The sequence below is a fragment of the Eucyclogobius newberryi genome, unplaced genomic scaffold, assembly GCF_026437365.1.
Source record: "Eucyclogobius newberryi isolate DKJ021-1_F unplaced genomic scaffold, fEucNew1.0.hap1 SCAF_2, whole genome shotgun sequence".
Classification (NCBI taxonomy): Eukaryota; Metazoa; Chordata; class Actinopteri; order Gobiiformes; family Gobiidae; genus Eucyclogobius; species Eucyclogobius newberryi.
This window is the reverse complement of record NW_027315834.1, coordinates 21,119,737-21,190,681: the sequence shown is the minus strand read 5'-3', so window position 1 is coordinate 21,190,681 and position 70,945 is coordinate 21,119,737. Positions and strand designations below refer to the sequence as shown.

Sequence of the window (70,945 nt, the reverse complement as noted above, 5' to 3'; positions counted from 1 at the left end):
GACCCTTGTATGATTAATTGTGATTCTCACACTCGTTAGTGAATCACTTATTAATCCTCATTCACACATTCACACTTCTCTCTTACTTACTTCGCTCGTGCACAGCGCTTACATTCACACATATTTCCTCAGTAATATTAAACTGGGTATTTCCTCAGTAATACCTAAACTGCGTATTTCCTCAGTAATATGAAACTGGGTATTTCCTCAGTAATACCTAACTGCCTACAATATTTCCTCAGTAATATGAAACTGGGTATTTCCTCAGTAATACCTAACTGCCTACAATATTTCCTCAGTAATATGAAACTGGGTATTTCCTCAGTAATACCTAACTGCCTTGCTTATGTGAGAAACTTATCTCGTCCATAAGCCTACAATATTTCCTCAGTAATATGAAACTGGGTATTTCCTCAGTAATACCTAAACTGCGTATTTCCTCAGTAATATGAAACTGGGTATTTCCTCAGTAATACCTAACTGCCTTGCTTTATGTGAGAAACTTATCTCGTCCATAAGCCTACAATATTTTTCCAGTAAATATCAAACTAATGCATAAAAACGTTTTATGGCTAACTCTTTTTCACACACAAAATTTTGTCTGACCTTCTTTGTCGCCTGTGTTCTCCTGCTGCTTCGAAACGACGCGCTCTCCTCGCGGAGACTGAGGTGCGATGGGCGGCCACGGGAAAAGTGGACTTCCTTTTAGCTGTGCACAGACTTCACCGATTCACCCGTCAATCTCCGCGAAGGGGCTGCTTGTCGTCCGGCTCGATAGGACCAGAAAATGTCATGGAATTAGACATACACCCGATGCTATTCCTTAACACATTGAGAACACAATTCAACTTAGAATATTAAACGACACAGAAACATCAGACATTTGTGTGGCATGCATGGGAGAAAACGCGGGGCTGTGTCAGCCAAGCCGTTGTAAGGAGCCTGCTGACCCTCATGCGTCTCACCCCCGCGTCTCACCCCGTTTTTTCCCATGCTGGTTGGTTTTATTAGATATTCTGGAATAGGCGGGTCACATTTCTCATTGGTCAGCCTCACATCAAGGCACTTGGTATTTTTCCGTAGAGATCAAGCCTTGGGTAAACATTACCCAGACTCCTCTGGGTTATCACCCCCCCTAGGGTAAACATCCTTTGGACCATCTTTACGACCCCTTCACAAATGCAGTTTGTCACACACCCGTTCTTCTCTTAGACTAATGATGCAGATACAATATCACTATTATGCAGATAAAATACATGACAGAAATATACTCATATATTCACATTTTATCACACATAGTGATTACGTGAAACCAGTGTTTGGCTATAATTTCTCATTTTGTTTTTTGGTTTGAAAAGATGATTAGGTTATTTTAGTAAATGTTCTCTTCAAAGACACATTTTAATTGCACATAACTGCGCATAACACATTCTACTTTTGAATTAGCAAAACATTGACAATAATCTTTGTATGCATATTTAAGTATTCAAATATGTCTGGTAGAAACAATGTGATCTGTGTTTAATCCGGGCGGCAGTAGTTTAATAGTTAGAGCATTTGTCCACCAACCCAAAGGTTGTTGTGTCTTTAGGTCCCGCCTTAGGTAAGACACTTAACCCACTTTGCCATAGAATAAAAGTTGTGTGTGTGAATGGCGCAGATTGGAAGCCTCTCTTCTGTCAGTCTGCCTCAAGGCAGCTGTGGCTATAGAAGTAGTTTATCACTACCAAATATGGAACGAAAGAATGACAACAGTGTAGTGTTTTGAAAGGCTTTGACAAGCCGGTAAAGCGCATTATTACTATTATTGTTATTTTTTAATTGCTCACTTATCCAGTTAAATCTGTCTTGACCAGCCGAGCATACTATTTACCATGTGTTTATTTATCCATTTAACCTGTATTTATCCTGGTAGTATTCAGAACTGATTCTCATTTACAACAGAAACCTAGTCAAGAGGCAGTAGCACAAAGAACAGAACACAGAGCAATACAAAATTATATACAGATTCAACATTCAATCTTTAGCTTTATTTCAGCCTATGGGATAACCAACCATGCAAATGACATTGACATTTTTTTGGTAATACTGGATTGCCTCCTGTGGCAGAGCAGCTCTCAGAAGAACACTCACATACTCACCACATCCATATTAGGTGAGGTGGGTGAAATGGCTTTCCTAAGGACACAACAGAAGTTAGTTTGAGCGGAAATTAAACCTCCGACATTTGGGTTGGACGAGAGCTCTAGCTCTAGGAGGCGTCCAAGAGGAATCTGGAACAGATGCCCGAGACACTTCAGGCACTTGGCTCCTCTCTAAGGGAGCGTCCAGCCATCCTGCAGAGGAAACTCATTTCGACCGCTTGTATCCGCAATCTTGTCCTTTCGGTCATTACCCAAAGCTCATGACCATAGGTGAGGGTAAGAACGTAGATTGACCGGTAAATCGAGAGCTTTGTCTTTCGACTCTTCACCACAACAGTCCGATGCAGCGACTGCATCACTGCAGCCGCTGTCAATCTCACGCTCCATCCTTCCCTCACTCGTGAACAAGTCCCCGAGATACTTGAACTCCTCCACTTGGGGTAAGGACTATTATTAATAGAAAATAACAAATACAGCAACAAATAAGAAGATCTTTTCCTTACCTTTTCATTAATTTACATGAGTTGTATTAACCTCTTTACAGTTTGCCTAAGAAGTTCTTACTGAAGTAATTATCCCACATTCCTGCTGATAGCAAAATAACCCCAAAAATTGGAAACAAACAGCACATCTAACTAAGAGGTTAAAAAACAAATGTTACAGCTGCCACTTTCTATGAGGAAAAAAAAAACAAACGACTAGTGTGGTTTAATAAACAAGGTTAAAAATAAGATCTTCACATCATGACATGTTATGAAGACAATCTCTTCAGGTGCAATCTTTATAGACTCCAATAAAATGAGTAAAAAATTGTGTATGTTTTCACTTGAGTTAAAATGTATTTGCCTGTAAATGGTTCTTGTTGTGGGTGTAGAAGTAGGAAGTTGCCTCAGCAGTTCACAGCGTTCATATTAGTGACCACATTATTTTTCTGTAGTTCATACGGATGTAGAGTTCACCCAAACAGGTCCTTACCAAGGAGCTGAGAACAAGAGGAAATGGATAAAGTTGCAGTGTTTGTAGTCATTTTTGGTTTGTGTTTTGAAAGATCACTTCAGGACAAAGGTAAGTGAGTGATCACATTGCATTCACATTTTTCACTTTTTCACTAAACATATTCTGTGTTTTATGATATTAAATATGCAAAGACTTTGATTTGTATTATCACATTTTAAACATTTGATAATAAACTATACAACACTATCAATATATAAAGGCTCATTATTTTCATTGCAGTGCAGAAGAAGAACTTTGACAGCCTCATGACCTTTCTGGGACAGCCAGTGGTTCCGACTGGGTTCTCTTCGGGTCTGAACAGGACCAAACCTCCGGCCCTCCTGCTGAACAGTAACAAGACTGCCTCTTACCTTCAAGGCCCTATAAGCACCATTCTCATCCCAGTCCTGTACATCCTAATCTTGGCTGTGGGGGTCCCTGCTAACCTGTTCACCCTTTGTTCCCTTGTCTCCAAAGTGCGTAAAGTGTCCTGTGCCATCCTCTACTTCAGCCTGGCTCTGTCTGACCTGCTTCTGCTGCTGTCGTTGGTATTCAAAGCCCATTATCATCTCCAGGGGAACCAATGGCCATTCGGAGAAACTGCCTGTCGAGTGGTCTCTGCCTGTTTCTATGGTAACCTGTACTGCTCAGCTCAGACGCTGGCCGCCATCAGTGTGAAGCACTATCTGGCTTTGGTCCACCCGTTCACGCACAGGAGCTTACCCAAGAGGAAGTGCACCACGTGGGTGATGGTGGTCCTGTGGATGGTCTTCGGGGCTGGTTTGGTCCCAGAGCTCCTAGTTCGTCAGAGCTACTGGATCCAAGAATTAGACATCATCACCTGCCATGACATCTTACCATTAATGTCTAATTCTCACAAGTATCTGTTGTACTACAACCTGGTTTTGACTGTCTTTGGCCTCCTCGTTCCTCTGGTGGTATCCGTCCTGTGTTATGTGCGTATCCTGGTTGAGCTGAACCAGTCCCACAGTGAGTTGGGCTTCTACATACGCAGCAGCTCCTTTGTCTTCTTCATCTTTCTAGTCTGTTTCACTCCAGCTGGAGTCCTGCACTTGGTCCACTATGTGCAGTTGTTTGCAAATGGAACAGAGGGTTTGTACATGTATTTTAATGTGGCTGTATGTTTGTGCTGTCTTCATGCAGCAATGGTCCCTTTCCTGTTTATGCTCATGTCCCGCTCTACAGGCTCCAAACCCTACTTCAGAACCTTCATGAGAAAAAGCCTCAGCATATAAGTCTAATACATAAATAGTGCATCCGGAATGTATATATGCACATCACCACAGATGGACTGTAATAGAGGACTAACAGAGAAAACAAAGTTTATTTTAAAAAGAATGTATATATATGTGTGTGTGGCCAATTTACCTCAGACATTCTTGTAGGGTAAAAGTAATAATAGTCATTGGTCGAAGTATATTCAGTTTTTTGTGTACATTTCCCTTTTTATTTTCTGTATTCAACATCATACATGTGTGTGAAAACTGGACAAAACATTCAAATGGATTTTTTTTATTAAATGTTTTCATATCTGATGAATTTGCTGCAATCATTCAAATAATTCATAGTAAAATATCCTTTATCAACATCTGTCCTTACACTTGTGAGCAGAGGCAATCAAATGTACTGGCTTCAAATGTATTTGTATTAGTCAATGTCCTCACAGGAGATTTGATTACTTCCAATGTTTTGTATCTTTCCAGTGACATGCTCTTTCAATATGACTCAGCATAAGCACCAAATGATCTGACAACATTTGAAAATGGTACATTCACCTTTGACCTTTTAAAGGAGAAACAGTGACAACACCAAAATGTTGCGGAGGGCACAAAACAGACACACTGACAAACATGCAGGGATTTGTGCAGAAACAGTCTGGCTGCGCAAAAAGAAGGAATGGTGCAGTTCAGAAACAATACCATCAAAGAGAAAAATATCAGTATATAAGTACTCTATGGTACACCACTTAATTCAAAGCTGGCTAGAAAAAGTTACCGTGCTCCAATCCTTACTGGTTAGATGATAAGTTTAAAGGGACAGTTCAAGTGTTTATCTTCAAGTGCTGATGTCCGAGCTGCACATTTCCTAAACAAAGCTAAACATTTATAAAGCTACACCTCAGGAAGAAAATAGGTTATATATCTGGCCTTCAAAGAGAGGTGTAGTCCAGTAGGAAATGCACGTATTTGCTGATTAGCCAAAAGCTAAACATGTTGCAGCAGGCTGACACTGATTTTGCCCAAATATGAAGCTCAGATTTAAAAGCCCTGAAACTTATAAAACCCCCTTTAAAAAACAAAATACAGCATGACTTGAGTTTCACATCACATTGTCAACATATTCTTGATAGTAAGACTAACTTTGATGGTTGATGGTTTGTCCAAACACTCATAACACAATCACACATCCTGATGAAAAGAAAACACAACAAAGCAGCAAAGCTTCCAGCAAGTTTTGGAAGGATAAACGGGCTCAAAGACAGAGAGGCACAGCATCGAAGAAAGGCCTTAGAGTTTGAAGGGAGCGGCAGCAGCAGAGGGCACGAGAGAGGGCACGAGCAAATCAGCACAGAGGAAGACCAAGAGAGAGCAGCCAAAGATAAGCAAAGCCCTTGAGAACCACAGCACTAACACAAGACACAAGAGAGGAACAGGGGCAGAGCATCCACACAAGAGGATTCCATCTAAACTATTACAGTAAAAAGCACAGATTGTAAACTTTGTCAAAAATGTAGCTGCTTAAGTTGCCTGTTTTGCCCATTGGACTACAGTATAACTTTTTTATGTTTATGGCCTTGTTATTCTTGCAAAAAGCAACAAAAGGCTTGAATATTGTGAATAAATGTAGCCACTTTTGAAACAAAGGTTCTCTTTGTGAATTAGCACCTTCGGTTTCAGGCTTGGGCAAAGAAACTTTGAAAACATAATAAATTATGAAATGTGTACAAAAAAGTATAATATAAGTATTCAAATGTAATATGGTAGATTTAACCAGAACTCTGAAATAAGTACAATCCAAGCCTTTTGCAGCAGTGACATTTGATGTGTTTCAGGCAAATGAGCTGTTGTCTCTCACAGACTCATTGTTGTGATTATCACTCTTCCTTTGGAACTTAGTTTATCAGGTATTTACATACATAATTCATAAAATGAAATTGAGATGATGACATAAATAACATGAAGTGCAGGTTTAGCGCTGTAAACACCTGATGAACATCCAGCGCATGCTGCCTGTTTCACATGAGGACGTTGGAGCGAGTGTCTGGCAGCCGCAGTCCGATAAGACCTCCAACCACCAGCACTGAGGAGGCCAGCAGGATGGGGATCGCTTTGGTGATGCCGACCAGCGAGCCAAAGATCAGGTTACCGAGCACTGCTGCCAGCTTACACATGGCATTGCAGAAGCCAAAGCCGGTGCCCCTGTAAGCAAGAGCACAACCTTCAACACATTTTACACTCAAATAATGTCTTCATGAGCTTGTCAAGCTAGCTTACAGTTTATTTTTCTATCTCTTTCTTGCTTATAAAAGTGGCTTGAGATTAGTATGAGGATCAATTTACCTCCTGTCAGTGGGATAGAGCTCGGCGGTGATGACGTCCAGAGAGTTCCAGGCAGAGATGCTCAGACCGTTATAGAGGCACAACATGAAGATCATCATGGACTCACTGGTGCCGAACCATAGGAAGAAACAGCTTATGCCTGAGAGCACCATGGAGCCTCCTGCAGGACACAACCACTCACAGACATCACAGGAGGAACCACTGACTTCATTCATTCAAATACATCCAAATAACGGAAGTATCAAATAATATAGCCTTTTCCAAATGTCAAGATACAGAATATGTTATTTATCAAAGCTTTAATGTAGCTTTTATATATGTTACACATGATTGATAACAATTTAGGCTTTACTAAATTATAGAAATATAAGTTAAAATAAGGGATATAGTTTAAGGTACATTTACATGGATAAGACAATACCTAACATGCTGAGACGTCCTATTTTGTCCATGAGAAGAGCAGAAATTATGTTTCCAGGCAGTACCGCGAGTGTGCCCAAGAAGTTTACAAAATAGACCCAGTAGGCGCTGTAGTCGTCATCAAATGTCACCTGGCAGCCCGTCTTGTTATGATGGAATGAGGTGTTGATCACTCGTGACTTTATTAGCTTTGAGTCATCAATATCTACAACACAATAAGGCAAATAATACATGACATTGTCTCACATGAAGAATCCTGTTCCAAGGATTTGTATCAATATATAAACCATGATGGGAAAGAGATATTTTCTATTTTTAACGGCATTCTGTGCATTGTTATAAGCAGCACGTTTTGGCCCCATCAACAAAATTTTAAATGTATTTATATATATATATATATTTAAAGCATAAGCACACACCTTTATGACCTCTAATGTGGCTCATTTATGTAGACTACATTTCTCATTTAGCTAATCCGACCCCTACACTTCAAAGTTTTCCTGAGTGCTGATCAACCTGTTTCCACAAATCTTACAACCGTTTTATCTCTGCATATAAAAGGAGCATGGTGTGTGTTTAGACTGGCTTATTATTCATTAAATAGTCAGCAAGAGGAAAAGGTTTGCAAGAGGCAGTGGCTTGGCCGCATGCACTGTCAGTCTAAGCTCAGAGGAAGTAGTTAAGTTTAGAAGCGTAAAAACAAAGCAATAAGTGCTCTAAAGTCATATTTCTCTGCAGGACGCAGCAGCAGTGACTTTAAAAGCCAAGTTAAGTGTTTGAGGAAGACATAGCCTGAGAGAGGGTTATGGGTCAGCCTTTGGAGAATTAATTGGGTTTTAAAAGCTGAAACAAATTGTCTGTGTGAAGAAGTGTGGACGCTGGTGTGCACAGGAAGGACAGAGGGACCTGTGTTATAGAAGAACGAGTCGACAAAGGTGCAGTTCTTGAAGAAAGAACCCACTGAAGACACATCTTCAAAGTAACAGTTGAGAAAAGATGAGTCAACGAAAGTGACAGCTTTGAACTTCATAGCAATGAACCTGACAAAAAGGAGAAAAATAGTCAGACACATAATTAGGTAAATCAGGAAATGCTCAACACATCTGCATTAAACCTCTAATATGACGATAAACATTTGAATCTTTGAATATTGGATATTCTACAAATAATAAGGTCTACATAAATATACAAACGTGTGATCAAATATTCCTGACCAAATTTGCCTTTTGAAAAATTTGAATTGTGTTTACTACACATTGAATCTAAAGCAATATTTTCTTTCCATAAAATGCACTTGGATGAGCTCAGAGCAAACAGGATGTGACTCTCCTCTGTGCAGTGAGGCTCATGACAAAATTGCATGTGGCTGCGTTTTAGACTGATTCGGAAAATGTTTATTCCCTTTGCTAATGAACAAAATTCACAAACATAAGAAGTTGCTTTGGTGATTCGGTGCAACATGTAACATTGCACGGTATGTGATAGCAATGAGAGCGAGATAAGTGTTTTCATTTCCTGTTCAGACGCAGATAAAGGAGAAAGCAGATGTGTGGTTTGCAGGAATGATAAATTGCAGTGTCATCCTCCAATGGGACCACTTTCGACACAGTACAATTTTACCTGTCGTTTAGGAAGAGTCCATTCCTGTGGATTTGATTCTCAAGGGTGAAGTTGAATGTGAAGTCTTCGATGCGTTCGTTGTTGTGGATCTTGACTCTGGAGGCGTACTCATCTGCTTGGAGGTGTTTGATAACATCAGGGAACCACACAGACAGCCCATAATATCTGTACACCACAGAAATGTGCATCAGCAACTTATATTATGAACAAAGTCGACTCTGAGCGGAAGGTTAGGATATATATATATATATATATATATATATATATATATATATATATGTTTCTTTCCTGTTTTTAGAACATTTTAGTTTAGTTTTAGATCACTATTTAGCATTTTGTAACAGATCCATGACTTCCAGCACAACATTGCAAAACGGAGAAGTTCTGCATCTTCATAGTGGCATTTCATAGTAACCAGCAGCAGATTTACATGTTTTACTAATTTTAATAAATTAATAAACTTTTAAAAAACTGTATACCTATTACCTAGGATCTGAAGTAAAGTAAATTGTATTTGAAAACAGACATTTTCTGGGGTCTCAAAGCCTGCATACCAAAAAATTACATATGTGACTCTTCCCGTCCAGTTTGTGATCAATAGAAATAAACTTGACGTGAGCGGTCCAGTAATAAATACTCTGAGGAAATAGGCAATCTGTGCTCAGACAGATTAGAAGTGAGCAAGTTTGAGGAAATCTATGTTTTGTCCGGGTTAATAGGGGTGCACGGTGGCAAAGGCGGTTAGCAGACCAGACCAACATCACATGATCTCTCTGGGTGGAGTCTGCATGTTCTCCCCGTGTTACCGTGGGTTCTCTCCAGGTTCTCCGGTTGGTGACTCTAAATTGGCCCTAGTGAATGAATGTGAGAGTGAACTGTCTGTAATGTCTATGTCTCTGTGTTAGCCCTGCGACAAGTTGGCCACTGTCCAGGGTGTACCGTGCACCCCTATTAACCCGGACTAAGGCCCGAAGTCACTGGGATAGGCTCCAGCCACCCGCAACCCCGAAAGGGAACAAGCGGTAGAAAATGGATGGACACGTCCGTACGGACACTTTAATGAGAATTACACGTTTTATAAATGAGCCCCTGAGCACTCAAGCCTCAAGCGTAGGACAAAACAGGATTACTGAGACATGCATGAATCTATCACAGTCTGAGTAATCTAATAATGAGTGAAAACTATTATTACAAGGTTAAAAGCTCATACAAGCTTTGTTGGCCCATAAGGGAGTGTCTACAGAGCCGCGGCGTGCGGCCCAAACTGCTGCGCTATTTTGTGCCGTGGCTCCTGAAACTGCTACGCTATTTGACCGGGTTCGGGTTAAGGTTAGGGTTAGGGTTAGGGTTAGGGTTAGGGTTAAGGTTAGGGTTAGGGTTAGGGTTAGGGTTAGGGTTAAGGTTAGGGTTAGGGTTAGGGTTAGGGTTAGGGTTAAGGTTAGGGTTAGGGTTAAGGTTAGGCTTAGGGTTAGGGTTAGGGTTAAGGTTAAGGTTAGGGTTAGGGTTAGGGTTAAGGTTAGGCTTAGGGTTAGGGTTAGGGTTAAGGTTAAGGTTAGGGTTAGGGTTAGGGTTAGAGTTAAGGTTAGGGTTAGGGTTAAGGTTAGGCTTAGGGTTAGGGTTAGGGTTAAGGTTAAGGTTAGGGTTAGGGTTAGGGTTAAGGTTAGGCTTAGGGTTAGGGTTAGGGTTAAGGTTAAGGTTAGGGTTAGGGTTAGGGTTAGGGTTAGAGTTAAGGTTAGGGTTAGGGTTAGGGTTAGGGTTAGGGTTAAGGTTAAGGTTAAGGTTAAGGTTAGGGTTAAGGGTTAGGGTTAGGGTTAGGCATGAGACTATATGGCCGTGCCGCGGCTCCTGAAACTACTGGGCTATTTTACCGCGCCGCGGCTCTGCAGCCACGGCCTTTACATAATATGTCCTTTTAAAAAATGGAATGGAAATACATATAATTATTTATTGGTTAGACTAAGGTGAAATACACATTACCTCATTTGCACTTGGCAGATACAGAAGTTTGTCAAATTGTATTTTGATCAACAAAACATTTTTCTTTTTCTGTTCCTTCTTGAGTACAATCCTTCAGCCTCTATCACTCGAGTCAATATTTTGTCAAATCTTACCCAAACGACAAGGTGAACCACACTGCGGCCAATTTGATGGTGTTTTCTTTGACTGGAGAGTTAAAGCATTTCAGAAATGTCACACAGATCTGGAAGGAAAACATATAATAATTGTGTTTCTTTTATTTATATGTTAGGGATGAATATAATGTATAAGTTTACCCCTTTGAGCTCTGTCCGGATCTTGAGCAGGACTTTTAGCACAGAGTTTGCTGACTCATTCTGCATCTCCACTAGCTCATCCAGCTGTTTGGGGATTTTGATGCGATTTACCTGCAGGGGGAGACACTGCACTCTTATCTGCTCTTGGTGCTCTGTAATAAAACAGCAGACTCCTGCTTACAGTGAAGACTCTCTCAGGCTCACCACGTGCACGCATGTTGGTGTCATGGATGAGTTTGAGCACCATCCACGCCTCGTCATGCTTTCCCACCTGAAAACAGCACAGAGAAAGTAAGATGCAACTTCAGTTCAGTCAAATGCAGCTTTGACTCTAACTAGATCTAACTAAGTGCAATAATCAACGGCAATTTTATAGTGGGATCAAATGCAAACAAAGTACACAATGCTACTATGTTTAAACGAATACAATGAAATATAAAAAAATCCAAGGACTATTTTGTGATTAGAGAGATATGAAGAATAGCGTTAAAGCCAAACAATATGTAACTTCCCATTCAGGGTGCAAAACTACCTTATATTGGCCACAAAACCAACATAAAAACTAAAAAACACAAATTAATAAATAATGATAAGAATGACTTTTTGGCATTTGGAAGTCTTTAAATGATCCTACTGTGCTGTAAATATTCTTTGTCCGCATTAGTGTTTCCATTTAAAGCCATGATGTTGCAGTCTGCAGTGTTTTTAGTACCTCCAGGTAGAAGCGGGGGCTCTCAGGCATAAAAGTAAGAGCTACAACAGCAGAGACACACGGCAGAGCACAGACCACCACGAACACTCTCCAGCTGTGGAACTGGTAAGCCGAGCCCATACTGAAGCTCCAGCCTGCACAGACCAGAACACACAGTGTGAAGTGTGAGGGCCATTATAGGCACTGGGCATTTGATTGTGAACAGGATATTGGTTAGTTTAGTTGATATTTAACTTGATGATATAATTACATATTACCTGTAAATGTTAAATTATATTTAGTCGTTTATTAAGATTATTCTGCATGTCACAATAAATTATTTTGGGAGTTTAGCGCAACATTAGTTATTTTTGTAATTCCCAAAATCACAAAGCAGTTGCCTTGAAGGACGACAGTGAAATATAGAAGCAGATTAAACAAGATTCACCAGAAATTAGCCAATGGATAACTGTCCCAGCACCCCCTGTCCTAAGACCCTCCTTTTCAGTGAGGAAAAACTATAGAATAGAAAACCTCGGTGAGAACTACAGTGAAGGTAAGATCCTACTCCCATGGACGGAACAAAACAGCAGTCGATAAGGAAAGACAATCTTTTGATGATGAACTCAAATCTTTTAACAGCTTAATGTTCAGCATAAGAGAGGTCATCCTGCTCTGGCCAGTACAACCTGGTTAGAGGATTATAGATTTAATGGACTAGGGACGAGGGAATGACTCTGATACTCAAGAGATTTATGACCCAACCTCAGGCATTCCTAAGACACATAAATACAAAATAATGATGTGTCCAGCTCCTCCATTCTGCGCACATACCTAATGGAGGGGAGAGATCTACATGAAAAGATATAGGACTAACTGGTTTTAGGAAATCTGCAGAGTGGTATACAGTTTTATTTATAATTACATTACACTCTGAAATTATACTAAAAAGAGTCATTCAGCGCTCTAGCCTTGGTCCACCTGTCAATGCAAAGAGCACTGCGGCGTAACCTATTACTACCCACACTCCACTGCGCTTGGAACACAATACGTGTTAAAGCAGTGGCATCTCATCAATTGAACTCAATTACGACATCGGCTGTTTCTGACTTTGACTCACACAAATAGCTAGTGGTGACACACATAAAGCTTGAAATGATAAAAAAAAAAAAAAAATTCAATTGTTTATCAATATACCGTACTATTCATTGTTTATTATACAGTAATTAACAGTATTTCTATCTTTTGTGTTAATAATTTTGTTATTCAAAGCTTAGTTTAAGGCATTTCCCTATTAGAAACACTTTTTCTTTTTTCTTTTTTCCTTTGCTTGTTCTCTTCTCAGCTCATCTACTCCTCTTCTCCTTCTGATAACACCTTGCAACATGATTGTTCATGACTAAGTCAAGTGGCTACAGGCTAAGAGGAAACTTGATTACACCTGGTCCACACAGACCTTAATCTTCCATTTTGTTTATATTAATGAGCAGTAATAGTGGTATTAATGCTAATATTGTTATACTACAACAGGGCATCTTCAATAAGCATCTTTAATGTATTGTTAATTATATTTGTTGTACAAAACCTCATCACTATAACAAAACAAATTCTATTCAATTGCAGTAATATGAATTTGACTGATTTCCATATGCTATAAATAGTTTGGCATTTGCTTTGAGTTTTTCTATGCGGCAGCAGTGAGTTGTGAGAGCCCCTGCCTACACTGCCACCTGCTTTGTGTTTCTTTTTGTGTTAGGAGCTCTTCATAATGAAAATAAAACCTTCATTTTGAGCAGGTGTAATCCCTCATTCGTCCTGGAGAGTTCCATTGTAGAAAAAGATTGAGCCATAGTCATCTGGACTCTGTTTTTTTTTTTTTGAAAAACAGACTGAATCTTTTTCTACAACAAACCTATGAGAGTTAAAACTGGACAAAATATTCCTTAGTTGCTTAGTGGGATATGATGATGTTATGATATGATACAAAAGACTCAAAAGATTATTCAATTCTACCACATTTGAGATGTTCCTATTTCATGATATCCGTGTTTGCTTCTGAAGCCATCACCTCTCACTCTCTTTAAATACACTTTCCAATAAGATGTGTTACACACTCCTTTTTTTGTATCCAAGCCTGCAAGTTGATGGACAAACATAGTATTGCATAATATTGTCTGGGTCAAACACTCACCATAGTGTGGGATAATGGCCCATGCCATGGCAGAAGCATAGATTCCCCCGATCATCCAGAACATACATAACCAGCTCAGATGTTCCCCTCGTTTTTCTCGAGCCAACACCTCCGCAAAGAAGGAGAACACTATGGGCACAGCTCCTCCAATCCTACAAATGTGTCACAATTGTATTATTGTATGTGTCTCTAATACAACTTTGTCTTGTTACTAACATCAAGTGTATACAGTATGTACAGCAAATATGTATCGGTATTGTTCATCACAGAAGTTTAATCTAAATAAGTGGGAAATTCTTTCCTTAGGCCGGGGGGAAAATCCTTTTACACAAAGTGAGACAAACATAGGATTTAATTCTTAATTTGTATATGAAAAATGCATAACACATTTTCAGTTCAAAGTTCAATAGAATTCTTTCCTGTGAAATTATACGTCTCTGAATTGAAAGGATTATGTCATTTATATTTATTATTTATAAAGAAATTGTCAAAGTATAAACAAAATGATGAAACTTCAGGGTTACACACATGCTTTTTACATTAGAAGCTATTGAAGCTGGAGAGAGAAAGGTTAGTTATAAACTGTTCATTTAATGACAAAAGATGAAGGAATTTGAAACTGGAACTGTTGTTGCGATGCTAACAGTTTCACACTACCAACAGTTCACAGTTCAATACTTGACACTCAATACAGATTTTGAAGCCACACTAATACATTTTCAACAATAGAATGTAATTTTCAACATAAATTAAGTGTACTTTCTTACCATGTGGTCTTATACTTTGTCAAGTTCAGGAAAGGTAAAATGTTGTCCTACTTATGTAACTTGTATCGATTCTTGTTCAAATTAGTATCTAGTTTCAATGCTCGTTTTAGTATAAATTAATACTTTAACAACCCTACATTGAAAGTCACCATTTGTTAACACGCACAATCTCAGCAATGACGGTATTTAATGGCCATATTAGGATCTTACCATCACTCTGACTTGAGAGTGACCTCCACATGACCCAGCTCGAGCATTTACAAACTGATGTGGGGTGCGCCATCATTGCAGTGCCACAATGCTTTTACAACCCTGTATTTACAACCGCAGGTAAAAGCAGAGAGAGGAAGAGAGGAGCTCACCCGAATCCAGACACCATACGGCAAAAGAGGAACATGTTGTATCCCTGGACAAAGGAAGACAAGAAGGCAAAGAAGCCATTGACAGACAAAGATATGAGGAGGATCTGTCTGCGGCCCACTTTGTCTGACAGGCCTCCCCAGAAGAAGGCCCCCACCATCATTCCCAAATAAACGATGCTACCTGCAGAGGACACAACACAGGGAGAAAATAATCAGTATAGAAGCAGTAACTGAATGAATAAAACAATCAAACCGTGCATTCATTTTTTTTTTTTAGATCTGCCTACGTCTCAGAAACTGTGATCTTTCTGTGCTCTTTGCTTCACACAGAAAGTCAAAGCACGTTCTCTTAAAACGAAGCAAAGATAGAAGGGTGGTGAGGAGGGCTAGAGGTTTGTCAGGTCAGTAAATAATCCCCGCTGTTCTGTACTGCTAATAAAAATGCTAATGCAGCTGTGGAGATGGGACCATTTGACACGAGAAAGAAAGGGAGACTTTCTCTTTTATGGCAGTGGTTGTGGTGATGGGCTGATAGGCTGGAGGAGGAGGTGGGCCTTATCAAGCTACACAGACATGACGCTTAGACCTATAGCCATAAGTGACAGCCATGGATATCTGCACACTTGGCCGCCAAAGCTGTGAGCAAGCGAGAATCACGTTAAATATCTAAAGAGTGGAATAGTGAGGGAATGTGGCTGTTGACATAATGTTATCTAAGAACAATATTCCCACCCTACAAATGTACATGATGCCAAAGTGAGGGGTGCAGTAGTCATCTGGAGCATAACTGAAGTACTAAGTAGACTACATGTCTTTATACAACTTTATTACGCTGTGGAATATTCACGATTTCTGTTGGATGTGATAGACAGCCGGATAAGGACTGACAAGTCTTCTGCCCAAGCAACGGATGGAGCCACTAAACTTTGCTTTCTGAGGTAAAAGTAGTTTTATATTTTGCTCTGAATGGTACGAGAACATTCTAGAGGAGGTGTCTTCCGCATTTGAGAGACACATGCTACAGATGGAGCTCAACAGTGGTTTTAACTGTGTTTTTGGACTCAATATCAAACATTTGCTTAGCTTCTGACGTACCTTTTTTTCAAACCCTTAAGACAAAAATGGATGGGAAATGTATGGACTTTGAACTGGGTGGGACCAAGCAAACACATCAAAGGCGTGTATGTTCAAATATATTCATTAATTCAATATGCTTTTTATAGGTGAGTTCTGACAATTCACATAAATTATTATAACTGGAGATTCTTTTAGGCTATGTTTTCTTATTCCTGTGCCAGTGGAATCATTACCATAGGCAGTTCTGGATGAAAGCAAGTTAAAAATGTATGTGACGTGAACTGCTGGCGGCGTCATGCAAGAGCTGTAGAGCTTCTGAGAGAAGCTCTCAGAGGAGGGTCTGTGATAGACAGGTGAGCTCGACAAAGTGTGAGTCGAAACACAGCGTGAACAAGGCCGGAGGCTGAAGTGATACTTTAACAAAACCCCAATGATAATTTGAAATGGAGAGCCTCATAATTCATCATTTTCAAACCAAACTATAAAGGGGAATGGTACAGCATATGGAGGTAAGGAAATGTGAGAGCACTGGTCCTATTTCAAGAGGGAGGGACATAGCCAGTCTACCATGTCTGAACTGCAGAGAAACACAATGCTGCAGAGATTAGCCTCGTGTTCATGTTTTTAGATCAGTGAACACTGAAGCCTTTAAAAAGGCTATAAGAAGAGAATTACATCAGGGATCACAGAGAAGGCTGGCACATGAAGGGAGAAGTGTTACCAAGAAATATTAACTGCAGCAGTTTATTTTAGAAAGCAAGCTGTAAGTACAAAATATGATGACTTAAGTCTGCCAACAGTATTGTTTACCCATTCTTGTCACATTCTAGGTGTCAGTGGTATGGGAGTAATGATGACTCATTGTTTCTACTCCCACATCTCCCACAGTCATAAAATGGGTGAAGACATGTAGCATGTGGTCTGCGTCTAACCAGGTGAAACTGGTTTTCTCTGCTTTTATTCATATCCACATTATGCCCATGGCCTTTATTTTAGACCATTTTAACATGAGCGAGCGAGAGCGCTTTACTATGCTGAACATCCCTCCTACTCATGTATCATGTGGTGTCATAACAACCAATGCTCATATTGAACAAAAAAGATTTTTGCTTTTATAGCAAACCATGGCTCAAACTATCTTTAAACTTCTTAAATGGAAGTTTCCGATTGTCAGTATTCAAAATTTAGTATACATGAAAGTCTGAATGAGATAATGAATAAGTCCCCCCTAAATACCTCAGTGATCACAATTCTTACCTAGCCATCCTGCTCCTGAGTTAGGCACGCACATGTCTGTCTCTGCGCTGGGGAGGACGAAGCCCACCACAAACACTTCTACTCCATCAGACATGAGTGCCAGGCCCAGGACAAAGTATAGCTGCCACTGGAAGCGTCCGTGCCCACACTCCTGCAGGATGAGCTCATACTGCTGGGCCAGCTCCTCCTCATCCGCCTGCCTTTCATTTTCTAGATCTTTATGGCTTTTGAGGCTATCCGAGACTGGCTCCCCCAGTGCCACATGTCCATCCGGTTTCCCATTGCTGTAGCCAGGTACACCCTGGTACTCCCCTTCGTAGATTTCATCCTCATCATCATGGCCTTCAGTGGCATCACTGGACGCCCCATCATCATTGTCTCCATTCCCGCCATAATGCCCATCTTGCTGCTGGTAGTTATATTCCTCGCCATTGTTTTCGTTGTTGAAGCGGTTGTAGCTGCGCTGAGAGGAGTACTCCTCTGAGGCTCGGTCTACAGCCTTGTTTAAGTTTTTGGCCGCATGCCTCTTGGCCTCTTTGGCAATGTCCTTGGCACCTTTGACCAAGGAAGTCCTGTTTTCATCCATATTGGCACAAGTGTTTATAATTTATACACTATTAAACAAATCCTTTGAGGAATTGATCAGCTCTGTTTAAAAGCTTTATTTTAATGTTTGAAAATCAAAATCCAGTTTTCTGTAGAACACACAGTGCCATTACATAGCAGCAGTCTAAACTCTAGTGTATTGATCTTCACAGGAGTGTTGTTCTATCAGTGCTGAGCAGAAGACATCATCAATCTGGGGAGAAAGACACAGGATTAACATTTCTGAATGCTCAAATGTTCCAGAACTACACTCTCATAACCATACCAAATATTATACCTGAGCCCATAGATTAGTAAAGGTTTGTGTTAAGAAAAAAGTTGTTTCAACAGAAACTTACACCTCTTTTTTTTGCTTCATAGAAAACAAAGAGGTGTAAGTTTCAAACAACTTTTTTCTTCTACTTCAGGAGGGCCCGCCCAGTGGGCAGGGCTTACCACAGAACAGGATAAATATCTGAGTTCCCAGTCTAAATTTGCAGATTGACAATGACTCTTGGATGAGAGTCGAAACGAGTCCAGATGACTACAACTGAACCTTTTCAGTTTTTTATAAAAAACACTACATTACATCTCTGGAAGACACTGATACCATGTATGTCTCACAGATAAATTGTAATATTATTTTTGAAATGATTGACTGGTTGATTCTATTAAATGTGTTGTTTTTGCTGGAAGTCAGAGCTCTGGATTGTAGTCGCACATCATGGTATAAGTTAGAATATTGTTATACCAATGCAGATTTTAAGATGCTGAATACTAAATTTAGCTGATACTGCAGAGTAAATAAATGTATGTACCAGTAGTGACCCAGCTTGTTCAACCACTTTTTTCAAACAAGTTCTAATGTTGTTTTGACTGATTTATCTTTATAGACATTTTGCACTGCCAAAAAACCTGGCAGATTTTGTATTGTTCGAACATAAGCTCTATTAGAGCAGACACTCGGACACTTTCTCATCTCGTTTGGCTAACTTCCACATTGACCCAGACAGAGACAGTTTCAGCGCTGCAGCATCACAACAGATGACAGTATTTTCACATTGTTGCGTCAGTTTGTTAATAGATCTGGCCAAGTGTCACTTTGGATGCTTGAAGCTGCGTTGTGCAGGATCATTTACAGCTAAAACCGCAGCTATTGTGGTCTATTATGTGTTGGATTGTATAATTGCTGCAGTAAGGATTTAATATTGCACTTCTTGAGATATGCTATTTTTTATGTTCATGAAACCAGGTTGTGGTGGTGCAATAGGTGGACATGCCACAGCCAGGCAGACCTGCTTTACTAGTTTTGCGTTGAGTTTTCCATCAAATAGAAATTGGGCTGAGATAAGCTGGAAACACACAGGCTGGTTATATAATGTGAATCCTGCTGCAGTCATCTTCTGAGCCTAACAACCATTCAATAGTGTGAAGGCCTGAGGAACATTTACTGCTGGTCTGTCTTTAGATTATTATCTTGACTAAACATATATTATAAGCTTTTATCATATTTACAGATACGGTCACCTCCTGCTGGTGTCACGACTACATCTTCAGTCTGATGCTCTAAAACTTACAGAGTGCCCTCAGCACCGACCAGGGAAAAGAAGCATCAATCATTGTGCCGACTTCCACGCAAGTCTTGTCCCGTAGACGAGAATCAATCGACTATTTGAGGACGGATGGTTTTTCGCACGGCATTGAAACCTAACATTGCTCAGCTACACTCTGATCCACGTGTGCACGCGCAAAGGAAACACAGGGCGCAAGGCACCTTCTTGCGAGAATCACTCACTGCCTAATTCGGTGAAATTGAGAGGGATTAACAATTCAAGATACAAATCCCATTCTTATAAAAAATAGGTGACAGAGAGCACATGCCACAGTCGACTGGGTGTAAAAAAGAGTCAAGTGTGACAGCAAATAGGCTTCTGTCTCTTTACCCCAGTCCAATGAACTTTCAACGGTAAATAAAAGGCGTATATGCGTGTATTTATATGGTGTAGGCGCGGAGTAGTGTGCCAATCACAATTGCTCACATTATTTCACATCGGGCTGTGTTTTAGGATTTGATTTGGCTTTATTGGGCCAGATTATAGGCAATCATTCAGCGGGTGGTTTGCTCACCTTTTGAAAGTTGTCTAACTTTTGTGCTAATCACACACTTTCTGCAACAAATGCGTCAACATTAGCAACACTTACGGCATCACAGTAAAATCCTCATCACCTAACTCCATTTTGCATTTTAAATGATGCCACCTACGGGGTTATAGTTGATTGCATCTACAATAGCTGCAGTCAAATATTTTTGGGAAACACAAAGTAGCCTAAATGACTTGCCTCGTACAGCGGAGACGCATCTTCCGGAGCGTGCGTCAAAGCCCGTCTGTTCTACTCAGAGAGAGAAAGGATCCGCATCTTCTGCGATGCTCGGATGCTGCGCTGGCTCTGCTGCAGTCCTTGGGAGAGACGGGAGTCTGAGGAGGAGGAGGTGATGATGGGCAGGAGGGAGGGAGGGGGAGCCGGACTCAAAGCAGATTGAAAAGGAATCAATAAAAGCCTGCCTTCTCATAATAGTGAGTCTTTCCGTGTTGTGAACTGCTCCAAAATGCGTAGTGGCGAAAGCCTTGGCCAACAAACCACGTACAAAGAAATCTGCTAAACAAAGGAATGTCCAGCGCAGAAGTTTCAGCGACGCAAAGAGCGATCCTGAACCACTCGCTCCATGTGTTAGATTGATTCATTCACTGCGATTAAGATTTGACTTTCAAACATGTTCTAATGCTGCGCCTGGGATTGTGTTTTGTTATAAGCAGGTTTGTTTGAATTTGCTGCAAAGCCCATTCATCTCAAATTGCTCTGTTCTACCAGCTGATGTCATGAGGTGGTAATCTCCTCCGCTAAGTGTTCCCCTTGTTTATAAAGTTTAAAAGATGACTTATTATATATATATATGTCAGTCTCTATACCAAATTTGTCCAGGATTTGGTAGATGGTAAATCAGTCCATAGTAGACTACTAATAGAATCTTTTCTACCATATATTTTATCAGTAGGGGACTATACATTTAGTTTGATGACATGTATACGTCACAACATTATCAATTCTGAGTTCTCTTTAGAAAGCTTTTGTGTGACCTCAAGCTCAGGTTTGAGCAAGGCTTATTACATCTTTTAAAGCGGCCTGAGAGCTACTTGACCGGAAAATATATGTTCAAGCAAGCAACAGCATTGCTCAGAGAAATGCATTATTTGTTTCTACCACAAACAGCTTTATCTCTGGGAACAAAACACTGTATAATGCAGCTGTCACATTTGCAATGTATTGGCAGATCAAATACACAACCTTTTATTGAAGCCTAATTTTTTGACTTTTCTGTGTTATGGCTTCAAACCCCTGAGAAGGTAAATAACTGGCGTCAAACCTCCAACTACAAAAAATTGCCACAGTTCCATTTATTTGGTTCCACAGTCAAACAGTCTTCAACAGTTAGATTTGTAGACCCCGCATGTAAACTCAACATTTGGAAAGTCCCAACATTGTCCTGTTACTGAACCCGCTTGTCAAAGTGCATATGATGGTTAGACTACACATTTCACTAACACGCAGTGAATGTGATTATATTCAAGGATATGAGCAGCAGATGTGATTTAAAAGGTTGTGATTCCCCAATTTCAGTAAGTGCCAAAAAAATATGAGCCCAATGTTCAAGAAAAGCACATGCAAATAAACTTGAACAAATGTTGAGGCCAACATGCTTCAAACATAGATGTACCCTCTGGAGAAGTGGTGACTGTCTGTTATTATCCACCTGTGACTTCATGTCCATTGCGTGAACTTAATATTTATTTTAGCATGATTCCGGAGAAAACCCAAAGAGGATAGAAGTAAAGCAGAAGGGGTATCGTGCACAGGCAAGCCACCAGGAAGTAGCAACACGGGTCTCTTCACAGAGCCCATTGGCCCTGTCCCAATATTCGCACTATGCACTACAAACTTGACTGTCGTGTGAATTTCCTGATAGTGCAGTTCCAGTTAAATTAATCACAAAGCCCACAACAGCTATTATATTCTTGATACCTAAAGTGGGGAAGGACCGACTTGACTGTGCCTCATAAAGACCAATCTCAATTCTGAAAGTGGACTATCATATATACACCTCAATTATGTCAAATTCAGTTCATAATGAACAAACAGGATTTATTAACAAACGACAAACACAAGACCACATTAGACAATCTCTGGACATAATGAACCATAAACAAAAACAACAAAACAAGGCAGTAATAATAAGTCTGGACAAAAGTCTGAAGAAAGATTTTGATTCCTGCGCAAATTTAAAATAATTGATTTAAAATCAAAACTATTCCATATTTCAATCTAAGCCAAAGGATTGAAACTATTAACTCTAGGACTCCCATTTTCTAGTAAATTAAATTATACCGGTATTTTATCTGTTTAGCTAGGAATTGTTTCTGCATTTTACTGTTTCAATATTAATCTTAATGTGATTATTATTAGGCCCGAGCGCCACAAGCTGGCGAGAGGCCTATTAATCTCGTAAGGCCGTGCGAAAGTGCGCATGTAGTGCGCACAAAATCGAGCGCGAGGCGCTCGCCCACTTCCAAACACTCACTAACGCACTCTTTCACTCACGCACGCCCCGTGCATACTAATTAGTAGTAGGAAAATGGAACATTACCGTTGTAAACGGGCGAAGCCCGTGCAAAAGTGCGCACTAAACGAGCACTTTACATTGGGATCGGTCGTCATCCCCATATAAAGCACTCATTTGCCCTAAGTAGCTCACGAATACGTTCCCCATCTCTTGCATGTTCCGTGCATATATGCATGTAATGCAAAAATTGAACATTATTACTGTATAGAGGGCCAAAAACACAAAAGTGGGCGGAGCCCACTCAAAATTAACGAAAGTACCCGTCAGTGACCAGGGACCTACACCATGAGGTAGGAAAGCGCTTTCCGAAAATGTATAGTTTATGATATTTGAAAAATGGGAAACATTGTTTTCGCATCGGAATATTTAGGCCCGAGCCCCAGCAGGGCGGAGGGCCTATTGCTCCCGCAACGCTGCCTTCGGCAGCGTTGCAACTGTCTGACCAAACATGCGGGCTGCGCCCGCATGTTTGGTGCCCCGTCATTGCCCCGTCATTGTTGTCCTCCAGAAACCTTCCTGGCATCGTCCCGTACGCGAGAATCCATACCGCAGGCATGGGCCATGCTTGTATCTGCTTAAATCAATGGAAGTCTATGGGGAGTGGGCGGGGCATCCCGACGGGAAAGGGAGTGGCGAGCGCGTAAGCGCTCGTAATGATGATTCCACCCCATGACGGCATGGGGAAGGCTTAGAGCTTTCAAACAATGTATAATTTGTTGTTATAGTGGAAACGGCTATATTGTTTTCGCTAAAATTATTATTATTTTTATTAGGCCCGAGCGCCACAAGCTGGCGAGAGGCCTATTAATCTCGTAAGGCCGTGCGAAGCACGGCTGCGAAAGTGCGCACGTAGTGCGCACGAAATCGAGCGCGAAGCGCTCGCCCACTTCTAAACACTTACTAACGCACTCTTTCACTCATGCACGCCCCTTGCATACTAATTAGTAGTAGGAAAATGGAACATTACCGTTGTAAACGGGCGAAGCCCGTGCAAAAGTGCGCACTAAACGAGCACTTTACATTGGGACGACGACCAAAAGATTGGCGCGTCAGCGCCCCCAAATGTACCAAAAATGCATTGAGAGATAGGAAATGACCCAAAAAAAATCTGATCGTAGAATCATGAAATTTGGCGCAGAGGTAGATGGTGACAAGAGAAGTAAAAAATATTATTACGGCAACGCCGTCCACCCAACCAAATGTCGGCCATATTGGTTCAAAAATGGCTAAGCAGGAACTTACAAACTCCTCCCAGGGCGTTGGCTCTAAAAAGCTGAAATTTGGTGAAAATGCTACTGAGGAGTGGGACATCAAAAGTTATCCAAATTACATTGATACCTGTCACGGTCTCTGAGCGGCGAAGCCGCAAACTTTAGCTAGAATTTCAGAAATCTCCCAAATTTAACATTTCTGCCGTTTGCGCAGATAAAGTCAGAATTGCGTCAAATTAGAATCAGTTGTTAAACTCTTTGCACTAAACGTACTTGAAGTGAAATAAAATTATTTGGCACCACAGCGCCCCCTACAGATTTTATATGGAGGTTAAATGTTTAGTTTTGCGAAATTTTATGAAATTTGACACACAACTCAATTTTGGCATCCTGATCAAAAAAGTCAATGAGACCCATGTCATAATTGTTATGGTTTTGCCGTAGTGATGAACAAAACCTTCCATGTTATTCCAATGGGGAAATCGCCAGAACATGTTTACACTTTAGACTTTCACAAACTCCTCCCTTAACCTGAAATTTGGTGAGACTCATCTTCAGGGGTGAACCGTCAAAAGTTATTCACATTTTTATTCAAAGAATCACGGTGTCTGTGCGGCAAAGCCGCACATTTTGCCAAGAATTCAAAATAAAATTGCTTTTTGATGGTAAAACAAAGGGGAAAAGATGTGACAGCGTCACAGATTCAGCAGTAGGCGTAATAAAAGGACAATTGGGGCGCGTTAGCGCCCCCTCCTCTTGCGGCGTGGCGGCGGTGTGGTGGCAGCGTGGCGAGGGCCGATCATTGCCGCTTGCGGCTATATTTATGTTATTATTATTATGTTATTTTTATTAATATTATTATTATCATCATTATTTCTATTTTATGTTTTTGAATGCACTTTTATTTTGATTTTAATGTATTAGATTAAATATGTTATATGTATAGAGCACCCTGAATTGCATTTTCTACAAAATGTTGTCAACAATGAGGAGTGGTTTAGTGGTTATTGAGTGTTGCTCCAAAGAAAGAGACCAAACTCTGAAAATGACTGAAGTGCCAAAAAATAAATTCAACTAAAATGATTTGTATTATTTTATCATGACTGTTTTTATTGCATTAAAATACATACTTGTCTCTCCAAAGACTTGACTCAACATGACCTGGTAGAGAGCAGGTTGCTGCTCATCTCCATGGAGATGTTATTGCCTTGAACATAGAATGGCATCAAACTGATCTCCTTCAAGAATGTTCGGAAGTTTGGCTTTGCCTTTCAATATCCATGGAGTAATGCAGGTGTTGTGCCAACCACCAGAAAGTTCTGTGTAGGCGCTACTTTAATATGTGAGAAAAACGCATTTAGTGAAAACAGCCTTTGAAGTTACAATGTCCAATTTCAATTTGGATGCACATCGATGCAGTCAAAACCTAATTTGTTGTGAGAGCAAAATAACTTGTAAAGTTGCAAAAGTGTGTTGGTGTTTGAGATGAGATTTCCATTTAAAGAATGAGACCAATAGGGGAGTCAACCAGAACCAGTAAGAGGCTCGATGTCCATTTTGTGTGACCACCTCAAATTTAGGAAAAAAGGGAAGGACAAGTTATTGGACATGGAGATATGGGCTTCTTTCTTTATGTAAATCTCATATGCAAATTTAATGCAATGCAAAGCATCAATGAAAAAGCGGGACATTTTCTAAACAAACACATCTAGACATTCTTTTTTGGCATAATTGTTTTCCTGAAATTTTGTTTTCATCAGTCTTTCCAATCCATACAGTACAATACAGTTATGATATAGTGTTATCTAATATAATATTGATTAAATAAAGTAAAGCCAAGTTCTAACCATGTTCCCTCAACATGATCTCACTCAGAAATGAAGCCTGCGTAAATTCAGCCTGGAAGACCTAACTCCACCATCTACATCAAGGCACCTGCTCCCCAGCTCAACCAACGCACCCAGTCCGGCCTGTCCGTCTGTGAGAGTTCAGATCCCTTTCTTCATCACGGAACTCCTCCAGTTTTTCCTGGCTGAGAAGGAGGGTCTAAGGACAGGACATTGCCCCGCACTTGCTCCCCATCGCCTATCAACGCGCCTCCTCGCTCCCAATCAGCGCACAGCCGGTCCCATATTAACCCCGTGCAGTTGGCTCGGCCGCTCCTGATCGTACTGCGACCCACCACCTCCCCCTCTCCTCCTCTGCATCTCTCATCCTCTCTATTCTCCCTTACCTACCACCACCAGTCCTTAGACCTGGGGGGAGACATCTAATACAAATAGATCATGGAGTGCCCATAATCGCAATGTCTTCCGCCGGGGTCCGAGCGCCAAATAATCCACGTAATAAAGCTTGCTAAACAGTCCTTCCTTTGTTGTCTCTGCGTCTCTCCAGGGTGAAACGTATTTAGATTGATTCATGCCTGTTTGAGTATGGTAATCTATTGTATTGTCTTTCCACTGAGACTTGAGTGCGTAGAAAATGTTTGCTTTCCCCTACCCCCTATCCCGCCCACTACTAGTTTACATTTATTTTAAAAAATCTGACTCGGAGTCACAAACGTTAGGTTCAGGAATATGAGGTAGCCAACAAACAAAATAGAAAGTCCACTGGTTGTTATAGGGGCAATTATGAAAAGGAGCTTATCAATTCTGTATTTCGATTTACAGGAAATTAAAATTGCAAGCCATTTTAGATTACTTTTACAGTTAACAAGGGACAGATTATGATTTACATATGATCTACGTATGTTTATTATTAAGTACTTTACTTGACTTAACAGATCACAACATGTTTCCTTTGAACGTAAATTGAGTATAATGTGTATTCAAGGTTTAATAGTTCTAAAATACAGCTCAAACTTTAAACTTTTCCTTTCTTCTGATTTCCCTCTGCGCAGGAGGTACGAGGCAGAGGGATGCAGCATCACGCTCCATAATTTGTCACTCTTCATTAGGACATGATGTAATAGATTGATTCTGACAGTGATGTTAATTGCTTTTCCTCATCTTGTCAGATAGCCTAAAGATGCATAAAAGGAAACTTACAGGTAGGAGAGGTGTGTAGTTCTTATCAAACTGATTCCTTGTTTTGTCACTTCACAGCAAACTCACATCATATAGCATATAGCTCCCAGGCTAAGCTTAGAAAAAGTGAATCTGTATATCTGTATATCTGTATGTATATATATATATATATATATATATATATATATATATATATATATATATATATATATATATATATATATACAAATACATTTGTGTATATATATACACAAATACAAATTCTCTTCTCACCCTCCGCGGGTGGTCTCGTCCTTTTTTCTAAGTACTCTGCTGACCACGGGCACCACCTTCACCTTCCACGTGTCAACCACAACGGCTTTTCCTTTGCTGTTTATCCTCCACCACAATGTCTGGCTGGTTTGCCATTACCATTCTGTCAGTCTGTATCTGGAAGTCCCAAATGATCTTGGCTCAGTCGTTCTCTACCACCTTTGGGGACTGTTTCCCGCTTGGACCTTGGGGTTTACAGTTACTACTTAGCATACTTTGCACAGATGTTCCCTTACACTCTGCCAGCCACCTGGTTATGGTGCTCCATGTATGCTGTCCCTGCCAGCACCTTACACCCTGCAGTTATGAGCTGGATTGTCTCAGGGGCCTCTTTGCACAGTCTACACCTTGGGTCTTGTCTGGTGTGGTAGATCTGGGCCTCTATTGATCTGGTGTTCAGGGCCTGCTCCTGTGCTGCCATGATCAGGGCCTCTGTGCTGTCCTTCAGTCCGGCTCGTTCTAGCCAGTGGTAGGATTTTGTGATATCAGCCACTTCAGTTATGTTCCGGTGGTATATCCCATGTAGGGGCTTGTCCTCCCATGATGGCCCCTCCTCCAGCATATCATCCTCTGTTCCCCATTGCCTGAGAAAATCACTGAGCACATCATCTGTAGGATGTCCTTGTCCTTGATGTACTTATGGATCTTGGACGTTTCGTCCTGGACAGTGGCTCTCACGCTCACTAGTCCCCGGCCTCCTTCCTTACGGCTAGTGTACAGTCTCAGGGTGCTAGATTTGGGATGGAACGCTCCATGCATGGTCAGGAGCTTTCGTGCCTTAACATCTGTGGTCTGTATCTCCTCCTTTGGCCAACTGATTATTCCTGCAGGGTATCGGATCACTGGCAGGGCGTAGCTGTTTATTGCTCGGGACTTTTCCTTACCATTGAGCTGGCTTCTTAGGACGCCGTACTTGTTTTAGGTGTTTGACTGTTGCCACTTTCCTTGTTACCTCTTCGAGGTTGCCATTTGCCTGTGGAATTCTCAGGTACTTGTAACTGTCCTAAATGTCTGCTATTGCCACATCTGATGGACACTTGTGCAAGTGGTTTATCATTGGTCTGAAGGGTGGTTTTCCACAGCCGCATCGAGTTGGCTATGAAGGCTCTTAGAGTACTATTGATGTTCTACATATCCAGTTGTTCAGCGATCCACATGTTTGGCAGTGAGTCTCATTCTTTCTTGAAATTGATTCAGGCCGTACACAGGTTGGTGTGTTGGGTTCTGTTTGGCTCCTCTGGTGTCTTTGCCAATGCCCTTCTGTGCTTTGCTCATGTATTGATCCATTTGACCACAGGTTATTAGCCAATAGTTGCACTAGCACTCTCACCTCACAGTAAGAAGATTGACACTTGGGCCTTTCTGCGTGCAGTTGGCATCTTTCTCCCTGTGTCTGGGCTGGTGAAAAACTCCATTAGAGTCCATCCTCACCTTAGTAGTCTACAAATTATAAAGTTTAATGTTGACCATTTTAAATTATCTGATGTGAAAACAGATTTTTGCTTATCATTTTGTCCTTCACATCACATTAACATAAAATTATGAATATGCTCATTTACTACAGTTTCCCCAAATGCAATTTTACTCTTTCTTAAGTGATATCTTAGCTCATACTTTTATTTATTTATTCGCACAAACTATTCAGAAGTAACTATACTTTGGCTTTAATATATTTCTAGCTACTCTACCCGCTCTGAGTATCTTTAAAACATGGGTCGGAGGCGGGCAGCAAGAGCACACATTCAAAACAACTGTCCATGAACAACCATAAAGATCACTCTATCATTTAGAAATGTGTAGAGAACGATCTTTGCCAATAGTCTATAACTGTTGTTTCTCCCCTGGAGAGTCGCGAAGCATGAGCTGAAGGTTAAAAGATGATTTCAAGATGTAATTTCAGAATTATGACACTATTATTATTATTATTATTATTATTATTATTTTATTATTATTATTATTTAAATTGAAAACCATATTTTAGTGCAGTTCAGACAGATAAATATAATTACATATAATATAACTTGTAATAATTTCAGGCCTAAAGTCATGCATGATTACTTTGGGAACCCCTGGTCTATAATACTGGTTGTCAATATTTACATACATTCTTTGGCATTCAAGCAGCTATTGATGCACTATTTGAACTATTGTCCGGATGAACATTTAACCAATTTAAACACATTTAGTGTTTTTAATGGAACACAGTCTTAACCAGCAATAAGATGTGAAAATGAGTATTGAGTAACGTGTGAGTAGTTTACTACAGCCCTCCTGAGCAACAGCAGTACACGCTCTTGGCTCATGCTATATGTTACAGTTTAAATAGTTATACAAAACAATTAAATGACTAATAATATATAACTAAATGTTACACTGCCTCCTAGTGGTAATGTTTGGTGTCACATTCACTTCACTATCTTGGATTTTAATCTTGAATTGTAGACCTACATTTGTGAGATAGTTTGATGCCTTATGTGTCATTTGTAACTGTTGATACTTATTATTATTATTATTAAGTGATTATGTTAATGCTGTGTATCACAGTTAACATACAACCCTTTTACCTGACTGGGGAATACAACACAAACTCGCACAAAAAAAGTGTAAATTAGACATGCAAATTGTGAAAGAACTTTAAAATGTGGAACACTATATCCTGACATGACAATGGTCATAATTTGAAAACGTAATGTTTTTTTCTCTTTCTTTTCCCTTCCCTTACTGTTTTATAAATGTAAAACATAGAATATATTTATTTATCTGTGTATTGAGCCAAAATGGCTTCTGTATCAAGGAACACAAGTGGAGAAAATATTCTCGAACCCTCAAACCAAAACAGTGGACATACAGTCATATTTGAGCACGTGAGTATGAGTTGGAACATGACTCACTCCATCAGCTGCTTTGCTCAGACGAGGATTAAAGCCGCAGTCTGTGGGACACTGCATAAACTTACACCAACACGGCCTCCTTTTGAATACAAACCAACCAACCAATATAAATGTTTCATTTGTCGTATCAAAATTAAGATTAAAAAGTAGATCACCCACCACTAGAGGGAGCCATGCTTCACTGTCGGCAGCGTTGTCAAATACTTTTTCTAATTTAGCCAATAATATGGCATGATTATTTTCAATAGCACTGGGATCAAGAGTGTGTGAGAAAAGTGCAGGATAGTGTTGAATTAGACCATCCTTTGTCCACATTTAAGAAACTCTGTTGAACTCTAGAGCTGTTAATGTGTTGCTTCCATCTTCTTCTCATCACATGGAGGCTCGGTATATTTCCAGACGCATCACACATGGCGGCTCTATTTTGAGGCCCAAACTATAAACAGAAGGAGGAGCCGAAGGAGCGGATTATGTGACGTGGGCCAAAGCCAGCGCCCTCTCCGCTCCTCCTCCTCCTCCTCCCGCTGCTGAACATGGCGTAATCTGTAAATGATCAGACGAGGAGAAAATTACGGGAAACGCAAAGTGTGTCATTGGAGTGGAAACCGACGCGGGCCTCGGCGCAGGAGTCACGCGGGGCTCTTCTTTTCCAGCGGTTCTTCCTCTCACTTGTATCACGCGGCTTCGTCGTTGCGGAGGGCGGAGCGCGCGGCTGTGGCAGTGTTGACACCCTGTTTTCACCCTCCGACTGCGCCCGATCGACCCTACAATGCGCACGGCGGCTTCGGCTGATCTACGGTTAGGGTCATATTATTAGCCCCCGGTTCTCCTCCCGCACGAGGCGTCTCTGTGCGCCGCCGCCGCCCGCCCGCGTCCCCTGAACTGTTGCTGCTGCTGCGTTTCAGGTGATTCGGCTGCCAGCTTTACTACGACGCCAGAGCCGCTTCAGTCATCTGTTTATCAAGCGCTTGTCGTTGGGGAAATGTCAGATAATCAAAGCTGGAACTCATCCGGGTCAGAGGAGGACCTGGAGCCCCGAGATGAGCAGCTGGGGGTCCATTCGGCAGCTATAGGGGAGTTCAGTGGGGTCCTGAGTAAGGTAAGATATCTGTGTTTCCACTGTTGATGTGTGTGTTATTATGAATGCCCAAAGATGACAATGATGAACACTTGAAACAATAATTGGGCCAGTATTGAGCTTAAAAGTTAAGCAGGGAGGCAACCTTTTCTGTCTTTTATGATAAATTTTGCCCATTGACAGGATTTGATCATGTGGGACGTGCTCACCACCACCAGCCCATGTATTATTCTCGCTCTTCACTAAGTACTGACCTGCCACTGCTGCAAGTTCTGAGATTAGCTCACCTGCTCAATCTTACTAATCTTTCCACATCATCAGTTAAGGATGAGCACTGTTTACATAACCAGAAATTGCCATTGGGCTTCATCTTTAAATGTGCCTCGTGAATACAAATGTTTATAAAAGTGCTTTACTTTGTTCCCTCTAGTGGACAAACTACATCCATGGCTGGCAGGACCGTTGGGTAGTGCTGAAAAACAACACACTGAGTTACTACAAGTCCCAAGATGAGACGGAGTACGGCTGCCGGGGGTCACTCTGCCTCAGCAAAGCGGTTATTACTGTAAGTACCTTTTCTGAACCTTAAGACTTTTGAAATGGTGTCGCAATTATCACACATTTTGTAAGAGAGGTGTTGAAACCCCCTGCAGTAATACCAACAACAGAAGACTGACTGTGTGCTTAGAATGACCTCAGAATAAGAACAGTTTAATGGCCATTGTCAGTGAACAAACTGCAGGAACTAGGAACCAGCTTCAGTTATGGAAGATACTGTTCTTGTGGCTTGTATCTCTTTAGTGTTGAGCTCACTCATTTCACTTGCCAAACCTATTCTGCATCTATTTTTAGAAAAGCAGAAACATGACAAATAAGTGAATGATAGTGTTACTCTCCATCATGTGAGTTTCTTTATGCAGGAGCAGGAGCAGGAGCAGGAGCAGGAGCAGGAGCAGAGCAGGAGCAGGAGCAGAGCAGGAGCAGGAGCAGGAGCAGGAGCAGAGCAGGAGCAGGAGCAGAGCAGAGCAGGAGCAGAGCAGGAGCAGGAGCAGAGCAGGAGCAGGAACAGGAGCAGGAGCAGAGCAGGAGCAGAGCAGGAGCAGAGCAGGAGCAGAGCAGGAGCAGAGCAGGAACAGGAGCAGAGTAGGAACAGGAGCAGGAACAGGAGTAGGAACAGGAGCAGAGCAGGAACAGGAGCAGGAGCAGGAACAGGAGCAGGAGCAGAGCAGGAGCAGAGTAGGAGCAGGAGCAGAGTAGGAGCAGGAGCAGGAACAGGAGTAGGAGCAGGAACAGGAGTAGGAACAGGAGCAGAGTAGGAACAGGAGCAGAGTAGGAACAGGAGCAGAGTAGGAACAGGAGCAGGAGTGTGAGCAGGAGCAGAGTAGGAGCAGGAGCAGGAGCAGAGCAGGAGCAGAGTAGGAGCAGGAGCAGAGTAGGAACAGGAGCAGAGTAGGAACAGGAGCAGAGTAGGAACAGGAGCAGGAGTAGGAGCAGGAACAGGAGTAGGAACAGGAGTAGGAACAGGAGCAGAGTAGGAACAGGAGCAAGAGCAGAGTAGGAGCAGGAGCAGAGTAGGAACAGGAGCAGAGTAGGAACAGGAGCAGAGTAGGAACAGGAGCAGAGTAGGAACAGGAGTAGGAACAGGAGCAGGAACAGGAGCAGAGTAGGAGCAGGAGCAGAGTAGGAGCAGGAGCAGAGTAGGAGCAGGAGCAGAGTAGGAACAGGAGCAGAGTAGGAACAGGAGCAGAGTAGGAACAGGAGCAGAGTAGGAACAGGAGCAGGGTAGGAACAGGAGTAGGAACAGGAGTAGGAACAGGAGTAGGAACAGGAGTAGGAGCAGGAACAGGAGTAGGAACAGGAGTAGGAACAGGAGCAGAGTAGGAACAGGAGCAGAGTAGGAACAGGAGCAGGAACAGAGTAGGAGCAGGAGCAGAGTAGGAACAGGAGCAGAGTAGGAACAGGAGTAGGAACAGGAGCAGGAACAGGAGTAGGAACAGGAGCAGGAACAGGAGTAGGAACAGGAGTAGGAACAGGAGTAGGAACAGGAGTAGGAACAGGAGCAGGAACAGGAGTAGGAACAGGAGTAGGAACAGGAGTAGGAACAGGAGCAGGAACAGGAGTAGGAACAGGAGCAGGAACAGGAGCAGAGTAGGAGCAGGAGCAGAGTAGGAACAGGAGTAGGAACAGGAGTAGGAGCAGGAGCAGAGTAGGAACAGGAGCAGAGCAGGAACAGGAGCAGAGTAGGAACAGGAGTAGGAACAGGAGCAGAGTAGGAGCAGGAGCAGAGTAGGAACAGGAGTAGGAGCAGGAGCAGAGTAGGAGCAGGAGCAGAGTAGGAGCAGGAGCAGAGTAGGAACAGGAGCAGAGCAGGAACAGGAGCAGAGTAGGAACAGGAGTAGGAACAGGAGCAGAGCTGAAAACATGAACTAAAGTTGAAAAAATTAGACGTTTCGACTCTCATCCAAGAGTCATTGTCATTTCGAAACGTCTAATTTTTTCTAACTGAGTCCAGATGAAACAACTGAAGCTTTTTCTACAATGGAACACGCCTGGACGAATGAGGGATTACACCCACATAAACTAATGTTGCTAATTCAGCAACTGCTGCATCGTTTGTCCAGATTTCCTTTGAGTTTGTTTTAGCAAAATTGTATTGTTTAGTATTTCAGTCATTTATTCAAGCTTGATGCTTTGTTGGGGATTCTAGCTTTTCAGGAAACGCCTTTAGTCGCATCCATTACTGTTACAGCAGAGATGCAGAGGTTTTAGTCTAATGGTCTTTTCGAAGTTGCAGAGGAAATCAATATAGGATCAAATGCATCCTCTAATGACTTATTTGTCCATAGTTTAAATTTAAAATGGATATTTTTTGGTCATTTGTTATTGCAGGTTATTTGCTAGCTGAAAGGTTTCGTTAGTATTCATTGGCTTTCAGGAAGAACACGTTTCTTTTGTCAATTTGTAATGTTATAGTTACATGATTAAAAAGAAGCTTTGCACTGTAAAGTTCTGCATTACGATACATAAAACATAAAACATCATCATTTGTTCACATCACTGCTGCTTTTCTCAACCATGCACTTGATTCACACATGGCTCCGTGCACAAGCCTTAAAGAGCATATGACAGGATCTCATGTTTTTTCTAAATATAACTTAGTTTAGCGGAAGAGCCCCTGTGGTAAATATGTATAATCATTTTGTCAGTCAAGTCTTGTGATGAAAAATTGGAAACATTAAAGTCGGCAATTTGTCAACAGTCAGCTGCTCTGCATCATTCCAACACTAAAACATACACACGACTAAAGTGCAAGAATACTTTGCACACTCCAGTAAGAATAAATACAATACAATCTTAAGAGTAATTCATGAAAAAGGTGTCTGACTATCTGGATTTGTTAAGCAGAGCAACAGATGTTCGTAGGACATCAAATGTACCGTATCGTTCCTTCTTATAAGGCTGTTTTGGCCCGTAGACTTTATTAGACGGGACAGCTGAGTGTGAATGGGGACGAGAGAGCGGGGAGGACATTCAGTAAAGTGTCAAGAGTCGAGATTCGAACTCACGACACTGCGGCCGGCTGCACATGGAGCCCGGTTACGGTTCACACGCAACAGACACTTTAAACACTAATTTAACAAAATAAAGGTGTTATCAGGTATTATTATTTTATTTTGTAATTGATATGGAGCCGTATTACTGTTGTGCTTCTACTACTTTAAGTGAGCAAGTTGGGTTTTCCATATTTTCTAAAGTGGAACTAAAAGAGGCACATAATTTGTGTTTTTTAGGCGCACGAGTTTGACGAGTGCCGTCTGGACATCAGCGTGAACGACAGCGTGTGGTACATGAGAGCGCAAGACCCAGAGCACAGAGCTCGGTGGATTGAGTCCATTGAGCTACACCGGGTGAGTCGTACAAGGAAAACGATTGGAGTTCACTTTGCATCAGTGTTTTGGGTGTGTGTTTTATAATATGTGTGTTTTCATTAGAGTCTCAGAGAAGGGAGGAGGGACAAGGGAGCTGCCCAGGGAACTGTACTCGTCTCCCCAAACCTGGTGCGTGGATTAGCAAATGTGCAGCATCCTAGCAACAGAAGTGTGTGTTTGAATACAGTAGGTTCGCCTTCAGCCCATTCAAACACAGGCCTTTGATATTGCCCTGGCATTTCATGAAATCTCAGACTTAACCATCTGAACGGAACAATCCGGAGTGTTTGTGCGGCGTTGTTAGTGTCGGAGCAGTTCCCAAATGCCTCGGCCCGTCACCATAAGAAGACGGAGAGGACAATATATTTGGCGTTCAATATTTATTTGCTCTTTGGGGAAGGGTTTTCTCAGTTTTCCCGTAAGATTTGAGGTTTGTTTTTTGATAATGAGTCATAAAAGTGGCTAACTACGAAAGTGTTTTGATTGTTCTTCTGCCGTCAGTGGCATAAAGCGCTTTCAATAGTATGTCGTATTTTCTGTAGCAATATATCGCACTTCAAAATATTCTCGTATTTTTGCGTTTCAACGAACAATGACGTTTTAGGTTTGTGCAAATCAAAAGCGTCCCTCAAAACCAACATAATAAATTCAAATGATAATAAATAAATGGTGCAAATGTCCCTTGTGGATGAATAAAGTTCTAACATACTGCAGTGTTTGCCTGAAAAAGGAGGAGGGGTCCCACAAACAGCACTGGTTCAAACACAGCTCATAGTTTAGGAAACCCCCGCGCTCCTCTCTGCTCTGTGTCAGCCAGGGTGACTCCATGACTCACTCGATCCACACTTCCTCTTTTTTCCCTTTTCTCTACAGCTAAATCAAGACACATTCAATAATCGCGTTTAAATCAAGCTGTCATTGGTCAGATGTTGGCGCGTGAGAGTAGAGCTCCAGTGGAAACCTTTAGACTCTGTAGTGCATCTCAGGAAACTGCTCTGTCTGAGTCACTGTGGTCAGAGGGGCATCGAGCTGACTGGCTTTCAGTTACTATGGGTTACTGACCTACAGTAACCTCTTGCAAGTGGCAGTTCTGTGCAGACACTGCCCTCTTGTGGCTCAAGCCGAAACACCGCACAGGCTGTTACGTAAGAGCGCGGGTGTTTTCCATGTTGCAGCTGTGTGTGTTTCTCACTCAATGCTTTTAAACTGCTAATAACTATAGTCTGTTTATAATATGAAATGCTCTTGCTCTTAGGTTGATTCTGGCTATGGCTCAGAGTCCAGTTTGCGACGCCATGGATCCATGCTGTCCCTCACATCTGCCACCAGTGGATACTCTGCCACCTCCACCTCTTCCTTCAAGGTATTTTGACAAACCTGTCCACAACATCTACATCTGGGTTGCAAAACTGGTTAATATATATTTTAATTTAATTAGATTGAAAAAAAGCATGTGAATATAGGATTTTACTATATTTGACCCAGATATTGCGAGTATTTTTACAAATATAATAGATTTTCCAAAAACTGTTAATGCCTGCTTCATTTTGATGAGAGTACTTCTTTTATATGTCTTTAGTCATATAACCTCTTCTCTCAAGTCATGGCATGTTTTGGAGTTTCTGTATTAAAAGATTGGTATTTTCAGCCCTAATCTAGATACACAAAATGTTAGACATGTTTTAATATAAGAATTGTATTATATTAATCATGTTGCTTCTGTACATTAAATGTTTTTAGAAAGGACACAGTTTGCGAGAGAAGCTGGCTGAGATGGAGACATTCAGAGACATCTTGTGCAGACAGGTGGACACTCTGCAGAAGTACTTTGACAGCTGTGCTGATGCTGAGTCCAAAGATGAGCTGCAAAGAGACAAATGTAAGCTCACAGCAGGAGTCATCATAAACTTGACCCATGAAGTTTATGACAAAAAGCTTACATTAAGTATTATAAATTTGATTGCTTCACCTTAGAAAACACACGTGCCCCTAACTGCATCTCTTGTTTTGTGTACTTTGTTGATCTATATATACATTCTGTTTGTTGTTATAGAATATTGTTTGCCGGTTGGAGCATGGTTTCTGACTTAAGAACATGCAACGCCTCTAAACAGAGCAGCAGACGCTCTTTGCACGTCTTGTCTGATTTAATCACTTGTGACAATGATGCTGTGTGGATATCCACAGCGAACAAAGCAAGTCTTTTGTTCTCTTCACCTCCCTCTCTGCGTTTCTCACTCGCTCCACATTCTGAAGATAAAACCCGACCATTGTCATTCTGACCAGCTCAGCAGTCTTTCTAATGACTGGTTTTACTGTCAGTGGATGTGTCTGTGGTCTCTAAATGATAGATTCATCATTTTATAAGCCATTTATGTCAATTTCTTGTCATTTTAGTTTTGGATGACGACGATGAGGAGGAGGAGTTCCCCAGCACTCGAACCGATGGTGAATTTGACCACCACAACAATATTAGCAGCAAAGAAAAATGTAAGTTTCACTCAACATTACATTACATTTATTCTGTTATAATGTCATAATGTTTTCTTGTTAGTGTTTCAAGCATTGAGCCCAAAAGAAGTGAATGGCATAGATTTCAAGGGTGAGGCGATTACATTCAAGGCCACCACAGCCGGGATCCTGGCCACTTTGTCCCACTGTATTGACCTCATGGTGAAAAGAGACGAGAGCTGGCAAAAAAGAGTGGATAAGGTGAGCTCTTCCTAAGAAACGCTCCGACTAGTTTGAAAATATATAAAATGTATATTATGTGCTGATGGTAAGCTGCAGAAGTGCTTTATTTTCTTATCTTGTGTGTCTAATTTTAAAGGAGATGGAAAAGCGGCGAAGAATAGAAGAAAGCTATAAATCAGCCTTGAATGAATTGAAGAAAAAGTCTCACTTTGGAGGGCCAGACTTTGAGGTGAAAATTGTAGAATAATCATTAACAGCACTTCAAACACTTCTAAAGTCCCGTCTTCTCACTTCAAAGGAAGGTCCAAACAGTCTGATCAATGAAGACGAATTTTTTGATGCAGTTGAAGCGGCTCTCGACCGTCAAGACAAAATTGAAGAGCAGGTTTGCAATTCATCTGTTGATGCTGCAAGACTAAACGACACTATATACGCCTTCGTTTCTATGTAGGGACGTAACAATGTGCAAATGGTACGATATGATATTTATTGCAATATCGTGGATGTGGCTAACAGAATGATATGATATTTCGGTTATTGTTACATCTCTATTTCTATACTACGTAGAATAGAAGGTGTGTTCTGTAGTGAAAAGAAAATCTTGTATCTTTTTATTTGCAGACGGAGAAGACGAGGATTCAGAGAGCGAGTCCTGTGCCCTCTGGAAACATCTACTCCAACTCTGGATCCCACCGGTTCACTGACAAGGTAGATCATTAGAACATAATGCAAACATCACATACAGTAAACCATTTCATCCACCCACATTTGATTTGCTCACACAATTTATTCTGTTTCTACTTATTTCACATCTTCCTTTCTTTATTTTTCCTTTAACCCATCCTATTGTTGCCCGTTACTTTCGCCCCTTTCTGTAGACTCTCACTCCGCCCTCCCCTGCCCTTGTAATCAGGGCGCTTCCCCACGATGTCCACAGATTCAGCACAGAGGTAAACCTGCCACTGCCGAGACATCTACTGTGCTTCTTACCTCGCCAAGATCTGTGCATTTTGCTGCTTTGATACTGTATTCGGCTGGAAGTGAGGATGTCACGATGTACAGTTTTTGTGTTTGTGCGAGAAGAGATGTCACGATGTACAGTTTTTGTGTCACGATGTTACTATTGTTCACAATTATTGACACTAAAACCAAGCGATCATCCTTAATTCACTTTAGTTCAGTTGTTTAATAGTTCACCAGCCCTCTAGTACTATATCTGACCAGCTTCATGAAATCAAATCTTAGGAATGAAAAGGAAAAGTGACATAAACAGCCAGCACTTTACACTTAGGGTTACTTTTTGGAATATAACATATTTTTTGCTCATTCTTGTGATTATTATGTGTTTAGCTCTTACGATTATATTGATCACAATAAACCTCATAATCTTGACATCCCGTGCTGGAACTAGAAGAGTGTTAAAGCATGGCGTGATGTCTGTGTTTATTAAAACCCTTCTTAAGAATGAGGATGTGGATATTTTAGGTTGTGTTTTTTACAGTTGACAAACTTTTTCATTCATTAAGTGTTTTGTTTCTTCTTGTTCAAGGTGGAGGAGATGGTTCACAATCACATGACCTTTTCGCTGCAGGATGTTGGTGGAGATGCTAACTGGCAGCTTGTGATAGAAGAAGGAGAAATGAAGGTCTTTTATCTCTTGTTCGACAAAGCAGTACAGTTAGGGTGTTCGTAACATGTGAATGTTTTCGGGGCCGTTCAGGTGTACAGAAGAGAAGTGGAGGAAAATGGGATTGTATTGGACCCACTGAAAGCCACACATTCAGTGAAAGGAGTGACCGGACATGAGGTGTGCCAATACTTCTGGGACACTGCGTACCGCAATGATTGGGAGAGTGAGTAACTATTTGCAACATTGTGTTTTTGTTTAGGCTTGTGTCTGACTTTTACCACACCAATGTTTTATCAAAATATGATCAAATACTCACTCCTCCACCTTTAACAACAAGCAATAGTTTTAAAACATTCACAACACTGTATTGTGTCTTTGTATTCTATTATAAGATATTATATGTCATTTTACATTTCCATTTTTGTACAGCCACTATTGAAAACTTCAATGTGGTGGAGAAATTGTCGGATAATGCTGTGATCATTTACCAAACTCACAAGGTAAGACTAAGAAAGTGTAACATTGAGAACAAACCGTGACTAACATGCTTTGATTTCAGCGGGTGTGGCCAGCGTCTCAGAGAGATGTGCTCTATCTTTCTGCCATGAGGAAGATTATGGCCAACAATGAGAATGACCCTGATACTTGGCTGGTCTGCAACTTTTCTGTCGATCATGATAATGCACAGGTGCATTTCTTTACTTCATAAATTGTAGAAAAGAAAATGCATTTTTTAAAAGTATTTTAACATTTCTTTGTTTTGTTTTTTGTACGTTACCAGCCAACCAGCAAATGTGTCCGTGCCAAAATTAATATTGCCATAATCTGCCAGACATTGGTCAGTCCACCAGAGGGAGACAAAGAGATAAGCAGAGACAATATCACATGTAAAATAACATATGTGGCCAATGGTATGTGTTCAGTTTCTCATTTGTGTTCAAATGTTTTGTCAACAAATGTAATTACAATTTTGTGGTTTCTGTCCTTGTAGTAAACCCTGGAGGTTGGGCCCCTGCATCTGTCCTGAGGGCTGTGGCCAAGAGAGAGTACCCCAAATTCTTAAAACGTTTTACTTCCTATGTTCAGGAAAAAACTGCTGGCAAACCCATTTTATTCTGAGAACTTGTTTATATCTAGTAACAGGTAATTTTATTTATTTTATATACAATATTCTATTAAATATAAACAAAGGGCCCATTTGAACCCATAGGGCCACAGTTTATAAGATAACTAAAATATTATGCTCTAAGTTTTATTTGCTTAAACTTGGTGCAATGTAAAATTAGTTTTGTACTAGAGTCCATTCTAAAATTCACATTTTGTAAATAGTTATCTTTATCCAGTACTTTTGACTGAACTGTTTAATTGTACCTTTTTACTGTAGGTAAACATTTCTGTTTCTGTCTGACATTCTGAAGACTTGTTATAATTTAATATATTTGTATAAAAAGTCCAGAGGGTCGCCATCAGGCTTTGGACCCTATGACATGGGACTTCTGATCCTCAGCGCTCTAATGAAGCAACCTTCCACTGGTTCTGATGGAGTGGTGTTTGAGATTAGCTTTTTGCCTGTTTGATGTGCAGTGCCCAAATACATTTGCGCTCTGCAGTGCAAGTTTTTAGAATTGGGCTTTTTTTTGCAGATACTGAAAAATTTAGAAAACAGAACATATTGAGCCCAGAAGCCTAAGGAAAATGCAGAGCACCGTTTGCCCAAGGTTATAGCTAGTCTTGTGCTCACGGCTTTTATAAACTTCACCAAAGTTTAATGACTGAATAAAAACATGTAAAATTATGTGACGCTGTCTGCTGATTAGTTTGCCTGTGAATACTTACTTTGTAAAGAAAAATATAGGCAAGGCAAGTTTATTTGTAGAGCACATTTCATACACAAGGCAATTCAAAGTGCTTCACACCGCAGGAAAAATGCATTCAAATCACAAAGAAATTACAGACAGAAATACAATAAAATTTAACTGATTTTCTAAACTAATAAAATCACAAACAAAAGAGAAGAGTGCAAAGAAAAAAATCCTTTCAGTCATATGCGCAGCTAAACAAAACTGTTTTTAGCTTAGATTTGAACATTGTCAGAGTAGAAGCCTGTCTCACATGTTCAGGAAGACTGTTCCAGATTTTAGCTGCATAAAACTGAAACGCAGATTCCCCATGTTTTGTCCTGACTCTGGGCACCAGCAGGAGGCCGTCAGGGTCCGAGATGGTTCATATGGCACTAACATATCCAAGATGTACTTTGGTCCTAGGCCATGGAGAGACTTGTACACAAGCAGAGCTGCTTTAAAGTCTCTTCTCTGAGCCACAGGGAGCCAGTGCAGAGACCTGAGAACAGGACTAATGTGATCATACTTCCTGGTTCTAGTCAGGACCCGAGCAGCAGCGTTCTGGATGTACTGCAGCTGTTTTACAGCTCGTTTGGAGAGGCCAGTGAGCAGAACGTTACAGTAGTCTAATCTACTGGAGACAAACGCATGGATAAGTCTCTCTAAATCTGGTTTTGACACTATATTTTTGATTTTGGCAATGTTTTTTAGATGGTAAAAAGCTGCTGATGTTATTGATTTGACGTGGCTATTAAAGTTCAAGTCTGAGTCCATTATTACCCCCAGATTTCTAATTTGGTTTGTAGGTTTTAGAGCGAGACTCTGGAGGTGACCGCTAACACTTTCTCTTTGTTTCTGTGGGCCAAAAACGATTATTTCAGTCTTGTCTGAGTTCAGCTGGAGAAAGTTGTTTTGCATCCACACACTGATCTGTTGGATGCAGTGACAGAGTGAATCTACTGGTCCATAGTCACCTGCCGATAGTGAAACATAGATCTGAGTGTCGTCTGCATAATTGTGATGGGACACATTTTCACTGCGTATCAACTGACCTAACGGCAGCATGTAGAGGTTGAACAGAAGGGGACCCAGGACTGACCCTTGGGGCACTCCACAGGTCAGGGTCATGTGGTCTGAGACACAGCTACCAATTTCAACAAAGTACTTCCTGTCTTCCAGATAGGACCTTAACCAGTTTAGGGCAGTGCCAGTGATGCCCACCCAGTCCTCTAGTCTCTGTAAGAGGATCCCATGATCGACAGTGTCAAAAGCAGCACTCAGATCTAACAGAATTAAGACTGAGGCTTTGCCCGTGTCAGTGTTCAGGCGGATGTCATTTGTCACCTTGACAAGAGCAGTCTCAGTGCTGTGATGAGGTCTAAAACCTGACTGAAAAACATCAAATGAGTTGTTTATTAAGAGGAAATCAGTGAGCTGTTGGTAAACAACCTTTTCAAGGACTTTGCCCCAAAATGGCAGATTAGAGATGGGCCGGTAATGACTCAGTACTGCGGCATCAAGGCTGCTCTTCTTTAGGAGAGGCTTTATGACCGCAGTTTTCAAAGACATTGGGAATGTTCCAGATTGAAGCGACATGTTAACTATGTGAGTGAGTGGTGCTAACAAACTGTTCAGCACAGACTTTAGAAATCTGGTGGGTAACACATCAAGGCAGCAGGTAGATGAACTCAGACTGGTGATGATCTCATGGACAGTTTTGTCAGTTACTGGTGCAAAGTGAGTTGGCTCTAAGTGTCTTGGTGGTTTTAGGGTAATTTTTTACATTGTGGGATTTATAGCATTTTTAATGCCCTGAACTTTGTCATTAAAGAATAATGCAAACTCATTACACTTGGATGTGGAAATGAGTTCTAACGGCAGCTGAGCTGGAGGGTTTGTTAATCTGTTTACTGTGGCAAACAGAACACGCGAGTTGTTACTGCAGCTTCCAATTATTTCAGAAAAATATCTTTCCCTAGTTCTACATAAGATTAGGTTGTACATGTTCAGCTTTTCTTTGTAAATCTCTTTTTGAACCTGGAGCTTTGACTTGCGCCATTTCCGTTCGGCCCTGCGGCACTCCCTTTTCTGTGCCCTGACCGAATCATCATTTCTCCACGGCGCCTTCTGCTTATTTTTAACCATTTTAGCCTTTATAGGGGCGATGGTGTCCAGAACATTCAAAACACTAGATGTAACAGAGTTCAACAAATCATTTACATTAGAACATGAGACATTTTCAAAGTTTATCATTTCCATAAACAGTGCACCTGTGCCATCACTTATGTGTCTCCTCTGAACAACTGCAGGACCAACCAGAGGTTTGGGAGAAACAGACAGGTCAAAGAAGACACAGAAATGATCAGACAGAGCAACATCGATCACATTAACATTTGAAATATTAACCCCCTTTGTAATTATGAGATCTAGAGTGTGCCCTCTGCTGTGGGTGGGGCCTCTCACATGCTGAGTAAGACTGAAGGTTTCAAGGACAGCATCAAGCTCTTTAGCGTTTCTGTCACAAATATTATCAACATGCACATTGAAATCACCTGTAATGACCAAACCATCAAAGTCTGTGCATATGACTGAAAGCATCTCAGTAAAATCATCAATAAAACTTTGGCAGTGCTGGGGAGGCTTGTATAAAACAATGAAGAGAATGGATGGAGACCGTTTTAGCTCCATTTTAAAGGATACATACTCAAATGATGAAAACACCCCAAAAGACAACCTGCGGGTAATTATTTCATCTCTAAAGACAGCACAGACTCCACCCCCTTTTTTGTTTTCTCGTGTTTCAGATTCAAACTTAAAGTTGGGTGAAGCAGATTCTATCAGAACTACATTTCCTGTGTTTTTGTCAAGCCATGTTTCAGTTAAAAACATAAAATCAAGATTATAAGAAGAAATAAAATTATTAATTAAGAGAGATTTGTTACATAAGGATCTGACATTTAGCACAGCAAGTTTCAGACTAGTTTCAGTGAGACTGGGCTTTATCTTTTCACAGGGAATATGAATCACATTTCTCAGATTGGGCCTGACTCGCATTTTGTTTTTCCATCTGTGTGATGATGTGACTACAGAAATAGCACTAGGGGGGGCTCTTTTTACATAGGGCCCCGGGTTGGTTTGATTTTTAATGTGACAATAAGTCCCGGCAACGCTGAGACCCAGTGCATCCTAGCTATGGGAGATACCAGGTGAAAGGCGAGGTTGGATGGGTGGTGGGGCTTTTGTAGCCAAGGAGAGTTTGGGACCAGGTGAGAGGCGAGGAGGGATGGGTGGTGGGGCTTTTGTTGGTGTAGTCGGCTTGTGCAGGGAAGAGTTGATAAGTATTGACATAGCCCTTGCTATATTGGGCGTGAGTGGAGCCATCTTAATGCCTGATTTGATCAGACTTTCAAAATGGCTGGGAAGGCCCATGGTTGAGAGTGGAGATGAGAAGGAGAATGATGAATCTTTAGTGGGAGTAGATGTTGCAGGGGGAACCCAGGGCTGGTGTGAAGGCAGGGGCGATGACAGGGATGTTGTTGGGCTTGTCACAGATGGGTCCAAGGCCTTTGAAGATTGTTCCTTTGCTGGAGGCAGTGGAGGTGAATGTGGAGCAGCTGGAGCTGAATCCTTTGCTGGTGGTGGTGGAGCAGCTGCTGATGAATCCTTTGGTGGAGGCTGAGGTTGTGGTGCTTTTGATGTTGAAACATTGGCTCGGTCTCTGGCTGATGGAGCAGGAATTCTTCTCTCATTCCTCTCTTCTCTAACTATCTGCTCAGGACCCTGTCCAGGCCCAGTCCAATGCCTCAGAGCGTGGAGCAGGTTCTCTGTCAGCACCCTCACTCCACCTCTGCATAGGTGGGGGCCATTTCTCTTAAACAGGTCCTCTCGTTTCCAGAATAGATAGAAGTTCTCAATGTAGTGTAGTCCTCTCGGGGAACACTCTTTGGACAGCCATGTGTTCAGCTGAAGAAGCCGGCTAAACTTGTTTATCCTCCTGTCGATGTTTGGAAGAGGTCCACTTATGAATGTTTTGATTTCCATTTTATCAAGCACGTCGAATAACTTCAAGAAGTCTTTTTTCAAAACTTCAGTCTGTTCCCGCCGCATGTCCACTGCACCCACGTGCACAATCAGCTGTTTAGCTCCTCCATGCTTAGCCATAATATTTGGAAGGAGTGACGTTATCTCAGGAACAGTGGCGCTTGGAAAAGAATGTGTGTTTATCTTTTCATGCGTCACGTGACTTATCGCGCCGTCCCCAACCAAAACAATCTGCGTGACCTTGGCTCCTGGCACAGATCCTCCTCGCTGTATTTTGGCCACGTCATCTTTCATTTTTTCATTTAATTCCATCTCTGAAAGTGGTAAAAATCTGTTGGTGAGCTGTATTTTAGGTGACTTCACGTTATCTTTGTATCGTTTAGGCTTTGCTCCAAGTTTGTTCCAAGAAACAGCCTGGTCTTTCTGGTTTTTAGACAGTTTTGGAAACGACACAGAGTCACTGCGGTTTAGGTTGAAAGTAGCAGTTTTTCTTGTAAAAAGTGTGCTCTTCCGGTTGACACAGGAATGGCATCGTGAAGAACTTTTTCAGATTCCAAAACAAATATCCGTGTTTTCAGCTCATTAATTTCTTGTTGATATTTCCGACAGCGTTCACAGTCTTTCTCCCTTCTTCTCCCGGACATGTCGCTGGCGTCAGATATGTCGTTAAAACTGGAAAAATGTTCTTAAAATCCTTGGTTTACTTGAAAAAGTCTAAAGCAAAAATGTTTGGAAGACAAAAACTGATTAAAAAGCAAAATAAATAAGGAAAGCAGCGATAGCAAGCGGAGCGAGCAAAAAAGCGTGTGCACTCTTCGGAAGCAGGATAGTACCCCATAATAATGCATTTACAAGCAATAAATGTTTTAAATGCTTTATAACTTCAAGTGAGTACAGACTGGGTTGAATATGCTTTTGTTTTACAAATTAACAATACAAGTTTAAAATTCGGTCAACCAAAGATCTTATGTAGATCATTTGTAGTAAATATGGTGAACAGGTTAAGGCCAAAACATTATTTGTAAATTGACATTCAAATCTAGCCTATTTTGTTTCCGGTTTATGTGGAAAGTTTATAACAATTAAATAATCTCAATTTAATTTATAAATGGGGTGCCTCAGCCAGTTAGGATATGAATGCGATTGAACATTAAAGTGTACTGAAATCTTTATGAATTGTGCATATCAAGCATTTGACAAAGATATCAAATTCATTCTCTTGAGAAAGTGAGGCCCTGAACCTAATGGTTAAGGTGATTTGTCAGCGCTCTGACTCAAAGTAACTGCACTTACTCAAGCAACAACGCTCAGTACTTTATCTTCATAGAGGCTAAAATGTAATGGAATATTTGATCTGGAAGATCTGCACTTATTCTCAAGGACATGCAGTACTTCAGAAGCACGTTTGTTCTTGCAAAAACAAACATCTTGCTTCTTCCGTTATGAAGTATGGATTGGCCTTTGTGTCATGTGTTTATAAATAGGCAACTGCAGAACCAGGTGAAAATATTTTAATATGAAAGCATCTTATTCTTTAAAGGCACAAGTTTACAAGCAATAGTCCGAACAATACAGGATCGAGGATTTGCACTCGAAAGATTGGTTTGTGCAGTTGAACCGTTCCACACATCCAAATACACCATTTCGGCAACAACAGAACTATTTTATGGCTTTGGTTAAAAGTATGAAAGTTAACAAATTCACACAACTTTTTGTGTTATAAATTATATATAATATATAACACAAAAAGGTGTGTGAATTTGTTATAACCCACTTTCATACATATATATTCATATGGAACATTGTGTGTTGGTGGAATGTTGTGAAAACTGTCACAAACTTTATGCAAATTTGGCAAATCTGACCACTTGAACGGTCTCTAGTTTGATAAATAAATACATCTCCAACTCAAATGATCAGGCACAATATCAACAAGTCAGCCATATCTACTTGCCAATGCCCCAGCTCATCAGCTCTCAGAAGCTGGGCAGGGCCTGGTGAGTACCTGGATGGGAGCCACAGTTGGGCACTAAGTGTGTCCTTAGACAACACACTTCACGCGCTTTGAGTGTCTTGAAGGTGGATAAGCGCTAAATAAATACACTGTAGTAATAATATTAACAAGTCACATTATTCCAACTCGACCAGGGAAAAAAGTCTCAACACCACTCAAAAATATGTAATGTTCACATTTTAGGAACCAGGGATCACACACAAATGCCAGATGTTTAGAAATTAGTTATTAAAATGTCTTTTTCAGTCCAGGGTCAAGAACTATCATTATTGAAACATTTTGTCACAGAGTTGTCTGGTGTGGCACAATGCATTCCAGCCAAATTTGTTGTAGATCTACAGAGGAAAAAGCATGGTTTGAGATGAACATCATACAAAAAAGATATGCATTTTGAAATTATGCGTCACCTATTGTGGGTCATGTGGCTTTTAACTAGATCTCCAGCATCCAAAGCAGCCATAAGTGAGAGCTCCCCCGCAACGACAGTTCCACACACTATACGAGCTAGCTGACAACCGTTTTCACCAGGGTGGTTTGGTCTGGTCCCTTGGACACCAAGCATCTGAATGAGTGTGTAAAATAAATAATTAACACAAGAGAATGATGAACAAAATATTTGTTAACAATGCTAATTTAGCCATACTTCTAGACAAGATTTCTGTGGCATCAAATTGGTGCCACCTCCCACAGTTCCCAGCTCAATGGAGGGCATAGTACAAGTGATGTACAAATCCTCTCCTCCCGTTCCAGCACATTCCATCTGTGTGATGCAATTAGAACTACCCACAGTTTGCGCAGGGTCCTAAAAAGGGAAGAGAATTAAGAGAATTACATTTGTCACAGTTTTTCCCCTTGGCGCTGGAGGTTTGTTAAGACGCTAGTGACTGACCTGTCCACATGCTATATAGATAGCAGTTACAATATTAGCCGCATGGGCATTAAAGCCTCCTATGCTGCCAGCCATGGCTGAACCCACCAAATTCTTATTGATGTTCAAATCGACCAGGGCACTAGTACTGCTCTTCAACACCTGCACAAGTAAACACTGTTAGATTTAAATGTATGTAATAAAAGTATCAAGTGAAAATGACCTCACCTCTCTAACAACCTTTCCTGGAACAGTAGCTTCGCACACCACAGACTTTCCCCGGCCCAGAATCCAGTTGAGAGCAGCAGGCTTCTTGTCAGTGCAGTAGTTTCCACTGACTGATAGCACCTCCAGGTCAGGGAATTGTTGCTTTAGCCTGAACAAAGCATGCTCAGTCCCCTGGAAAAGGGTAGCTGTAGTTAGTTGTGGCCAAAATTCAAAAGGTTTGCATTTTCTAATAGTTCCACAAATACCTTAGAGAGCATGTTCATGCCCATGGCATCCCCCGTTTGAGACTGGAAGCGAATGTACAAATTTCTTCCAGCTAAGCCCACCAACAACTTCTTTAGGCGACCAAACCTACAAAATGTATACATTCATCTGTTGTATTACATGTCATAACTGTCAACATACAAGTGAAATGTGAGTGCCCAAACCTGCTAGTCTCATCAAAAGCCTCTTGGACAACACTAAAACCTTCTGGACTCTCAAGCCAAAGTTTTGCCTCTGCAGCACGACAGGCTGATGGCAGTCGGACCACTGGACCCCGAGTCATGTTGTCAGCCAGTATTCTGCTGCGACAACCTCCACTCAGCTGAATGGGAAATGATAAAACACTGTATTTAGACCGGTCACGATAACACATTTAAAAAATATTACGATAAATATTGAAAATGCCCTTAAAAAGGTCCCATATCATGCTATTTTCCGCGTTTCGTAGTCTACCCTAGGGGTATGTATATTTGATAAGTGTTGTGCAACACCCATAAAATAATTTTAATAGTTATAAAATATCACCCATATCTTGGACCCGCTCACAAACCCAGAAATGCAAACGGCTTAGTTTGAGATTCCCCTCCACCCTCGCCCGCCCAAGCCGTGACGTAGTCTCAGCGAGAGCGCGCTTTCCCCGCACACCCTGTGACGTAGTCTCAGCGTGGAGACAGTGGGGTGTAAACAGAGGCCGAGGCGTGCGCCGCTACACAGCGCATGACACAGCGGCACATGTCAGCAGCAGCATTGGAACAAAAGTAGAAGCATTTGAAGCCAACTGTGGCTAAATAGCCTGGGTTCCTCTCGAGGGTGAGTAGGCCCAGTCCGTCTGCTAATCCGAGGAGAAGAGAGACTTTCCTCCAGCTAAAGACTGCAGGAATCAATCAAATAAACACTTTGGACACATATGAGGTACCAATAGCACTATAAGAAAGTTAAAAGCTCTGAAAAGTCGACTTTGCATGATACCATTACATTAAGATTTTAAAAAGATGAGCTGCAACAAGTAAAAAGTCGAATGAAGCACTTAAAAAGTGAGTTAGTCGAGCGCTCATTGTAGATACTAACCCACTGTCAGAAGAAAAAGGAAAGGCATGATTTTAATATATTGAGCAAAAAGTTTTCAGTTATTGAATGAGAAGTCTATATATTAATTATCACAAAGGCCATTTTTAATTATTTTTTCCCCTCACAAATGTATTACATATACATTTAATTGATTAAATGATTGAGATTTTGTGTGTGTGTGTGAAACGTATGCCTCTGTAGTATAAAACACTAGTCAGAAGGCTTATCCAAAAATACATTTTATAGTTTAAAAATTTAATTCATTAATTTTTGTTCTTGCCTAGTACTTACTGAGAGAGCTCGGCATCCTCTATTGGTACTGGCCACAAGACACCCCTCTGTGGTCGCCAGGGGAACATAAAACTGTTTATCGTCCAACAGGAGAGGACCAGCAACTCCGACAGGAACTGGCATGTACCCAATGACATTCTCACAGGAAGATCCCATCACCTGCACATTCATTACATTATTAAAACATGTAGACTATAGCAATTCATTTGTCTAAATGAAAGAATATGGGGACTCTTTGCAGACCAACCATTGAGTAGTCATAGTTTTTATAAGGCAGGTGTGCCAAGGCAGAGGTAGATGGTAATTGGGAAGACAACAACTCTCTCCTGATGGCCACGGCTCTTTCTGGATTCTCTAGAACCGTTTCTAACTTGTAATTGTGGATTTTGCGTGAGGTGACCAGGTTCTTTACTTCTGAATCACTAAGACATCTGGGACCTCGCTGTGAAGCGACAAGCAATAGGACAATAGTAGTAATTTGAAAAAAGCAAGTGTATAGTTTAATTTAATCAACTTACCTTGGGATCAGCCAGGATAATCGCACATTCTTCTAGTGTCCGTGGCATTTCAGAATGCACATCTTCGTCACTTGAAACACTGGAGCTGCTCTCTGAGGTCTCCATAACACCAGGTTGTACTAGAAATATTTTAAATTACAAGTCGTTTCAACAATATCGATGATGAAAAGGGGGGCTTTGTAGATTACCTGTATTTTCGTCTGGTCCCGGGGAGGTCTGCCAATTTGAAACTGCTCCAGAGATTTGGCATGTGGCAGAATAGTCTTGAATGACCTGCTGTTTATTTTGGACCGAGCCATTTCTTTCGCAAGGGCCCTCTTCTTTCCACTGCTTATGTAGTGGCACAGAGCTGAGGCTCTTGAGTGACAGAGATGACTCGGCCTCAGTTTGTTCAAAGAAAACATATTTGACAGCAAGAAGCAGGGCAAGACTGAGAGTTATGACTTGCTCTAAATCCATACTGTAAGACAAAGCATGCACAATATTATACATCTAGTGCCTTCCAAATTTGCATCATTATTACATTCAAGGAAATATTAATGCTCGTTTCTTTATTGATTTACCTGGTGAGTTTAAAGGGCCATGATATTCCACCAGAGTGCAGAGTGTCAGACATGGATCCTTCAACTGTACGATTACTTCCTTGGGTTTCTGATGCAAGTCTTGTATGGGCGTGGACCAGGGCTAAGCCAAGGGACTTCAGAAAACACAAACAGTTTAATAAACAGATTCTAGTTTTAGACTGGCCAGTCAAAACTTGTGTCCTATTTTTTACAAGGATGTCCACCTTCCAAGGTGGAGTAACCAAATAAAATAGACTATATACCTAAAATACAAAGATATATCCCTTGGTCAAACAAACATGGCAGACTTTGATAAATAAGGACTGTAGTGGGACTCAGTTCCATCTGTGTCGCAGAAAAGATACTGAAAGACACTGACTTCAGGTGTGATGCATCATTCTCCATCCGCACTCGGCATGTTGTGAGCATGCGCACTGCGCAATTAGTGACTGTGAGACTTGTCCTCACGCCAAAGAGAAATAAACTTTCGGATGCACGTTTTGAAAAACTCCTGCTTTGTCACAACCCCTATTTTGTAGCTGAGGTGTAAATTTAGGGTAACAGTAATGTGGTGAGTTTGATTTAAATAAACTACAAGCCTAAAACAAACGCGTTCTATTGTGCGTCAGTTTTCTTACTAATCCACTCATTTTGTTTTAGCTAGGTTTTTCACAGTAGCGCAGTAATGTAACATGTTTTTTTTCTAGGGTAGTAACGAGGTAACGTAACAAGTTACTTTTAAAGGTAATGCAACCCAACACTGTTGAGGAAGCCATTTATCTTAATTTAACAAAAGAGGGAGCTGCCTTGCCAGGCTATGCTAGTATAGAATTTAAAAAAATGTAAATGCTTCACTGCAAGAAATTATACATTTTCTCACCATTATTATTTTAACCCTTTGGGTAACTGGATTGGGTTTATTGTCTTCTTCTTCAGCCATCACACGTGCAAAGTGGCTAAGCTGCCAAACCGGGCGACCTTCACGACTTTCTCTTGACAACTGAACAAAAAAAAAAACATTGGTTATTAGGACTTTGCTAATAAATTGTATTTTACTTTGTATATAGATTAAAATTGTTATTAACGTTTACAATGTAAAACAGAATTACTTTTGCAGTCAGGAATACAAATTCAGAACAAATATTGTCTGCATCTAATCTAATATTATCTAATATGGGAAGATATATTCCATTTACCTCCAAGACAAGTGAGACACATGCAGGAAAGAAGGTCATGAAGACAAAATAGTTGGCCAGGACAGACATGCAGCCAAAACAACACATAATCTCCAATTGGGGAACCCCTACAAAAGAAAAAAAGACAAAGCGCATTACCTTTCTGACTTATCTTAGTGACTGATTTCACAAGCAATTAATTCTTTACCTGACATTGTACCAATCCCAATAACAAGACATTCAACTAATGCATCTAAAGTGAATGTGGGCCCCAGAATGCCCATGCCTTTAGAAATGTTCTCCCTCACCACCTCCTGTAGCCACAATGTACATTTTAATATTTGCATGTGGTATTATAAGTTGCAACTGATAATTCAGACAAAACTTTACCTGAGAATTTGAGCTCAAGGCAAATTTGGCCAATGCGCAAGCTTTAGAGAGGTCAATAAGCAACAAGAAGAATGGCAGAGCTTCACTGCAGAAGTAACACGACAGGTCCGATAGGTCAAAAAGTGAGAGTACATGTCAATAGTCAATAGACAATTAAATATGCAATAATATAAAATCACTTACTTGAGGCCTGTTAGCTCTTTTCCAAAAAAATGTATTACTACAGTGCTGAAAACAAAGCTGGAGAATACTGTAAATAACCCTGCAATACCTACAGTGAGATTCAGAATACATATTTAAAAGCTATTCAAATAATTCAATAAAATATTCAACTATAGTGAAATAGATTTACTGACCTAATATATACTTTGACCCCAGTTGGCGAAGTGTCTTAAACTGGAAATAAATGTAAACTATGGCAGTGGCGCGTGTAATTGTCAGAATAATAATGTTGCTGTTTTGAGTTTTCTGAGGAGGAAAGAAAACGGTTACACAGCACAATAATGCACGTGTTGTCGTGTCTAATATTATGATCACAGCCACTTTTACCTCTTGGACCTTGGGGCACTCACTCCAGCTGCACACCTGGCTGCTTGTGCTCAGGCTGTTCATAGACAGACAGACTGTGAGGGTCAGGGTCCCGACGATCACCTCCCACGGGTGAGAAGCCACGACAAGCCCGTGGAGCCTAAAGAGACGGGACAACATGTTTCCAGTCTGCTGTCTCAGGTCACGGTAAACCCTAGTGGAAAAGGCAAGAGGACAAACATATCATCACGTTTAATACAACGACTGCATTGCCAATAGTAGTTACATTACGTCCCCACACAATTTGTCACACATTTTAAAAAATATACTTTAGTATGAAAGTGTTTATTGCATAGTCAGGAAAATGGGCGTTTGTTAGCATTAGCCAATTCGCTTTAGCTATGTAACCCTCCCCAAACCCCTTCTGAGAAAGGTGGCTTGGTTATACGAGGGTATAATTGTCATCGGGGCCTCCACATGCAGCATTAAAGATTGTAGACAATACTTACCATGATCAAAAATCCATTATATTGACGGTGATTTCTACGACAATATTGCTTAACCGGAGACAGAAGAACTAGCGTTAGCCATCATGGCGTATCGGGAACTGTGACGTAAATCTTCTTCTTCTTCGTTTCCGGCAGACTAGGCACCTAGCGGGGTATTCTTCTTCTTCTTCGTTTTGTTTTATGGCGAGTGGCACTCATGATTTAGGTGCATTTCCGCCATCTACTGTTCGCGTCTTACTTGATGCTGTGTCTATACAGTGCTCACCCAGTCCATGATAAAGAGTCCTTATTCCGCAGTATGTGCAGCCCCTTCCCTTAGCATCTGGTGCAGTTCTTCCCCGGTGACATCTTTAACGTCCACAAAAGTCCAAAAAATAATTACATTTATTCGTTCCGACCTTCCCTGAAGTCCACATGCACAATTTATGACCATAACAATGAAGGCCAAAAATGTTTTTTTTTATCCACAGAGATGGAATCTTTGCACACTTTTGTTTCTTCAACATTTTCCACACCTTCCTTAACTTTCTTTACAGCTTCAGTATATGTCAGCTTGTTTTCAGTCCTTACTTTACACACTTTTCCCTCCAGTTTTCTCCTCGGGCAGCTCATAGTTCCCACACAATGATTCCCGTTACAGTGCAAACATTTTATAACACTTTTCTCTTCCGCACACTTCTCAAATTCACAATCATTCTCTCCACATCTTGCACATCTTCTCTTCCTTCTACACACTGCGGCCACATGTCTATATTCCTGACAGGAGTAACACCGGAGTGGTGCTCTTTCAAAGGCCCGAACTGGATAGCTTACACGATCCAGGTACATTTTTGCAGGTAGTGACTCACCAAAAAAAGTCACACAAACTTTCCTCTCTCAATCCGTTCACAAATCGAGACAACCTTTTAACCTCACAAACATTTTTTTTCATTCAACACAGTACCGACACCACTTATTACACCTTTCACTCTCGTTTTTCCATCCAGCTCAAAACACTTCACACTAGCAGTTCCATAGTTCTCAATCTTCAGGGCGATATCTCTCTTTATTTGTGCAGCTAATAATCACCATTCCACTCCTTGTAATCTTGACTGATTGCACCTCCCCACCACCTGACTAACAAATCTTCCCACTTCATGTTGATCATTGAAAACTGTCCTTTCTCGTCACAGAAATCATTCTAACCGCATTATTTTTTATCGCTATTCACATTTTCACAAGTTTCTCTCAAGGAAACCTCGTCCTTTCTATTCCTCTCATCTTTAAGTAACCCCGCTTTTCATTTTTCGCAAACACTCAAACTCAATTTCTTTCCTCCACGTGCTTTAGAAATCTGTCACGCTCTCTCCTCGACCTTTCCATCTCGCTGATCGACCTCCAACACAAACGATCGCCTTTGTTCGTGACTTTCCATGTGCTCCCTTTTCTCTCAATTTTTCCATCATCTTTGCTTTTCTTTTTTGTTTCTGATCCTTTTTGAATTTTGCTCTCGTCACAATCTGACTCCATCCAGCGACATCCGGGTCTCCGAAGACAGCTATTACCAAAGCTTCGTTGTGAATCCGAGATCTCCAGTCCACGGGCACGGCGAGCCAAACCTCTCGTTTCATCTCAGACCTAGCGGGGTATTGCTGCCTCCCTCCAAATATCAAGTACTGCACGTCATAACAAATAGATTTTAAGATGACGGCCTGTGGCAACAACAAAGCCCAAAACTAAGGTAGCTATTTATTTTTGGTGTTTGTTTGTAATCAGTGAAATTCTCATGGAAATTGCTGGGAGCCCAAGACCCAATACTTCTATAAATAGCTTTTTCCTGGCCTCAGGATACTCCCTATGTTCCAATAACACATGGGTAACTGTTTCGATTTTATTGCACTGGGCACAGACACCATCCCGGTGCTTCCCTATTTGAGCCAAGGTGCTTGCCAGGCCACAGTGTGCACGCCTCAAACTGGTGAGAATCACTTGGTCTCTCATAGTCTTCCCATATACCGGAATATTGTTTTTAACACTTTTGAATTTTTATGATGAGTCTCCGTCTTGTCTTCCGATCCCATTCCTTCTGCCACTTCCCCAATATAAGTTAATTAATCGAGCTCCTCCCCTCAGACTGACCTATTGCTAACCTTACTCCAATGCGATGCAGACCAAGAGCTTCTTTGGCCACTCCGTCAGCCACCTCATTCCCCTCAATACAAACATGTGCAGGGACCCAGACAAACCCCACACTGCATCCAAATTGCTCTAGCCTGCGTAGCACCACAAATGTGTCACACACTATGCCTTAATTCTGCGCCGTCTCCCCTTTCCATATTGACATAGAGTCATCCTCTCTTATCCACTTGTTTCCGCCCACAGTAATGCCCACAGTAAAGCAGAAAGCTCTGCTGTAAATACTAACAGTCTACCCGGGAGTCTGTGGCTTTGCCTCAACTGTAATTGAGGGACATAATAACCAAACTGTTAATTACTGTCGTGATTCATGTGCAACTACTGTGCAATTCATGTGCAATTCATCTGCAATTACTGTCGTGACACATATTCATGTGCAATTACTGTCGTGATCACATGCAATGGTATTTATTTATTTATTTATTTATTATTTTTCCCCTCCATCCCTTGTTGGGAAATGGGAGGGTTTGTCTATAGGAGTTTTTGTTTATAAGAGATCTTCTACTGAGAGTGTTTTTCAAACTTCCTATAAGTGATCTGTTCTGTTCTTCTGTGTCTACCGCTGTATCTTCCTGCGTTGCATCAATGAAATTTCCCCATGTGGGACAATAAAGGATTATCTTATCTTATCTTATCTTAAACCACCACCCTCCTAGGCCCAAGGTCTCTTGAACCATCTGTATAAACTTTTGAGTAAAGTCATTCCACCTCTCAGAATTGATTGCCAAACCATCATTGATTGCTTTTTAACAGACAGGTCAACATTTGAATCCTGACACATCCAGAGAGGAACTGAAGGCAAACACACACACACCACTTCTGCTCCCTCCAAATCTAAATCTGCAAATGGACTGCTTATACACTGCAACAAGCTCCTCCTGTTCATCTTTCTGCCTCCACCTACGAATCCCCAGCACTTACTGAGCAAAGATACTGACGGCAGGCAGTGACGTACATTCAGGGGAGGCGGGGAGGCAGTGCCTCACCTGTTAATTGTGGGGGGGAATAATTTACAAAAATATATATATATAAAAAATATTAATATTTGTCATCTGGTATGTATTATAAACCCCCTTTCCGTTTGAAGCGAATATCGAGCAGTATTTTTTCAAACAAGAATGTCAAAATGTTCAGATGTTTGCCATTCAGTTACAGGGAGGAGGCAGCACCCTGCTCTGCCTCTGGGAGCACACACACACTCCTCACAAACTGAGCTGGCGCAATGCAAATGATGTGTCGCTCTCTCCCTCCGTTTATAACAAATAAAATGCCCTGACGATGCGATCTGTGCTTCCATATTCTAGATAATGTATGAAATGTATTTCTGAAACGTGTTTAGGCTCACAGATTCATTATAAAACAGCAGTAAAAGTTCACTCTGCGAGGCATCAGTACGTGTGCCTCATGGAAGAGGGCACTTCTGAGCTTCTAGTTGGACTGTATACAGGGCCGGCCCAGCCTATAAGCGAACTAAGCAGCCGCGTAGGGCCCCGAGGCGTTAGTAGGGCCCCCAATCTGGCAACCCGTCTTATGCGAAGTGCAAGCGCAGCGTGCACCACTAGTGTAGTAGCGCTGCTGGCACGGCAGCGCACACAGAGGTAACATATAAGGCACAAACCGCATTTATTTGTAATGACAATCTGGCCAACCAAGACACTAAACCGGCGCTGATTGGGCAACTTCATTGTGCGCGAGCAGAACGAGAGCAAAACATAAACACAACAGAACGTGGTCCTCATGTCCAGAGGAATATATCTCCTGGTGCCGAAAAACGAAAGAAGAAACTTCTTGACGATGTAAAGAAACTGCAAACTCAACAACACTTTCCAGGTATTGAACTTATCTTACAAAGAGACGGTTAATGCTGCTGTTTGAAACAACACGAGTCTGTCAAGTTAGTTCGCTCAGGCTGGAGGCGACGAGAGCTCTGCCCCGTGCACAATATGTGTCTGAATGAAAGATAATAAGCTTAACATTTACACCAGCCCGGTAGTGTTAGCTGCAGGTGAGGCCGGTGAGGGGCGTCTATGCCCCGGTCACTAAGAGGCGGAGATCCGGTCCGGACGAGCGCCGTCTCGTCCAGAACCTCTGATGTGAGACTTTGGAGTGCACAGTGTGCGGCCCCTGTCCCGGGCCCCTGTCCCGGGCCCCTGTCCCGGGCCCCTGTCCCGGGCCCCTGTGCAGCCTCAGTTAGAGATGAGCGGTTTGAGTTTGCGTCCCTCTCTCTCACATCACCATGTGTGAGATCAATCGTGACTCGTGATGTCTGTTTTACTTTGACTTCTTAAAGTGCAATAAGAGGAATGTAAAGGTTTATGCACGTAAGGTCCATCAGCCAATCACATCGCAGCATTGTTTCATGCAGTCCAGTGTGATGTTCTGATCAGAACAAACATTTATATTGTAATTCACTTTTAATAGAGCAATAAAACATTTCAATTTATTTAAAAAGCATCATTAGACTATTTGTTATAAATTATAATAAATTGATAGTGAAAAATAACCAGACATATTATGATTATGTCTGTTATAGAATAATACTATATATTTTTATACAAAAGTGGCAAAGTTGCAGAAACACAGTCGCTTCACAATAGCGAGGTTTGGACCTTCACTTCTAGTTCTGTTCATTCTCTGGGAATAACATGTTTGCACTGTTTTATCAGTGTTAATTGTTAATCAAGCAATGCTTATGCCATTTTTTTTTATTTAATATAACTTGTTTTGTCACTTTGGCAAGAAGGAACAGTTGGGAGCAGTAAAAGATAAATTAGTAAGGATAACTATTACTTTTACATTTTCAGTTAAAATGAATCAATTTGACCATAATAATTTTTCATAGCCAATATTGTATTGAGTAATTAAGTACACTAATGTATTAATAACTGGCTTTAGTCATTTTCTCCTGGCACAGTTTCATCACATCATCATTTTATAGCATTACAACCTCAACATTTTACTCTTACTTTAGCCGGCTGGACCACATTAAAATGCAGCAGAAGACCCAAAAAAGGTCTGAAAATCTCTGGCGGAGGGCCCCCAGACCCCCCCTGTTCATTAATTTAAACTAATGTGCTAATGTGGCTGTAGACCCTTAACACCCCCAAATACGCCCAAAAACATATCTGGGATGTGTGTTATTTGTACAGGGAGTAGAGGTGATGTCAGCAGAATACCAAGTTGCATTGTGGGATTTAAGTTATCAATATTTGAGCTTGTGAGGTGTTGAGAATAAACTAACTGGCAAACGGATGCCCTGGAGTTTTGTTGCGCTTTGTTTCGCTTTGTTTGCGTTGAAGAAAGTTCCCATATGTGAATTGTTTACTGACAATGGCAATAAAACTGATTCTGATGACGTGGTGAGGGGCCCCTAAAAATGTTTTCGCTTAGGGCCCCCTGAAGGCTTGGGCCGGCCCTGACTGTATAGCACACAAATGGTGAGGAATGAATGCAAGTCTCCTGCACAGCTTCTCCTCTTTTTGACCTGTTTAAGGTGCTCTTTTGGGTTCATCCGCGTTTGTAAATCTGACTCTGAAAGAGTCGTGCCTCACTAGCCCTGAACCTCACCGCACGTCACTGACGGCAGGGTCATTTTATGTCCTTTCAGCTTGACACAATAATTAAAGGGCCAGCTTTATGTGCCTATGCCCTATTTGATTCTATATATCTTGTTTTTATTACTGTTCCTTGTTGTATGTACAGAATCACTAAAGCAAGTTCTTATAATTGCGGATTTTGTTCATTGACAATGGCAATAAACCTTTTCTGGCTCAGCGGAGTCTCCCTTGACTCAACCAACAGTACTGGGATGGACGTTGTTCGAAATGCCCAGTACAAATCCTCAGAGCCTTAGATTACGCCACATCTAGCAGCTGTAAGACAGACTTTGCGGCTGATCCATAAGCAATGCACCATTGGCCTGTAAACCATAACCTGCCTTCTCGCCAGGCATCTCAAGATGCTAATAATTTTCCCCTTGTCCAAAGAATAAAGCCTAAAGTAAGACGTATAACTACAGTAGGTGGCGGTAATGTAACACTTGGATATTCAGAAATACAAGATTTACATATCTTCTTCTTCTTCTTTGGTGTTTTATGGCGGCTGGTATCCAAGCGTTACATTACCGCCAGACTTTATTCTTTAGACTTCAAAGCACAGTTTCGAAGCGTTTAGACTGCTTTAATACTAAGTCAAAGCGCTGATCACGTGACTTAGCCGGTTCATGATTTTTTTTTTTTATGTTTTATGCTATGCCGTAAAAAAAAAAGAGAGAAAGGGGAGAGAAAGATGGACAGACAGAGAAAAGGAGAGAAAGACCTTGGTTAAGATAAGATAAGATAATCCTTTATTGTCTGGTTGTGGATAGAGAGGACTTTGTACTCTTTATGGTGGATGCTATAAACTGCTGCTCAAACTCAAAAGAGAACTGAAAGGATCAGGATCATTGCTAAAGCTGCAAGGAGATTCCTTGGAACAAAAGAGCTTGATTGGGCATAAAGGCACTACAGGGAGAGTACTTTGGCCCAGAATTCTGAGCTGATTGGGCACCAGCCTTCGACTCAAGATGACCTTGACCTTCCGTTTAGTTTGTTTGAGCTAAGGAGAGCACTTTCTAAGGCGAAACAGACAGCCCCGGGTAAAGATGAGGTGTGCTATGACATGCTCTCTCATTTGACTGATGACACGCTTGGGCTAGTCCTGGGTCTTTTCAACCGTGTTTGGGATTCAGGTTGTGTTCCATCTGCGTGGAAACAGTCTACGGTGGTGCCGGTTCTGAAGCCGGGTAGGCCAGCGTCTGACCCTTCAAGTTATAGGCCGATTGCCTTGACGTCGCAGCTCGGGAAAACGATGGAGCGCATGGTTACCGAGCGGTTGGATTACTTCTTGGAGAGTCAGGGTTTGCTTCCCGCGCACCAGAGTGGTTTCCGTAGGGGCAGGAACACCATGGATTCCGTGTTGTGTTTGGAATCTGATATCCAGCTGGCCAGGGCTCAGAAAGAAAAGGTTATTGCGGTGCTCTTTGATGTGGAGAAGGCGTACGATATGGTTTGGAAGGATGGGCTCCTCATTAAGCTGCGGAAGTGTGGTGTGAAGGGTAAACTGTTTAACTGGGTCCGGAGCTTTCTGTCTGGCCGGCGTATCCAAACCAGAGTGGGCGCTGCTTACTCTGGGGTCTATGGGGTGGAGAATGGGATCCCGTAGGGGAGTGTGTGTAGCCCTATCTTGTTCAATGTTATGATTAAGGACATCTTTGACGACGTGGATGGGTCTGTTGGGAGGAGCCTTTATGCTGACGATGGCGCTCTATGGGTGAGAGGGAGGAATCTCCGGTTTTACGAGGCGAAACTGCAAAGGGCAATACAGCAGGTGGAGCAGTGGACCCTGAAGTGGGGGTTTAAACTGTCCGTACGGAAGTCTCAAGTGATCTGTTTCTTCAATGGACATAGGGACGTCTCCCTTCGACTGCATGGGCAGGTGCTCGAACAGGTCAGGGAGGTGAGGTTCTTGGGGGTCACCTTTGACGAGAGGCTTAGTTGGCGTCGGCACATTGATGAGGTCAGTGGTAAATGCAAAAGGGTGAATAACTTGCTTCGTTGTCTATCCGGCCAGGACTGGGGGGCCAGCAGAAGGTCGCTCCTGGGTATTTATCGGGCCGTCATGAGGGCGGCTATTGATTATGGCTGTATAGCCTACATGTCTGCGGCTGAGACTAACTTAAAGAAGCTTGATGTGGAGCAAGCCCAGGCCTTGCGCATCTGCTGTAGGGCTTTTAGGACCTCCCCTGTCTCGGCGCTGCAGGTTGAGTTGGGGGAATTGCCGTTACGGCTCCGGAGGCTAGAACTTCTGTTGGCTTACTGGGTGAATGTGCAAGGTCATACGAGCTCTCACCCGGTGAGGGACTTTCTCAGGGTTGATGGGGGGCAGAGTGAGGCTGGCGGTATGATTTTCAGCCAGGTAGGAAATGCGAAGGCGCTGCTTGCGGGGGTTGGTGATCTGCGTGTGAGCCCGTCGGTGGCTTTGTCTGCTATAGCTCCGTGGAAGTTTGTCCCGGCTCCTGTTGATGTTAGCTTGCATGGCAAGCTTAGAGGAGTCGCTGGGAGGGCACCGCAGTTTGCCGTTCAAGCGCTCATCGATAAGCACTCAGGTGATGTGTTTATTTATACCGACGGGTCTAGGGATCCTGAGAGTGGGCGTACTGGCGCCGCTTATTTTGTGCCTGACCTGGGGCTAGCGGTCAAGAAGAGGTTGACAGATCGCCTTTCTGTTTTCACGTCGGAACTTATAGCGATACGGTTGGCGTTGGAATGGGCGGAATCTGCTTTGCAGTGTTGCGGCATTGTGGTGGCCTCTGACAGCCTTTCTGCATTGCAAAGCATTAAATCTGGGAAATCGGATTGCAGACAGGATGTGTTGAATGGCATCTTCTGTCTGATGCTCTCCCTGTCCAGGAAGGATGTGAGGGTTTCCTTCATTTGGGTCCCTGCGCATGTGGGGGTGGATGGTAACGAAATGGCTGATGCACTGGCTAAACGTTCCCTTCGGCGGCCATCAATTGATGTGGCGGTTGAGTTAAGCAAATCTGAAATCAAGCCTGTTATCAAGAGTCATGTGGTCGGCCTTTGGCAGGAATTTTGGAGCCACTGTGTTACTGGACGGCATCTCTATCACATACAGGGTAGTGTGGGTCCTTGCGGGTCTATGGGCAGGAACGCGTGGGAGGAAAGGGCCTTCGCCCGCATGAGGATTGGCCATACTGGACTCAATTGGTCACTGAGTAGGATAGGCAAACATCCGACCGGTCTGTGTGGTCACTGTCGGGTGCCAGAGACTGTCGAGCATGTGCTGATTTGCTGTGAGGCTTATGATAGGGAAAGGGCCGGGTTGGCCTTGTGGTTTCGGAATAATGGGCGGGAGTTCAATCTGCGGAACGTTCTGGCGATCCAGTCACAGGGTTTGTGTCAGGCTGTGGTTGCTTACTTATGTAGCACAGGGCTGGGTAAACGTTTATAGAGGTGGGGGGTGTTGGAGACTGAGCCGAGGATGAGGAGCAAGAGGATGTTCTAACGCGCTTGGACTTCATGGGCCTAGAAACGTCAAAGTGATGGAAGAAGGACTTCTAAAGGATAAAACGACAAAGACGTCCCATGACCTCATGGGCTTTGTAAAACAACAAAGACGTCCCATGATCTCATGGGCTTTGTACTTCCAAAGCACCGAACGTCAAAGAGGGCGAGGAAGGTGAAGAAGAGTCTCCCTGGAATAAAGCCGGTTGGTCTCTGACACAACAACTATTCTAGTCACAAAAACACATCATGACCTCATGGGCTTTGTAACGCCAAAGCGATGGGAGGAGTACTTTTACGGACTACGACAGAGTCTGAGGACTACGAAACGTCTGAGGAATAAAGTCTGGCGGTAATGCAACACTCGGATGCCAACCGCCATAAAACAACAACAACAACAACAACAACAACAACTATTCTAGTCACAAAGACATATTATGACCTCATGGGCTTTGTAACACCAAAGCAATGGAAGGAGTTCTTTTACGGACTACGACAGAGTCTGAGGACTACGACAAAGTCTGAGGAATAAAGTCTGGCGGTAATGCAACACTTGGATGCCAACCGCCATAAAACAACAACAACAACAACAACATAAATAGAAAACAAGCTAAAGGCGCTAAATGGGAGTCGGAGTTACGGGGGTCTGCTTTTGGGGAAGAGTAATCAGAGTGAAGAACTAGAGGTGGGGGCGGTCTCCTGTCCTCGCCCAGTCTAGTAAATGTTGTTGTTGTTGTTGTTGTTGTTGTTTTATGGCGGTTGGCATCCAAGTGTTGCATTACCGCCAGACTGTATTCCTCAGACTTTGTCGTAGTTGTTGTTGTTGTTGTTTTATGGCGGTTGGCATCCGAGTGTTGCATTACCGCCAGACTTTATTCCTCAGACGTTTCGTAGTCCTCAGACTCTGTCGTAGTACATAAAAGTACTCCTCCCATTGCTTTGGCGTTACAAAGCCCATGAGGTCATGATGTGTTTTTGTGACTAGAATAGTTGTTGTTGTTGTTGTTGTTGTTGTTGTTGTTGTTGTTGTTTTATGGCGGTTGGCATCCGAGTGTTGCATTACCGCCAGACTTTATTCCTCAGACGTTTCGTAGTCCTCAGACTCTGTCGTAGTCCGTAAAAGTACTCCTCCCATTGCTTTGGCGTTACAAAGCCCATGAGGTCATGATGTGTTTTTGTGACTAGAATAGTTGTTGTGTTGTTGTTGTTGTTGTTGTTGTTGTTGTTGTTTTATGGCGGTTGGCATCCAAGTGTTGCATTACCGCCAGACTTTATTCCTCAGACTTTGTCGTAGTTGTTGTTGTTGTTGTTGCTCTACGGCGGCTGGCATCCAAGTGCTGCACCACCGCCAGACTCCACTCCTCAGACCTTGTCGTAGTCCTCAGACTCTGTCGTAGTCCGTTGTTGTTGTTGTTGTTGTTTTATGGCGGTTGACATCCGAGTGTTGCATTACCGCCAGACTTTATTCCTTAGACTTTGTCGTAGTCCTAAAAGTTCTTCTTCCAGTGCCTTGACTTCCAGTGCTTTGTCCTCAGACTCTGTCGTAGTCCGTAAAAGTACTCCTTCCATTGCTTTGGTGTTAAAAAGTCTACGCCGTGCGTCTACGAGCTGCCACTCGTAGACGCACGGCATCGTCAGAGACCAACCGGCTTTATTGTGTCAGAGACCAACCGGCCCCATTCCAGGGAGACTCTTCTTCACCTTCCTCGCCCTCTTTGACGTTCGGTGCTTTGGAAGTACAAAGCCCATGAGATCATGGGACGTCTTTGTTGTTTTACAAAGCCCATGAGGTCATGGGACGTCTTTGTCGTTTTATCCTTTAGAAGTCCTTCTTCCATCACTTTGGCGTTTCTAGGCCCATGAAGTCCAAGCGCGTTAGAACATCCTCTTGCTCCTCATCCTCGGCTCAGTCTCCAACACCCCCCACCTCTATAAACGTTTACCCAGCCCTGTGCTACATAAGTAAGCAGCCACAGCCTGACACAAACCCTGTGACTGGATCGCCAGAACGTTCCGCAGATTGAACTCCCGCCCATTATTCCGAAACCACAAGGCCAACCCGGCCCTTTCCCTATCATAAGCCTCACAGCAAATCAGCACATGCTCGACAGTCTCTGGCACCCGACAGTGACCACACAGACCGGTCGGATGTTTGCCTATCCTACTCAGTGACCAATTGAGTCCAGTATGGCCAATCCTCATGCGGGCGAAGGCCCTTTCCTCCCACGCGTTCCTGCCCATAGACCCGCAAGGACCCACACTACCCTGTATGTGATAGAGATGCCGTCCAGTAACACAGTGGCTCCAAAATTCCTGCCAAAGGCCGACCACATGACTCTTGATAACAGGCTTGATTTCAGATTTGCTTAACTCAACCGCCACATCAATTGATGGCCGCCGAAGGGAACGTTTAGCCAGTGCATCAGCCATTTCGTTACCATCCACCCCCACATGCGCAGGGACCCAAATGAAGGAAACCCTCACATCCTTCCTGGACAGGGAGAGCATCAGACAGAAGATGCCATTCAACACATCCTGTCTGCAATCCGATTTCCCAGATTTAATGCTTTGCAATGCAGAAAGGCTGTCAGAGGCCACCACAATGCCGCAACACTGCAAAGCAGATTCCGCCAATTCCAACGCCAACCGTATCGCTATAAGTTCCGACGTGAAAACAGAAAGGCGATCTGTCAACCTCTTCTTGACCGCTAGCCCCAGGTCAGGCACAAAATAAGCGGCGCCAGTACGCCCACTCTCAGGATCCCTAGACCCGTCGGTATAAATAAACACATCACCTGAGTGCTTATCGATGAGCGCTTGAACGGCAAACTGCGGTGCCCTCCCAGCGACTCCTCTAAGCTTGCCATGCAAGCTAACATCAACAGGAGCCGGGACAAACTTCCACGGAGCTATAGCAGACAAAGCCACCGACGGGCTCACACGCAGATCACCAACCCCCGCAAGCCGCGCCTTCGCATTTCCTACCTGGCTGAAAACCATACCGCCAGCCTCACTCTGCCCCCCATCAACCCTGAGAAAGTCCCTCACCGGGTGAGAGCTCGTATGACCTTGCACATTCACCCAGTAAGCCAACAGAAGTTCTAGCCTCCGGAGCCGTAACGGCAATTCCCCCAACTCAACCTGCAGCGCCGAGACAGGGGAGGTCCTAAAAGCCCTACAGCAGATGCGCAAGGCCTGGGCTTGCTCCACATCAAGCTTCTTTAAGTTAGTCTCAGCCGCAGACATGTAGGCTATACAGCCATAATCAATAGCCGCCCTCATGACGGCCCGATAAATACCCAGGAGCGACCTTCTGCTGGCCCCCCAGTCCTGGCCGGATAGACACCGAAGCAAGTTATTCACCCTTTTGCATTTACCACTGACCTCATCAATGTGCCGACGCCAACTAAGCCTCTCGTCAAAGGTGACCCCCAAGAACCTCACCTCCCTGACCTGTTCGAGCACCTGCCCATGCAGTCGAAGGGAGACGTCCCTATGCCCATTGAAGAAACAGATCACTTGAGACTTCCGTACGGACAGTTTAAACCCCCACTTCAGGGTCCACTGCTCCACCTGCTGTATTGCCCTTTGCAGTTTCGCCTCGTAAAACCGGAGATTCCTCCCTCTCACCCATAGAGCGCCATCGTCAGCATAAAGGCTCCTCCCAACAGACCCATCCACGTCGTCAAAGATGTCCTTAATCATACCATTGAACAAGATAGGGCTACACACACTCCCCTGCGGGATCCCATTCTCCACCCCATAGACCCCAGAGTAAGCAGCGCCCACTCTGGTTTGGATACGCCGGCCAGACAGAAAGCTCCGGACCCAGTTAAACAGTTTACCCTTCACACCACACTTCCGCAGCTTAATGAGGAGCCCATCCTTCCAAACCATATCGTACGCCTTCTCCACATCAAAGAGCACCGCAATAACCTTTTCTTTCTGAGCCCTGGCCAGCTGGATATCAGATTCCAAACACAACACGGAATCCATGGTGTTCCTGCCCCTACGGAAACCACTCTGGTGCGCGGGAAGCAAACCCTGACTCTCCAAGAAGTAATCCAACCGCTCGGTAACCATGCGCTCCATCGTTTTCCCGAGCTGCGACGTCGAGGCAATCGGCCTATAACTTGAAGGGTCAGACGCTGGCCTACCCGGCTTCAGAACCGGCACCACCGTAGACTGTTTCCACGCAGATGGAACACAACCTGAATCCCAAACACGGTTGAAAAGACCCAGGACTAGCCCAAGCGTGTCATCAGTCAAATGAGAGAGCATGTCATAGCACACCTCATCTTTACCCGGGGCTGTCTGTTTCGCCTTAGAAAGTGCTCTCCTTAGCTCAAACAAACTAAACGGAAGGTCAAGGTCATCTTGAGTCGAAGGCTGGTGCCCAATCAGCTCAGAATTCTGGGCCAAAGTACTCTCCCTGTAGTGCCTTTCCGCAGGTGAGAGATTGTCAGAGCTGTGCACCGACACAAAGGTGCTGGCCAACAGTTCAGCTTTGTCAACGTCGCTGACTGCTTCAACACCATTCAGTATTAGGACCGGGGTCCCATGACGGCGCTCAACCCCATGCATCCGCTTAATCATCCCCCAAACATCCCCGAGACGCGTTTCTCTCCCAATTTTGGAACAATACCGCCTCCAATAGGCACTCTTGGCCGTTCTCACAGTTTTCCGCACAACAGCGCGGGCCCTCTTGTAGTCAATGAGGGCACCCTCAGTGTGGGCAACCCTTAGCCGGCGAAACGCCGCATTTCTCGCCCTAACAGCATGACCACATGCTTCAGTCCACCACGGCACCCGCTTCCTATGTCCACTACCACCACTCTTAGGAATCGTGCCTACCGCTGACTGCGTGATGAGCGAGACAATTGCACTATTGAGATCATCCACCTGAGTCAATCCTCCTTCCTGCAGAACCCTAGAACCATCATCAGCTTTCCTCAGGAAAGCCCCCCAGTTCGCCCTTGCCAACTGCCACCTCTGGATCCTCGTCCCCCTGACCACACAGCTCCCAAAGCCAATCACGGTGCGGACTAGATAGTGATCGCTACCAAAAGAAAGATTACCAAGAACCTCCCAACTACAAACACCAGCTAACTCCTTGGACACAAGTGTAAGATCTATTGCACTTTCCGCACCGGTCCCCATATCATAGCGGGTCCCACCCCCATCATTCAGACAAACCAACTCCCTTTGATTGATAAAACCCTCTACCACCTGCCCATACCTATCGGTACCACTACCGCCCCACAAAGCGCTATGCGCATTAAAATCCCCACACCACACGGCCTTTCCCCGAACATCCTTACCGATACTATGTAAGGACTCTAGCGTTAACTCACCACACGGATTATAAAGGTTAACCACAGTAACAGCTTCACCACCCAGCCAGACCCTCACCGCCAGGGCCTCCGGCGCTTTACTCACACTGACAACAACGTAATTTAGGTCATCTCGGACAAACACAGCCACACCTCCGCCTCTACCCTGCTCCCTATCATTCCTAACACACACATACCCTTGTATCCCAAAACCCCACCTAGGTCGTAACCAAGTCTCCTGCACGCACATAACGTGAGGCTTGTTCAACAAGGTAGAGACAAAATGCTTAAATTCCTGGCCATTAGCACGAAGACTACGCGCATTCCATTGCAAGACAACCACCGCCATTATGAGCCCCCGGAACCTGACGGCGCATCGGGAGCCCCCCCACTCCCACTGCCAGAATGGGGCAGGGCGCCCTCCCGCAGCGCATCCTCTATCTCCGTCCACTCGGGGCCCCCAGCTCCAAAGTACTTCCCTGCAGCCTTAGCGATGATCTTAGTCTTTTCGGATCTCTTCTTGGTTTGCCCAGTACAGTTAATCACTTCCACTATAAAGAGGAAGAAATCTTTCCTCTTCACAACCAGTACATCCTCCGCACCCACAGGGCCTCTGCCCGTGGAAGCCACACTCACAGGCATCCCAGTGGGGACCTCCCCCTGGCTGCGGGCAACGCTGCCCCCTCCCCTGTCGCCTAGGACACCAGCAGCACTGGCAGCCCCCACTGCATCCACCGTCACCTGACTACCAGACACCTTCTTGACCGCATCCGCGTAGGATATGCCTTGAGAGGCTCTAACTTTTTGCACCTCAGCAGCCCTCTTGCTGAACACGCATCCCCCGTAGGCAGAGCTATGCTCTCCCCCACAGTTACAGCACTTGAGTTTTGCTCCGTCGTCACACTTCCCATACTCGTGGTCTCCTGCACATTTACCACACTTCTGCTTCCCTCTACAGACCGCTGCAATATGCCCAAAGCGCTGGCACTTGAAGCAACGCAGGGGCGGCAGAACATATGGGCGTACGCCATAGCGCATGTACCCAACGCACACCACATGAGGCAGGATCCCACCTTCAAATCTAATCATTATCGACAGGCTGTCACACCTTACCCCATCCCGGGTCATCTTCAACCGCCTAGCATCCACCACCTTAGCTCCAGTCAAATTCTCCTTTATGTCATCCACAGATGTCGTCGTAGGGACGCCTACTATAACTCCCCTGACCGTGCCTCTTACAGCATCAGACACAAGAATGTCCTTCCCCCCCAGACACTTAGCTTCAATCGCCTTCCTTTGCTGAGCCACGTCCTTGCACACGACCAGCAGCGAGCCATCCCTAAGGACACTCGCATGCTTGACCACTCCCACAGCTACAGTCAGGCTCCTTGTCAACGCCATCGGATCCCACCCCTTAAAGGACGCAGGATAGTCTAGTAAATGCACGGCTACCAAGCACCAACATCAGTGGAAATATCAAAGCCTAAAGAATCAAGCCTGAAGAATAAAGCTGTACGGCGGAAGCACCGAACATCAAAGAAGGGGAGGAAGATGAAGAAGCGCCAACCCTGAAATAAAGCCGGTCGGACTCTGAGAATAAAGTCTGGCGGTAATGTAACACTTTACACACGGATACCAACCGTCATAAGATAAGATAAGATATTCCTTTATTGTCCCACATGGGGAAATTTCATTGATGCAACGCAGGTAGATACAGAGGTAGATACAGAAGAAAAGTACTTCAGAAGAAAAGTAAATCACTTATAGGAAGTTTGAAAAACACTCTCATTAGAAGATCTCTTATAAACAAAAACTCCCATAGACAAAAACCTCCCATTTCCCAACAAGGGATGGAGGGGAAAAAAATAATAAAGATAAAAATAAATAAATAAATAATTAAATAAATACATAAATTCAACACCACCAGGCTTTGTAACGCCAAAGCAATGGGAGGAGTACTTTTACGGACTACGACAGAGTCTGAGGACTACGAAACGTCTGAGGAATAAAGTCTGGCGGTAATGCAACACTCGGATGCCAACCGCCATAAAACAACAACAACAACAACAACAACAACAACAACACCAGCAACAACACCACCAGCAACAGCACCAACAGCACCAACAGCAACACCAGCAACAGCAGCAACAACAACGACAACTAAAGCCGCGGCAGCGGCGATGATGGCTCTCGCCTCCCGCGCGACCACCTTCCCGCCTGTCCAGAGGCAGGAAAATAAAGAGGAGGAACTACAAAAATGGAGTGAGGCTACAAAATGACCCGGGCTACAGAGTGGATACGCGTCAACAATCCTACAATCTCCCTCCCTCTCCCTCCCTCTCTCTATCTCCCTCTCTCTATCTCGAGTTGTGGCAGAAAGAATAAAGTAAAAAGAATGAAGTAAAAATAATTAAGTCTAAAGAATAAAACCTAAAGAATAAAGTCTAAAGAATAATAATTCTAATGCGGCACGAGAGGAAATGTCCCATCAAAATAAAAGCGGAAGAGGAAGTGAAGGCATTCATTGCGCCTCTGCTGGCCAATTGTGAAAATACACAATATCTGCAATGCACTTTTTTCATGGCGTCTCGAGGAGAATATAATCCTCAAACAATCATCAAACAAATCAGACAATGTTGAGTTTTTCACACAATGGGTAGGG

The 70,945-nt window shown here is 42.7% G+C and overlaps 4 protein-coding genes across 10 annotated transcripts; 2 read left to right on the top strand and 2 right to left on the bottom strand.

The window, feature by feature from the left end:
• Positions 1–3,103: 3,103 nt before the first annotated feature.
• LOC140367145 (proteinase-activated receptor 3-like) lies at positions 3,104–4,396 on the top strand. The gene is made up of 2 exons (XM_072453494.1): positions 3,104–3,209; positions 3,381–4,396. Exons 1-2 carry the CDS (start codon positions 3,143–3,145, stop codon positions 4,394–4,396), a joined length of 1,083 nt encoding a protein of 360 aa, XP_072309595.1. The 5' UTR covers positions 3,104–3,142.
• Positions 4,397–6,264: 1,868 nt separating this feature from the next.
• On the bottom strand, positions 6,265–18,174 carry LOC140367746 (synaptic vesicle glycoprotein 2C-like). The gene is made up of 12 exons (XM_072454376.1): positions 17,380–18,174; positions 15,046–15,226; positions 13,917–14,068; positions 11,747–11,880; positions 11,216–11,305; positions 11,035–11,145; positions 10,873–10,961; positions 8,762–8,926; positions 8,048–8,181; positions 7,143–7,346; positions 6,722–6,881; positions 6,265–6,580 (listed from the first exon to the last, which is right to left on the bottom strand). The coding sequence occupies exons 1-12, from the start codon at positions 17,963–17,965 to the stop codon at positions 6,397–6,399; spliced, it is 2,190 nt and encodes a 729-aa protein (XP_072310477.1). The 5' UTR covers positions 17,966–18,174; the 3' UTR covers positions 6,265–6,396.
• A 12,803-nt stretch (positions 18,175–30,977) lies between these two features.
• On the top strand, positions 30,978–41,210 carry LOC140367745 (ceramide transfer protein-like). Of its 7 annotated transcripts, none has more exons than XM_072454371.1 (18): positions 30,978–31,181; positions 31,591–31,725; positions 34,952–35,068; positions 35,153–35,218; positions 36,345–36,452; positions 36,830–36,968; positions 37,487–37,579; positions 37,644–37,801; positions 37,920–38,012; positions 38,082–38,168; positions 38,405–38,491; positions 38,662–38,733; positions 39,333–39,428; positions 39,504–39,636; positions 39,843–39,913; positions 39,973–40,101; positions 40,195–40,324; positions 40,405–41,210. In XM_072454371.1, exons 1-18 carry the CDS (start codon positions 31,065–31,067, stop codon positions 40,530–40,532), a joined length of 1,959 nt encoding a protein of 652 aa, XP_072310472.1. In that variant the 5' UTR covers positions 30,978–31,064; the 3' UTR covers positions 40,533–41,210. The 7 variants fall into 7 exon arrangements, with proteins under 7 accessions (XP_072310472.1, XP_072310471.1, XP_072310470.1 ...); XM_072454370.1 differs by having other exon boundaries at positions 35,153–35,260; XM_072454369.1 differs by having other exon boundaries at positions 35,153–35,275.
• A 6,257-nt stretch (positions 41,211–47,467) lies between these two features.
• Positions 47,468–53,835, bottom strand: LOC140367744 (3-hydroxy-3-methylglutaryl-coenzyme A reductase-like). The gene is made up of 20 exons (XM_072454367.1): positions 53,712–53,835; positions 53,224–53,416; positions 53,031–53,142; positions 52,858–52,945; positions 52,675–52,759; positions 52,493–52,598; positions 52,306–52,412; positions 51,990–52,109; positions 51,110–51,243; positions 50,735–51,006; positions 50,547–50,665; positions 50,276–50,470; positions 50,029–50,187; positions 48,834–48,991; positions 48,651–48,756; positions 48,406–48,576; positions 48,199–48,339; positions 47,953–48,111; positions 47,717–47,871; positions 47,468–47,644 (listed from the first exon to the last, which is right to left on the bottom strand). The coding sequence occupies exons 2-20, from the start codon at positions 53,380–53,382 to the stop codon at positions 47,563–47,565; spliced, it is 2,628 nt and encodes an 875-aa protein (XP_072310468.1). The 5' UTR covers positions 53,383–53,416; positions 53,712–53,835; the 3' UTR covers positions 47,468–47,562.
• Positions 53,836–70,945: the final 17,110 nt, after the last annotated feature.

Coding starts and splice junctions, on each gene's coding strand:
- LOC140367745 (XM_072454369.1), top strand. CDS start 31,065: ATGTCAGATAATCAAAGCTGGAACTCATCCGGGTCAGAGGAGGACCTG. Junction 39,429..39,503: donor TAGAAGAAGGAGAAATGAAG/GTCTTTTATCTC, acceptor GGGGCCGTTCAG/GTGTACAGAAGAGAAGTGGA. Junction 39,914..39,972: donor TCATTTACCAAACTCACAAG/GTAAGACTAAGA, acceptor CTTTGATTTCAG/CGGGTGTGGCCAGCGTCTCA.
- LOC140367744 (XM_072454367.1), bottom strand. CDS start 53,382: ATGTTGTCCCGTCTCTTTAGGCTCCACGGGCTTGTCGTGGCTTCTCAC. Junction 52,760..52,857: donor AAAGAGCTAACAGGCCTCAA/GTAAGTGATTTT, acceptor TTACTTCTGCAG/TGAAGCTCTGCCATTCTTCT. Junction 52,110..52,305: donor GTGTCTCACTTGTCTTGGAG/GTAAATGGAATA, acceptor TTTTTTGTTCAG/TTGTCAAGAGAAAGTCGTGA.
- LOC140367145 (XM_072453494.1), top strand. CDS start 3,143: ATGGATAAAGTTGCAGTGTTTGTAGTCATTTTTGGTTTGTGTTTTGAA. Junction 3,210..3,380: donor AAGATCACTTCAGGACAAAG/GTAAGTGAGTGA, acceptor TTTTCATTGCAG/TGCAGAAGAAGAACTTTGAC.
- LOC140367746 (XM_072454376.1), bottom strand. CDS start 17,965: ATGGATGAAAACAGGACTTCCTTGGTCAAAGGTGCCAAGGACATTGCC. Junction 11,881..13,916: donor GGCCATTATCCCACACTATG/GTGAGTGTTTGA, acceptor TGGTCTGTGCAG/GCTGGAGCTTCAGTATGGGC. Junction 11,146..11,215: donor AGCCTGAGAGAGTCTTCACT/GTAAGCAGGAGT, acceptor CTCCCCCTGCAG/GTAAATCGCATCAAAATCCC.